The sequence below is a fragment of the Pezoporus flaviventris genome, unplaced genomic scaffold (assembly GCF_033815535.1).
Source record: "Pezoporus flaviventris isolate CSIRO_AGI_PZ_B2104156 unplaced genomic scaffold, CSIRO_AGI_Pfla_v1 ptg000072l, whole genome shotgun sequence".
Lineage (NCBI taxonomy): Eukaryota > Metazoa > Chordata > Aves > Psittaciformes > Psittacidae > Pezoporus > Pezoporus flaviventris.
Genome location: NW_026892620.1, coordinates 5,225,889 through 5,280,415, shown reverse-complemented (window position 1 = coordinate 5,280,415; position 54,527 = coordinate 5,225,889). Strand labels below are relative to the sequence as shown.

The following is a 54,527-nucleotide window of genomic DNA, read 5'->3' as shown; positions in this document are numbered from 1 at the left end:
CACAGGAACTGTGAGCTTGTATTGTTCTTTCCTTTTTAATAATGTGCAGTTGGCAGGTATATAGCTGCTTTGCAACATGAAATTTGAATCGTAAAAATGAAAATGTTTGTTATATAGTGTGCAGTTGCCCTGCCAACATACAGACTATACTCATTTATATGGCTCTCCCACCTCTGTGTTTTGAATTGCTCAGCATTTGCCATTATAAGATGTTAATTTTGGTTGTCCTGTACTTTTGCCAAGGTTACACTGCTGGAGTTGAGATTTTCTGTATTTCTGGTTTATCTCTTAGGTTGAACTGTCTTGAATAACTTCAGCCCCCAAAAGTTCTACTCTTCCAAAGATGAAGGTCAGGAAAATGCAGTGTTTGGGTATTTTTTTTTAGTAATTTGGCTACTTCTTTGGAAAGGTCTAGAGACTCTTTCACTCTTTGAAGACTGTGCTTTGAAAGAAGAAATGTGTGTAATGTGGGTTTTGCTTTGTTTTAATTGGGGTTTTCTTTTTTCCTTTCTTTTTTGTGCACTTGTATTTGGACAAGGTGTATGCTTTGGGAGAATATTTTATGCTTTCTCTAGTTATAAGCACATTCTAGATGTATAAAAAAGAGAGAGGAAAATGTTCCCAGTGGTTTTGTCTCCTGGCTGAGTCCATGTATTACCATCAACAGTAAGATCTAAGTTGTTTTTCAGGGTCAACCCAAGCAGCAGTGAGAAGTTAGTTGATGCAAACGCAGGTAAGAGGAAAGCTAAGTATCTGCTCTAGAAAGGGTCTCATGGAGTTCGCAGGTTATGTAGAGCTTAGGGGTGATACAGGAAGCAAAACAGATTTGGAGCTGGACTGCAGAAATGGGAGAGACCATAATGGGGATTTGATTGCTTGTGAGGTGGAGAGAAAAGCAAGGGCATGAAATGGACTTGGTGTGAAAAGCCTGGAACTAAGTGAGGTTAGGCAAAGATAGCAGCTTTGTGGAAAAGGGCCAAAGGTTCCTAGGGAAAAGCAAGCTAAACATAAGCCTACAGTGAGTCTTGTCAGAGATGGAAGTTAAGAATATCTTAACAGGAGTGTCACCAGCAGGTTAAGGGAAGGGGTACTGGCACCTTTCAGAGTGTATTTGGGATACTACATCCAGGTTGGATGCACTACACCCCAAATACAAGAAGGGCAGTGAGGAACTTGAAATCTATTTGTAGTACAACGGGGTGGTCAAATTTGAGTACATGCCTGCCCTGCAGTAAGGGGCTGAGAGAAATAGGTTTGTATAATCAGAAGAGGCTTGGAGGTCCTAATAGCAGCCTTCCAATACCAATTAGAAGGTTGTTAAGCAAACAGCATCACACCCTTTGAGAGGTCCACGGTAGTGTGAGAAGAGGCAAAATGCACAAATCAAACTGGGAAGTCTGAACTTGACATAAGGAAAACAATTACCATGATGTCATGGTCCAGTTGGATCTCTTAAATTCACAGGTCAACATACTCTGTAAATTAAACTTAATTTTATGAGCTTATTGGGAAGGAAAGATGACAAACAAGGATTCAGTCCCGTTTGTAAAGACTAGTCTAACGTGAATTCACTGATTAATCACTTAAGTCATGAGGTTTCTAACTCCCAAGCTCTCTAATTCGTAACTCATAGCTTGAAACTTATGCACCTATGAGCAGAACGGTTACCCAGCTTCCGGTGAGAGCAGCTTCATCCTTTCTCCACATGGTGCAGGTGTCTCCTGCATCACACTGAGAAGCATGAAAGCTTCAGGAGTCCAGCTGCTGTTCGATCTACTTCAAAACCTTTTGGGGAAGCTGACATATTTATACCCCCCAGCTTGGAAGTTTGGTCTACGCTATTTCTGTGAGTTAGCAATTTATGAAAAAACAGCCAGACAAGAAATGCACAATGTCTGCAAGAATCAGCAAGCTGCAGGTGATAAGGGCTGTATAATGACCTTTAGCCCTTTCTGGGCACTGTGTCCTGCCTATATCTTGTCTTTGCTTTGACTTAATGGTGCTAATCCTAGCATACATCAGACCTTAGCATGAGCTATGTGTTAGCCAAAATCTGAGCAAGTAATGAGTGAAGGGACACCATGGGGACAGTCAGCCACTGAAGCAGGTTACCCAGAGGAGCTGTGAAGACTCTGTTCCTACAGATTTCCAACACCTTAATAAATAAAGCCCTGAGCAATGTGGTCTGAATTCAGTGTTGATCCTGTTTTGAGCAGGCTGGAGTGCAGACATCTCAAATGATCCCTTTCTCCTGGCTGTTTTTATGATAAGAAAATGGGGGGGGGGGGGGGGGAGGGGGGCAATGCAAGGGCGTAGAGAAAGGGCTAAGACTGGTGACGACAGGTCAGAAATGGTCCTGCTGGGGAAGGAAGGGTGCTTATTTTCTGAGTACAAATGAAACTTGGGTTCCTCATGTGTGCTTCAACAATATCAGCAAACATCTATGTAATGCACAGGGCAGGTTCCAGTTAAGCACAGCAAGCTGCTAGCACTCATGGGGTACTGCATAACCCAAACCTCAAGAGTGTAAATGGAATCAAACCATGTGGCCAAGCAGTGATCTTCATTCACTCACTTGCAAGTTTCCTTTGGCTTTTAGGTTCTTCCACCATTCCATCCTCCCCACTTCACTCAGTGAACAGGAGGCACTTACTTTCCTGTGGAAAGTGGGATATCAATGGAAAGTATTTGAAGATGGGGCCCAGATTAATTTTCAGAAATATCAGAAGGAAGTAGTAAATGAGGCAGAACATGCAAGAAGAGAAATGATAATGACCTATTTAAAACAGAATTGTATTCCTGCTCTCTCTGTGAGAGCTGGCTGAAACGTATGTTTACTTTCTGCAGGTTTTGATTTTCTTCTTCCTTTAAATTCTGACTTAAAATAATTTCTCCCTTTTTTTTTTGTCAAATTTAAGCTTTTCAGATGCTATCTCTAATCCTGATGAATGTTAGTTATTGCACTGGCTGCAGGAAATCCTGTATCTCCGCATATGTGTGAGTTCTCCTTCCAGACTAAGCTCAGGGTACTTGCCTTCCAGAGCATCTTGGCCTAGGGAAGAGTCTTGACAAGCTCCTTTGAATCTGAAGACTGCCACTTTCAGTTTCCCTGGCTTAGTACCCAATGGCCGTTTTGGAAGTCTATGCTGAGTTCCCCCAGACATCATTTTCAACTTGGTAACGGTTCCTTTGGTCTGAAACATTTTAAGTAGAATATGCTGGGCTCCACAAAAAGGTGGTTTTGGCAAAGTTCTATTTTGTCTGAAAATTTCCAAGTTGCCCTAGTCTTTACCGCGTAGTTCCTTAAACCAGATTTTTCACAGGTGGTCAGTGATTGAATGTTCCTCATTTTCTGGCTGTCTGATATCCTTGTGGTCTCATTTGCAGAAGTGTTGAAACTCACAGCTGCAGCTGAAATTAGCATGAGCTGTATGGAGGGCTGTATAATTCTGCTTAGAAATACTACAGCAACAAATATTCTGGAAGAATCCTGGGGAAAATAAATTCTGATCTAAAGGCAAACTTAGTTAAGAGTGTGCAGTCAGCCAAGAGCTGCACTTTGGAAAAGTAGGAGGCTAAGCTCTCGAATGATTGCTTGGATGCTGGACATTGTATGCATTCAGTGTGATAGGGATCTTAATGGGAAGGGCAATATGAGATTATACAAAGTAACTTCTGTTACAGCTGCAAGGAAGTAGAACTGGGATTCCAAAGACAGTTTTGGTCCATCCTCATTGTGAGCATTTAACTTCATTGGAAGACTTGGTGGGGGTTGGAGACAGAGGCCCTCCAGAGGCCTGTTCCTATTTTTGCACTGAAAGATAAGTTCCAGTCCACACAAACCTCACAAAAACTACTACATGTAGGTGTGGAAGGGGTGGTGGCAGTACTTAGACCTGTGCTTAGACAGTGTTTGCCTCCCCATTAAGAGAACTAGAAAGCAACCACTTCATAATTCATGACACCACTGGAGAGCAAACCTAGCACTTTTGAAGCAGGAAGAGTAAAGGGCAAGTTTTACCAGAGGACAGCAGAGAAACAGTGTCCAGTGGCAGACTGCTGGCTTAGGGTTTCTTACCTAGCTTTGTTTGTCATCCAAATGAGAAGGTCACAAGGATGACAGTTTTTTAAAGCTACACAAGTCTGTTTCACAATAATCAGTTTATCATTTTGGTTTTTGTTTTGTTTTTTTTTGTTTCAAAGAGGAGATTTGCCACCTCCCCTCACACCATGATGGGGACAGTAAGAGCAAAGGGAGTGGATGGGGAGAAGGGTCATGTCAGATGCTGTGACAGGTGGAGTAAGTAGGTGAGAAGTAGCTGTGTGGGAGAGGGGCATAAATCCAAGGCAGGAGCAGAAGACTGCCGTGATGCTGCTGCTGCTGCCTGTCTTCCCCCACCATCTCAGTTGTTCCATGCAACTTTTCAGTCCTGTGCTAGTCTGGCATTCATCACAACTGGTAATTTTTTCACGAGTGAGTTCATGATGGTCATACTTATGCTTATATTTCATTATCAGTTAAAATTCCCAGCCAAAATCGCCAGTCCCAGTGCTGAACCTGTAGAAGAATACTGATGATGCTCTAGTAAGGTGCTACACTGGAAATGTGAGTCAGGGCTGATGGAAACAAGCTGAGCAGGCTGATGAGAAATGAGGTTGAGTCTGGCATGCTTTATCTATAAAATTGTGACAGTACACTTCCCTACCTCTTAGGTGTGGGATGCTGTAGGATGGGTTGACCTGAGCCAGCAGCCAACCACCCACCTGTTCTCAAACTGGAAAAATGGTCAAGACTTACCAGCACCAGATGCACAAAACTAAGTTTTGAGTCATTGTCATGCTAATACAAAAGGAATACACTGGTGCTACAGGCAGGGCTTTGGATTCTTTGATAACAGCTGGTTTTATAGGGCACCATTCTGGACAATGACAAGTGAGAAAGGTTTGTCTCACAGAGGCAAAAGGATGCTGGGGCATGAATTAGCAGGGCTCATTTGGAGAGCTTTAAACTAGATTCGAAGGGGGATGGGGTTGTAGCTGGGCTTGCCCCAGTGGGGCAGCACTCCAGAATTGATGAAGACTGGGAGGCCTCCTATAATCCTAGGGTGAAATCGGTGTGCTCAGCTCGCTCCCTGGAATGCCTGTACACCAATGCGCGCAGCATGGGAAATAAGCAGGAGGAGTTGGAAACCTGTGTTAAGTCAGGAGACTATGATCTGGTGGCAATTACAGAGACGTGGTGGGACAGCTCACATGACTGGAATATAGTCATGGAGGGCTATGTCCTTTTCAGGAAAGACAGGCCAGCCAGGAGGGGTGGTGGGGTTGCTCTTTATGTACGGGCGCAACTACAAGGCACCGAGTTCTGTCCAGGGACAGATGACGAGCGAGTTGAGAGTCTGTGGGTGAGAATTAAGGGGCAAGCTGGCAGGGGGGATACTGTTATGGGTGTCTGTTACAGACCACCAGATCAGGGTGAGGAAGTTGACGAGGCCTTCTACAGGCAGCTGAGAGCGGTCTCACAGTCACAGGCCATGGCCGTCGTGGGGGATTTTAACTTCCCTGATGTTTGCTGGAAGGACCACTCAGCAACCCAGCCACAGTCCAGGAGGTTCCTCCAGTGTATGGATGATAACTTCCTCCTGCAAATGGTGAATGAGCCAACCAGGAGAGGAGCGCTGCTGGATCTCATCCTCACTAACAAGGAGGATCTGGTCGAAGCAGTAAGGGTTGAGGGCTGCCTTGGTTGCAGCGACCACGAGATGGTGGAGTTCAGGATCTTGTGTGGTAGGACTAGGAGAATACCAAGTAGAATTGCAACCCTGGACTTTAGCAGGGCAAACTTTGGCCTTTTCAAGCAATTGCTAGGGGAAATCCCATGGGCAAGGCTGTTTGAAGGTAAAGGGGCCCAAGATAGTTGGTTGGCATTCAAGGATTGCTTTTTCCGAGCTCAAGATCAGAGCATCCCAACACGTAGGAAGTCAAGGAAGAGGGCCAGCAGACCTGTGTGGCTAAATAGGGAATTGCTGGGTATGCTCAAGTGGAAGAGGAGAGTTTACAGGTCATGGAAGGAGGGGCTGGCCACTTGGGAGGAATATAAGGCTGCTGCTAGAGGATGTAGGAAGGCAGCTAGGATGACTAAGGCCTCCTTAGAATTAAACCTGGCGAGAAGGGTCGAGGACAGCAAAAAGAGCTTTTTCAAATACATGGCAGATAAAACTAACACCAGAGGCAATGTAGGCCCACTGATGAACGGGATGGGTGCCCTGGTGACAGAAGATACAGAGATGGCAGAGTTACTGAATGCCTTCTTTGTCTCTGCCTACTCTGCTGCAGGCAGTCCTGAAGCGTCCTGTACCCCTGAGACCTTAGATGAAGTCAGGTCAATGGAGCGGTTTGCCTTAGTCGATGAGGAATGGGTTAGAGATCAGTTGAGCAATCTGGACATCCATAAATCCATGGGTCCAGATGGGATGCACCCGTGGGTGCTGAGGGAACTGGCGGAAGTCATTGCTAGACCACTCTCCATCATCTTTACCAAGTCTTGGGAAACGGGAGAGGTGCCTGAGGACTGGAGGAAAGCAAATGTCACTCCAGCCTTCAAAAAGGGCAAGAAGGAGGACCCGGGTAACTATAGGCCGGTCAGCCTCACCTCCATCCCTGGGAAAGTGATGGAACACCTTGGTGCCATCTTAAGGCATATCAAGGATAAGAGGGTTATGAGGGGCAGTCAACATGGCTTCACCAAGGGGAAATCATGCTTGACCAATCTCTTAGCCTTTTATGAGGAAATAACACGGTGGATGGATGATGGCAGAGCGGTGGATGTGGTCTACCTTGACTTCAGCAAAGCATTTGACACAGTCTCCCACAGCATCCTCACAGCTAAATTGAGGAAGTGTGGTCTGGATGATCAGGTAGTGAGGTGGACTGCGAACTGGCTGAAGGAGAGAAGCCAGAGAGTTGTAGTCTATGGGGCTGAGTCTAGTTGGAGGCCTGTAACTAGTGGAGTGCCTCAGGGGTCACTACTGGGACCGGTATTATTTAATATATTCATTAATGATTTAGATGAGGGAATTGAGTGTACTATCAGCAAGTTTGCTGATGACACTAAAGCTGGGAGGAGTGGCTGACACACCAGAAGGCTGTGCTGCCATCCAGCGAGACCTGGACAGGCTGGAGAGTTGGGCAGGGAATAACTTGATGAAATATAACAAGGGAAAGTGTAGAGTCCTGCATCTGGGCAGGAACAACCCCAGGTTCCAGTATAGGTTGGGAAACGACCTGTTAGAGAGCAGTGTAGGGGAGAGGGACCTGGGGGTCCTAGTGGACGACAGGATGACCATGAGCCAACACTGTGCCCTTGTGGCCAAGAAGGCCAATGGCATCCTGGGGTGTATTAGAAGGGGGGTGGTTAGTAGGTCGAGAGAGGTTCTCCTTTCCCTCTACTCTGCCCTGGTGAGACTGCATCTGGAATATTGTGTCCAGTTCTGGGCCCCTCAGTTCAAGAAGGACAGGGACCTGCTGGAGAGAGTCCAGCGCAGGGCAACAAAGATGATTAAGGGAGTGGAGCATCTCCCTTATGAGGAAAGACTGAGGGAGCTGGGTCTCTATAGTTTAGAGAAGAGGAGACTGAGGGGTGACCTTATTAGTGTCTATAAATATATAAAGGGGGAGTGTCACGAGGATGGAGCCAGGCTCTACTCAGTGGCAAACAATGATAGGACAAGGGGTAATGGGTACAAACTGGAACACAAGAGGTTCCACTTAAACTTGAGAAGAAACTTCTTCTCAGTGAGCGTGACGGAACACTAGAACAGGCTGCCCAGGGAGGTTGTGGAGTCTCCTTCCCTGGAGACATTCAAAACCTGCCTGGACACATTCCTGTGTAACCTTATCTAGGTGTTCCTGCTCCAGCAGGGGGATTGGTCTAGATGATCTTTCCAGGTCCCTTCCAATCTCTAGCATACTGTGTGTGTGATACTGTGTGAATATACATTCCTTATGTATATTCTTTTTAAATTCACTATTAAACACATAGTGCACAGCTGCATTATATCTATACAGTATTTTCTTGTAAGCTCTGCTACGGAACAACAGATGACCTTGAATATAGTAAAGGATGTAGGTTTTTTTGCCTTAGAAGTGAAAATAAAGCTTGTTGTAAAAGTGAAATCAGAGTTATAACCAGTGTTTAACCTTCTGTTTGGGTTTTCATTCCCTGCAGTTTTACACTGTTCAAAGGAAATAAGCATGTTTCCGACATTCAAGTGTAGGTACATTCAGGCGTTTACAGATATAAACTGATATGGCATAAGAGCTGCTGATAATTAAAGTCTCATTCCTTAATCTTTGCAAAGTTATAAACTGAATTATTTGAGTGATTACTAGTATCTACAGTAATGTCATCTCCAACAATCAAACCACAAAGGGTTTCTCACGTGCAGGGTGCCAGGAGAAGGAGGAAGAGGATGAAGGGGAAGCGACAGGAGGAGGAGGCTCCCCATACTGCCCCCATGGTTCTCATCACCTCAACCCTCCACCTGTCTTGCACTTTCCAGGCCACGAGTGCTGACTGGCATTTCCGAAGCCAGACACAGAATAAGGCAGGATACGTATATGTGACGTCACAGAGCCCTTGCGTGTCATGACAGGGATCCTGGTTTAAACCCAGTCAGGTAACTTGTTCACTCACTCCCAGTGAGTGGTGCCGAGCTGACAACAATTGAGGTCCGTGTCCCCCCCCCCCACCGGGGTTCTCCCCCACTCCCAGAGGAACGGGGAGGAGGATCGAAAGAGTGCAACTCCCACAGGTTGAGACAAGAACAGTCCAGCAACCAGTGTACACAAATCACCACCGCAGCTATCAACTACAACAATGATAAGGGAAAATAACAAGGGAAGAGAATACGATACCACCGGCCAAGAAGACGACTTCCACCCGGAAGCCCCGTGTCCTTCCGGGTAACTCCCAGTCACCCCAAACCCCGGCCATGACATGCTGTGGCATGGAATACCTCCCTGGCTAGCCCGAGTCAGGCGCCCCATCTCTGCTTCCTCCCGGCTTCCCCTCCTCCCTGGCAGAGCATGAGCCTCACAAAGTCCTTGGTCAGGGTAAACATCACTTAACAACAACTGAAAACATTGACTTCACCAACACTGTTCTCAGGCTGGAAGTCAAAACACAGCACTGCACCAGCTAGCACAAAGGAAAAAAAAAAACAAACATGACTGCTACTGCTGAACCCAGGACACCACCCCAGCAGTGGGGGTTGTTCTACCTGGAGAAGGCTCCGGGGAGTACTTACTGTGGCATTTCAGTGTATTAACGGGGGATAATAAGCAAGATGGGAATGATACTTCTTCCCAAGGCCTGTAGTGACAGGGCTAGCGGCAGCAGTTTTAAATGGGAAGAGGGTAGATTTAGATTGGACAGGAGGAGGGCATTTGTTACAACGAGGGTTCTGAGGCGCTGGAGCTGGTTGCCCATGGAAGCTGTAGCTACCCCACGTCTGGCCCTGTTCAAGGTTTGCTTGGATTGGGCGCTGAGCAACCTGACAAGGGGAAAAGATGGCCCTGCCCCTGGCAGAGGGTTGCTCTAGACGATCTCTAAAGGTCCCTGCCACACCAAACCACTCTATGCTTCTACGATCCCGAATGTATGACATGCTAATGGTGCTGCCCGTGAGACCTGCACTCCAGGATGCTGCCACTGGAGGGGCTTCATTGCGCAGGGCAGCCATCCAACGAAGAATGCTGGAAAAAACAACTCACTGTTTCCTTTGCTGCCACTTCAATTTCAGCAGGTAACCCAAAGCTACCAGGATTATGGACGCAAGGATGGCCATTGCCACAGCTGCAGTAAACGCCTGCACGCTTTTTGATTCTTCAGCCTGTGCTGCTTCCTCACCGCCATGACCAGCACCTGTTGGAAAAGAGACGGTCCCACATATTTCTGTATTCTGCACTGCTGACAATGCCATAGCGTGTTTTGTGTTGGAGAGGCTAAACTCTCGCTGCATCCAGGTGTGTCTTCAGGCAAGGAGTGCTTGCTGGGGATATTGTTCCTCAGTGGTGTGCAATGCAGTATTACAAAGTCATAAAAAAGGCAAAAGAGAAACGAAGCAGAATGCCTTAGCCCTGTGTTACCCCGGAAGCTCTAGAATGTCACCCAGATCACAAGGTGGGGAAACGTGGCCTGCAGCCACAGCTGTAATCACACCTGGAGAAGAAATGTTCCCCTCACATGTTGCAGTCTACTTCTTTAGAAGTGGATGATAGTGCATGAAGATGAGCAGGGTCCAGGAGGCCCAAAGCTGCAAGGGTACCTGTATGGGTTTTGGCGTGGAAAGTTCTGGGGCAAGGAAGGCGTTAAGCTCACAGAGCAATAGCAGTCATGGGTCATCTGCCGAGGTGAGCAGCTCCGGAGAGGAGCCTTCAGCCCCGGATCGAGGGGAAACCCCGTGTCCGCCAGCCTCAGCTCTGAGCGGCGGGAGCCACCGAGGGACCCTCAAGCCCTCTCCAGGCCTTGCCCAGGAGCCTGGGGCTCCGCTGAGGCGAGCAAGGACTCACAGGAGCCGGCGCCAGGTGGAACGGGCGCACCCTGAGCAGGGAAAACCCGCCCCGGGGAGAGCGGGAACAGCGCGTGGCGCAGCAGTGGGGCGTGGCGCGGCAGCTGGCGCCGGTGCGCAGCGCGAGCAAGGGAGAGCGCTCGCCTCAGGGCCAGGGCCAGGGCCCGCTCTGGGAGCTCTGGTTTGGCTGCCCCGGCGGTGGCAGCGTCGGCACTAGACAGAGCCGATGAGAGGGGAGGCTGCAGTGCAGAGCTCGGAGTGTAGAGAGGGCCTGCACTGGTCTCGTGAGGCGAGGGCGCACAATGGGCAGGGCTGCACTCGGTGCGCCCTGGTGGAGGCCCTCCTGCAGCAGGGAGCTGAGCTGCGGGATACTGTCAGTAGCTGAAAGATGTCAGGGAAGTAGAGAGGGATCAGTGTTGCTTGCTCCGGGCCCAGACTGTGCAGGGGTCACAAGCGTCCACTGTAGCCCATAGAGAAAAGGAGGAAGGCATTAATCCAGGAAGCTGGGAGTTGTTAGGAAGCAAAAAAAAAAAAAAAACAAAAGAAAACAAAGGAAACAGTGGAAAAGAGGAAGAGGACAATTAAAAAGCAAGGGTGTTCCTCCAAAATCCAACATTCCCACCCAGAACTGCAGGGGGCTAACGAGGAAATGCACGCTGCACCAGATGAACAACCAGCTGATGCCACAGTGAAGAGGGTCACTACTAGTGCCTCCAGGAAAAAGCAGCAGGTCACAGTAGTAAGGGACTCTGCTTTGAAAGGAACAGAGGCACCCATCCATTGGCCTCAGTCTCAAGGGAGGTGTGTTGCCTGCCAGGGGCTCGGATCAGGGACGTCGCTGAGAGGTTGCCTGGTCTAGGAAGTCCTGCTGACTGCTACCCACTTCTAATGGTCAATGTGGGTGCTAGTGATACTGACAGCAGCAGCCTGGGAATCTTTAAGAAGGACTACAGAGCCCTGGGAAAAGTGGTTAGGGGCTTTTCGGTTCAGATAGCTTTTTCCTCAATCCTCCAGGTCAAAGGGGAGGACCTTGACAAGGCCAGGTGGATTTGGCAGGTTAATAAATGGTTAGAACGGTGGTGCCATAGTCAGGGGTTTGGTTAGGGACTTGACTGCACTGGAATGGGTTGTGCAGGGAAGCTGTGAATGCTCCATCCCTGGCAGTGTACAAGGCCAGGTTGGACAGAGCCTTGGGTGACATGGTTTAGTGTGAGGTGTCCCTGCCCATGGCAGGGAGGTTGGAACTAGATCATCTTAAGGTCCTTTCCAACCCTAACTATTCTATGATTCTATGATTCTGTGATTTGGGAGGCCACGTTTACTGGAGGCTGGTGGAGCTGGTGATTAAGAAGGGGAAACGCTGACTTGGTTGGCTTGCCAGGCTGGTCAAAGCAGCTTTAAACTAGATGTGTTGGAGGGAGGCATCGATTCATCCCAACACTCCCAGTCACTTGTCAGCACCTGTAATAAACACTTGGAGCAATGCAGGGCTGTTTCAGAGCTGCTCCAGCCAATGAGCTGGCTTCATTTGGAGCTTGGCTCAGATGCCTCTATACAAACTCCTGCAGTATGGGGAATAAACGAAAGGAATTAGAGATGTCTACACAGCTGCAGGGGTACGATATCGTTGGCATCACAGAAGCGTGGTGGGATGGCTCCTATGACTGGAGTGTTGGAAAGGAAGGTTATAGGCTTTTTAGGGAAGACAGGCCAGGCAGGTGGGGAAGGGGAGTGGCTATTTATGTCAGTGGTAGGCTGGAGTGTACGGAACTCTGGGGACGGATGATGAGTCAAAAGAGACCTTGTGGGTCAGGGTCAAAGGAAGAACACCGATGGGGGGATATTACTGTGGGGATCTGAACTGGGAAGGGGTTCATCCATAGTTTAAAACACGGGTCTAGTAGTTGATACAGCTCACCGCGGTTTAGTACTTTCCTCACTAATGCAAGCTGCATTGCGAAAGGGGTGGGCAGTAAATCTTGACTCAAGTGCATAAGATTGTAACAATTGATAAGGCATAAGAGTTGCTGCATAATTAAAGTCGCATCCCTTAATCTGTCTGAAGTTATAAACACAACTATTTCATTACTAGTATCTACAGCAATGTCATCTACAAATATCAAACCACAAAATGTTCACCAAGTGGGTCCACAGCAGCTGTGTTACCTCCATGCCTCCCCACAGGGCTTCTGCCTCCCACCCGCCCTGAAGATGGTGCCTCTGTTGTTGTCCGCCCTACCTGGACGTCGTGCTGCCAATGGAAGAGCCCGGCTACCCTCAAAATGCAGGGCTGCCAGGAGAAGGAGGAAGAGGATGAAGGGGAAGCGACGGGAGGAGGAGGCTCCCCACAGTGCCCCCATGGTTCTCATCACCTCAACCCTCCACCTGCCTTGCACTTTCCAGGCCACGAGTGCTGACTGGCATTTCCGAAGCCAGACACAGAATAAGGCAGGATACGTATATGTGACGTCACAGAGCCCTTGCGTGTCATGACAGGGATCCTGTGTCACGGGGCACCTCTGTCAGGGCATGGAGGGCCTTGCAGAGGCCTGTGTGCTCACCCTCCATCTGTGCTTTGGGGACACCATCTACACACAGCCAGAGATGCTTGGCAAGGACGCTGTCTCCTGCCTGCCAAGTCATCTGGTGTGTTCTCTGATCTCCTACTGTGGGATGGGTTGACCTCAGCCAGCAGCCCACCACCCACCTGTTCTCAAACTAGAAAAATGGTCAAGACTTACCAGTGCCAGATGCTGTCAGACCCTGGTCACCTTGAAGACCTTTAGAGAAAATGTGTCATTGAACTGCACCTGACTAAAATACTAAAAAGTACATGTTTATTCCTTCTGGCAGACAGACATGAAGAACGTACCCGCGGGAAGTCCCCTACCACCCTCTTGCCACTCCCAGCCTGCAAGCCTTTGGTTGGGGGATGGATGGAGAAGAAGCCTTGATGCTGGTCAAGCACTGCTCAGCAATAGCCAAGGCTGTTGTAGCTCCAAATGCAAGGCAGAGCGGCACAGGGGCCACGAGGAAGAAAAGTAGAGCCACGCTAGCCAGACCCTTTGCATAACAACCCCAAGGATGTCAACACACGCTCAAAGTGCACCTGAGCTGGGATGCCCAAAGTTGTGGGGAGCCTGCAGCGAAGGTTTTGGAGCCCTCAGGATTTAGAGGGCTGCTGGTTGCTGATGCCTTTCCTCTGCACTGTGTTCTGTGTCAGGTCTGGCTCCTGCTCCTTCTGCTCAGACATCCCCATGTCAGCAAGCTAAAATAACACCAAGTATCTCTGCCACTGCCCAAAAGGGAAGAGACAGCCCTAGGTGCGAGGTAGATTACTCCACGTCTGGACCTGTTCAGGGTTTGGTTGGACTGGGTGCTGAGCAACCTGACAAGGGGAAAGATGGCCCTGCCCCTGGCAGCGGGGTTGCTCTAGCCAATCTCTAAAGGTCCCTGCCACACCAAACCACTCTACCCTTCTACGATCCCGAATGTATGACATGCTAATGGTGCTGCCCGTGAGACCTGCACTCCAGGATGCTGCCACTGGAGGGGCTTCATTGCGCAGGGCAGCCATCCAACGAAGAATGCTGGAAAAAACAACTCACTGTTTCCTTTGCTGCCACTTCAATTTCAGCAGGTAACCCAAAGCTACCAGGATTATGGACGCAAGGATGGCCATTGCCACAGCTGCAGTAAACGCATGCGTGCTTTTTGATTCTTCAGCCTGTCCTGCTTCCTCACCACCATGACTAGCACCTGTTGGAGAAGAGACGGTCCCACATATTTCTGTATTCTTCACTGCTGACAATGCCATAGCGTGTTTTGTGTTGGCGAGGCTGAACTCTCACTGAGCTGGGATGCCCAAAGTTGTGGGGAGCCTGCAGCAAAGGTTTTGGAGCCCCAAGGACTTAGAGGGCTGCTGGTTGCTGATGCCTTTCCTCTGTGCTGTGTTCTGTGTCACGTCTGGTTCCTGCTCCTTGTGCTCAGACATCCCCATGTCAGCAAGCTAAAAGAACACCAAACCTCTCTGCCACTGCCCAAAAGGGAAGCTACAGCCCTAGGTGCGGGGTAGGTTACTCCACGTCTGGACCTGTTCAGGGTTTGGTTGGATTGGGCTCCGAGCAAGCTCACAGACATCGAGGAGAGGCAGAAGACTGGTAAATGAACTCTTTGGATCAGAAGAAGAGCAACACCTAACTTCAGAAAGAGGAGGAAGAAGCCCAGGGTCCAAAAAAGACATAACTCATTTTGGTAAGCTAGCAATACAGAAGATAACCGTGTTCTTGAAGGAACTTGGTGCATTATAATACAAAAAAAAACCCTGAGGTGAGACACTCTTGCCCACAGAGACCTTTACTCACGCACATGCGTAGTGAAAGAAAGATGTATTGTGTCTTGAAATAGAGATGAGAACGTGAGAGCCAATGATTCTAGCTACAGACTGTTACGCACATGGAAAACACTGATTTTCACTGTTTGAAGCATACAGAAGGGGCTAGCTTGCAGACTGGAGGTGTGCTAGCTTTGTGGAACTGTCCCCTCACACCCACCTGTGTGCAAATATGAATTAAACACTATCCGTACCCTGTGTCTGAGATGGGCTTATTGCACGCCGGGTGAAGGAGCCCACATTTGGGAAAACCAAGGTAATTTTGAAGGTACTTTTCATGGATACCGCAGGTCTCCATACCTAAGAAAGATGACTGTAAGAGGGCTGCAAGGCACCTGAAGCTCTCATGGCCAGTACTGATGACCTGGCCATCTGGGATTTTGTAGCGCTTCTACAGGGAAGAGCTAGAGGCAGCCGTGTCCATCTCCTGCTCAAAATCCAGGGCAACCTAACAGCTTCTCTTTCATGTGGCACTTAATGTCGCTTTCAGCTGTAGTGGTGAAGCTGTAGCCTCTCTCTCAGGACCTTCATGAGGTATTCTGCCAGGTCACAGCCAGCCAGATGCAGAGGGAGGATGGCATGGGGGTGGACACAAGCTTCCATACACGGGGACAGCGTGGGTAACGCCATCTCCAGAGTCCATCGTAGTAACAGTGGTACAATGAGGAGCGTACAGGGACAACACAGCCTGGATGCCTGTATACATGGCTGAGGTATTGAAGGTCTTGAGTATCACAGAATCATAGAACAGCAGTTTGGATGGGACCTCGAGGATCGTCTGGTCCAAGCTTTCTAGGAAAAGCATGACCTAGAGTAGGTGTCTCAGCAAAGTCCTAAAGTGTCCAGTGCTAGGGAATCCACTGCTTTCGTGGGGAGATTATTCCAGTAGCTGATTGTTCCCAGTGTCTGACTGTTCTCATTAATATGATCTATATCATCTTCTCTCTTTTGGCTTTGGGCTTCAGCGCAGGGTGTTCCTCAGGGGCCACTCTCAGCTTGTGGTAGAAAGCGTGGTGCCAGTGTTCTCCATGTCATCCCAGTTGGTGACGATGCTGCATTCAGTGCATAACTTACTTCATGTTAAAGAAATTTCCCCACCCTAGGTATCCCATAGCAGAGTCTCAGGCTTTAAGTCCAATAAGGCAGTTTGTTTGAGTAGTAGAGTGTTAGAAACAGCTTAAACTGGGTGCCTGTGACAAGGGACCTAGAACACAGAAATCCCTGGCCCTTTACACCCTTAACATTTAGGCACCCACTCTTGACACACTCCTCATGTGCCTTCCACACACTTTTTGGATCCCAAGGTGTCTTTTTCTCTGAGGTCTTTTTCTTCTTTAGCGGATTCTTTCTCTGTCTCCCGATGTTTCTTACCAGGATGGATTGCATCTTCTGCTGCTAGTCGGGGCTTCCTTATCTTCCAGTTTGCACTGGCCTCTGGGCATTCCTTTGCCAACCAGGAAGTTAAAGAGAAGTTCATTTCAAGAGAAGCATCTTGTGGCCTAAGCTCCAGCAGCTTTAGTTATTCGTGCTAAGAAAAACTATTGAGACCAACGTAGGGTGAGAAGAATTCAGATAATTTGATTTACAACAGTCCTCTCATTGTTATCATTAAGCATTCCTGCTAATATGTCCAAGAGAATTGAAGAAGGCTTTGAAGCTGTTTAACCGCCATCCGTAGTCTCACATGTAGTCTACTGCTAGCAACAGGCATAATATAATCAGAGCTAACAAGATTACCACTGGGTGGAACACATGATTATAGATCCCCAAAGCTATTGGTCACCACTATTTGAGTGATTACTAGTATCTACAGTAATGTCATCTCCAACTATCAAACCACAAAGGGTTTCTCACGTGCCAGTAGGATTCCAAACTAGTTTCACAGCATGTAGCTATTTTATTCATTTCCCCTTCTTGGCGAGTTCTTCTATTTCCAGGGCAGTTTCAGTGAGTTTGTGTTCTTTTTCTAGGTTATAATCTCTTTCCCTTGTAGCTGCATCTTTCTTCAATGCACTGCTGGCAGCAGGAAGCAGTTGTTCTCTGCAACACGAAGCACGGGTTTTGGAAAGGAGTCCTCCTGAGTAGGAATGAAAAGGACGGGTGGAAAAACCTCACAACTGAAACAGCCACCTGTCGTGGTTTAAACCCAGTCAGGTAACTTGTTCACTCACTCCCAGTGAGTGGTGCCGAGCTGACAACAATCGAGGTCCGTGTCCCCCCCCCCACCGGGGTTCTCCCCCACTCCCAGAGGAACGGGGAGGAGGATCGAAAGAGTGCAACTCCCACGGGTTGAGACAAGAACAGTCCAGCAACCAGTGTACACAAATCACCACCGCAACTATCAACTACAACAATGATACGGGAAAATAACAAGGGAAGAGAATACGATACCACCGGCCAAGAAGACGACTTCCACCCGGAAGCCCCGTGTCCTTCCGGGTAACTCCCAGTCACCCCAAACCCCGGCCATGACGTGCTGTGGCATGGAATACCTCCCTGGCTAGCCCGAGTCAGGCGCCCCATCTCTGCTTCCTCCCGGCTTCCCCTCCTCCCTGGCAGAGCATGAGCCTCACAAAGTCCTTGGTCAGGGTAAACATCACTTAGCAACAACTGAAAACATTGACTTCACCAACACTGTTCTCAGGCTGGAAGTCAAAACACAGCACTGCACCAGCTAGCACAAAGGAAAAAAAAAAACAAACATGACTGCTACTGCTGAACCCAGGACACCACCCCAGCAGTGGGGGTTGTTCTACCTGGAGAAGGCTCCGGGGAGTACTTACTGTGGCATTTCAGTGTATTAACGGGGGATAATAAGCAAGATGGGAATGATACTTCTTCCCAAGGCCTGTAGTGACAGGGCTAGCGGCAGCAGTTTTAAATGGGAAGAGGGTAGATTTAGATGGGACAGGAGGAGGGCATTTGTTACAACGAGGGTTCTGAGGCGCTGGAGCTGGTTGCCCATGGAAGCTGTAGCTACCCCACGTCTGGCCCTGTTCAAGGTTTGCTTGGATTGGGCGCTGAGCAACCTGACAAGGGGAAAAGATGGCCCTGCCCCTGGCAGAGGGTTGCTCTAGACGATCTCTAAAGGTCCCTGCCACACCAAACCACTCTATGCTTCTACGATCCCGAATGTATGACATGCTAATGGTGCTGCCCGTGAGACCTGCACTCCAGGATGCTGCCACTGGAGGGGCTTCATTGCGCAGGGCAGCCATCCAACGAAGAATGCTGGAAAAAACAACTCACTGTTTCCTTTGCTGCCACTTCAATTTCAGCAGGTAACCCAAAGCTACCAGGATTATGGACGCAAGGATGGCCATTGCCACAGCTGCAGTAAACGCATGCGTGCTTTTTGATTCTTCAGCCTGTCCTGCTTCCTCACCACCATGACTAGCACCTGTTGGAGAAGAGACGGCCCCACATATTTCTGTATTCTTCACTGCTGACAATGCCATAGCGTGTTTTGTGTTGGCGAGGCTGAACTCTCGCTGAGCTGGGATGCCCAAAGTTGTGGGGAGCCTGCAGCAAAGGTTTTGGAGCCCCAAGGACTTAGAGGGCTGCTGGTTGCTGATGCCTTTCCTCTGTGCTGTGTTCTGTGTCACGTCTGGTTCCTGCTCCTTGTGCTCAGACATCCCCATGTCAGCAAGCTAAAAGAACACCAAACCTCTCTGCCACTGCCCAAAAGGGAAGCTACAGCCCTAGGTGCGGGGTAGGTTACTCCACGTCTGGACCTGTTCAGGGTTTGGTTGGATTGGGCTCCGAGCAAGCTCACAGACATCGAGGAGAGGCAGAAGACTGGTAAATGAACTCTTTGGATCAGAAGAAGAGCAACACCTAACTTCAGAAAGAGGAGGAAGAAGCCCAGGGTCCAAAAAAGACATAACTCATTTTGGTAAGCTAGCAATACAGAAGATAACCGTGTTCTTGAAGGAACTTGGTGCATTATAATACAAAAAAAAACCCTGAGGTGAGACACTCTTGCCCACAGAGACCTTTACTCACGCACATGCGTAGTGAAAGAAAGATGTATTGTGTCTTGAAATAGAGATGAGAACGTGAGAGCCAATGATTCTAGCTACAGACTGTTACGCACATGGAAAACACTGATTTTCACTGTTTGAAACATACAGAAGGGGCTAGCTTGCAGACTGGAGGTGTGCTAGCTTTGTGGAACTGTCCCCTCACACCCACCTGTGTGCAAATATGAATTAAACACTATCCGTACCCTGTGTCTCAGATGGGCTTATTGCACACCGGGTGAAGGAGCCCACATTTGGGAAAACCAAGGTAATTTTGAAGGTACTTTTCATGGATACCGCAGGTCTCCATACCTAAGAAAGATGACTGTAAGAGGGCTGCAAGGCACCTGAAGCTCTCATGGCCAGTACTGATGACCTGGCCATCTGGGATTTTGTAGCTCTTCTACAGGGAAGAGCTAGAGGCAGCCGTGTCCATCTCCTGCTCAAAATCCAGGGCAACCCAACAGCTTCTCTTTCATGTGGCACTTAATGTCGCTTTCAGCTGTAGTGGTGAAGCTGTAGCCTCTCTCTCAGGACCTTCATGAGGTATTCTGCCAGGTCACAGCCAGCCAGATGCAGAGGGAGGATGGCATGGGGGTGGACACAAGCTTCCATACACGGGGACAGCGTGGGTAACGCCATCTCCAGAGTCCATCGTAGTAACAGTGGTACAATGAGGAGCGTACAGGGACAACACAGCCTGGATGCCTGTATACATGGCTGAAGTATTGAAGGTCTTGAGTATCACAGAATCATAGAACAGCAGTTTGGATGGGACCTCGAGGATCGTCTGGTCCAAGCTTTCTAGGAAAAGCATGACCTAGAGTAGGTGTCTCAGCAAAGTCCTAAAGTGTCCAGTGCTAGGGAATCCACTGCTTTCGTGGGGAGATTATTCCAGTAGCTGATTGTTCCCAGTGTCTGACTGTTCTCATTAATATAGAGAATATCATCTATTAATCATCTATTATCTAATTAATCATCTAATATCATCTATTAATATAGATCATATCATCTTCTCTCTTTTGGCTTTGGGCTTCAGCGCAGGGTGCTCCTCAGGGGCCACTCTCAGCTTGTGGTAGAAAGCGTGGTGCCAGTGTTCTCCATGTCATCCCAGTTGGTGACGATGCTGCATTCAGTGCATAACTTACTTCATGTTAAAGAAATTTCCCCACCCTAGGTATCCCATAGCAGAGTCTCAGGCTTTAAGTCCAATAAGGCAGTTTGTTTGAGTAGTAGAGTGTTAGAAACAGCTTAAACTGGGTGCCTGTGACAAGGGACCTAGAACACAGAAATCCCTGGCCCTTTACACCCTTAACATTTAGGCACCCACTCTTGACACACTCCTCATGTGCCTTCCACACACTTTTTGGATCCCAAGGTGTCTTTTTCTCTGAGGTCTTTTTCTTCTTTAGCGGATTCTTTCTCTGTCTCCCGATGTTTCTTACCAGGATGGATTGCATCTTCTGCTGCTAGTCGGGGCTTCCTTATCTTCCAGTTTGCACTGGCCTCAGGGCATTCCTTTGCCAACCAGGAAGTTAAAGAGAAGTTCATTTCAAGAGAAGCATCTTGTGGCCTAAGCTCCAGCAGCTTTAGTTATTCGTGCTAAGAAAAACTATTGAGACCAACGTAGGGTGAGAAGAATTCAGATAATTTGATTTACAACAGTCCTCTCATTGTTATCATTAAGCATTCCTGCTAATATGTCCAAGAGAATTGAAGAAGGCTTTGAAGCTGTTTAACCGCCATCCGTAGTCTCACATGTAGTCTACTGCTAGCAACAGGCATAATATAATCAGAGCTAACAAGATTACCACTGGGTGGAACACATGATTATAGATCCCCAAAGCTATTGGTCACCACTATTTGAGTGATTACTAGTATCTACAGTAATGTCATCTCCAACTATCAAACCACAAAGGGTTTCTCACGTGCCAGTAGGATTCCAAACTAGTTTCACAGCATGTAGCTATTTTATTCATTTCCCCTTCTTGGCGAGTTCTTCTATTTCCAGGGCAGTTTCAGTGAGTTTGTGTTCTTTTTCTAGGTTATAATCTCTTTCCCTTGTAGCTGCATCTTTCTTCAATGCACTGCTGGCAGCAGGAAGCAGTTGTTCTCTGCAACACGAAGCACGGGTTTTGGAAAGGAGTCCTCCTGAGTAGGAATGAAAAGGACGGGTGGAAAAACCTCACAACTGAAACAGCCACCTGTCGTGGTTTAAACCCAGTCAGGTAACTTGTTCACTCACTCCCAGTGAGTGGTGCCGAGCTGACAACAATCGAGGTCCGTGTCCCCCCCCCCACCGGGGTTCTCCCCCACTCCCAGAGGAACGGGGAGGAGGATCGAAAGAGTGCAACTCCCACGGGTTGAGACAAGAACAGTCCAGCAACCAGTGTACACAAATCACCACCGCAACTATCAACTACAACAATGATACGGGAAAATAACAAGGGAAGAGAATACGATACCACCGGCCAAGAAGACGACTTCCACCCGGAAGCCCCGTGTCCTTCCGGGTAACTCCCAGTCACCCCAAACCCCGGCCATGACGTGCTGTGGCATGGAATACCTCCCTGGCTAGCCCGAGTCAGGCGCCCCATCTCTGCTTCCTCCCGGCTTCCCCTCCTCCCTGGCAGAGCATGAGCCTCACAAAGTCCTTGGTCAGGGTAAACATCACTTAGCAACAACTGAAAACATTGACTTCACCAACACTGTTCTCAGGCTGGAAGTCAAAACACAGCACTGCACCAGCTAGCACAAAGGAAAAAAAAAAACAAACATGACTGCTACTGCTGAACCCAGGACACCACCCCAGCAGTGGGGGTTGTTCTACCTGGAGAAGGCTCCGGGGAGTACTTACTGTGGCATTTCAGTGTATTAACGGGGGATAATAAGCAAGATGGGAATGATACTTCTTCCCAAGGCCTGTAGTGACAGGGCTAGCGGCAGCAGTTTTAAATGGGAAGAGGGTAGATTTAGATTGGACAGGAGGAGGGCATTTGTTACAACGAGGGTTCTGAGGCGCTGGAGCTGGTTGCCCATGGAAGCTGTAGCTACCCCACGTCTGGCCCTGTTCAAGGTTTGCTTGGATTGGGCGCTGAGCAACCTGACAAGGGGAAAAGATGGCCCTGCCCCTGGCAGAGGGTTGCTCTAGACGATCTCTAAAGGTCCCTGCCACACCAAACCACTCTATGCTTCTACGATCCCGAATGTATGACATGCTAATGGTGCTGCCCGTGAGACCTGCACTCCAGGATGCTGCCACTGGAGGGGCTTCATTGCGCAGGGCAGCCATCCAACGAAGAATGCTGGAAAAAACAACTCACTGTTTCCTTTGCTGCCACTTCAATTTCAGCAGGTAACCCAAAGCTACCAGGATTATGGACGCAAGGATGGCCATTGCCACAGCTGCAGTAAACGCATGCGTGCTTTTTGATTCTTCAGCCTGTCCTGCTTCCTCACCACCATGACTAGCACCTGTTGGAGAAGAGACGGCCCCACATATTTCTGTATTCTTCACTGCTGACAATGCCATAGCGTGTTTTGTGTTGGCGAGGCTGAACTCTCGCTGAGCTGGGATGCCCAAAGTTGTGGGGAGCCTGCAGCAAAGGTTTTGGAGCCCCAAGGACTTAGAGGGCTGCTGGTTGCTGATGCCTTTCCTCTGTGCTGTGTTCTGTGTCACGTCTGGTTCCTGCTCCTTGTGCTCAGACATCCCCATGTCAGCAAGCTAAAAGAACACCAAACCTCTCTGCCACTGCCCAAAAGGGAAGCTACAGCCCTAGGTGCGGGGTAGGTTACTCCACGTCTGGACCTGTTCAGGGTTTGGTTGGATTGGGCTCCGAGCAAGCTCACAGACATCGAGGAGAGGCAGAAGACTGGTAAATGAACTCTTTGGATCAGAAGAAGAGCAACACCTAACTTCAGAAAGAGGAGGAAGAAGCCCAGGGTCCAAAAAAGACATAACTCATTTTGGTAAGCTAGCAATACAGAAGATAACCGTGTTCTTGAAGGAACTTGGTGCATTATAATACAAAAAAAAACCCTGAGGTGAGACACTCTTGCCCACAGAGACCTTTACTCACGCACATGCGTAGTGAAAGAAAGATGTATTGTGTCTTGAAATAGAGATGAGAACGTGAGAGCCAATGATTCTAGCTACAGACTGTTACGCACATGGAAAACACTGATTTTCACTGTTTGAAACATACAGAAGGGGCTAGCTTGCAGACTGGAGGTGTGCTAGCTTTGTGGAACTGTCCCCTCACACCCACCTGTGTGCAAATATGAATTAAACACTATCCGTACCCTGTGTCTCAGATGGGCTTATTGCACACCGGGTGAAGGAGCCCACATTTGGGAAAACCAAGGTAATTTTGAAGGTACTTTTCATGGATACCGCAGGTCTCCATACCTAAGAAAGATGACTGTAAGAGGGCTGCAAGGCACCTGAAGCTCTCATGGCCAGTACTGATGACCTGGCCATCTGGGATTTTGTAGCTCTTCTACAGGGAAGAGCTAGAGGCAGCCGTGTCCATCTCCTGCTCAAAATCCAGGGCAACCCAACAGCTTCTCTTTCATGTGGCACTTAATGTCGCTTTCAGCTGTAGTGGTGAAGCTGTAGCCTCTCTCTCAGGACCTTCATGAGGTATTCTGCCAGGTCACAGCCAGCCAGATGCAGAGGGAGGATGGCATGGGGGTGGACACAAGCTTCCATACACGGGGACAGCGTGGGTAACGCCATCTCCAGAGTCCATCGTAGTAACAGTGGTACAATGAGGAGCGTACAGGGACAACACAGCCTGGATGCCTGTATACATGGCTGAAGTATTGAAGGTCTTGAGTATCACAGAATCATAGAACAGCAGTTTGGATGGGACCTCGAGGATCGTCTGGTCCAAGCTTTCTAGGAAAAGCATGACCTAGAGTAGGTGTCTCAGCAAAGTCCTAAAGTGTCCAGTGCTAGGGAATCCACTGCTTTCGTGGGGAGATTATTCCAGTAGCTGATTGTTCCCAGTGTCTGACTGTTCTCATTAATATGATCTATATCATCTTCTCTCTTTTGGCTTTGGGCTTCAGCGCAGGGTGTTCCTCAGGGGCCACTCTCAGCTTGTGGTAGAAAGCGTGGTGCCAGTGTTCTCCATGTCATCCCAGTTGGTGACGATGCTGCATTCAGTGCATAACTTACTTCATGTTAAAGAAATTTCCCCACCCTAGGTATCCCATAGCAGAGTCTCAGGCTTTAAGTCCAATAAGGCAGTTTGTTTGAGTAGTAGAGTGTTAGAAACAGCTTAAACTGGGTGCCTGTGACAAGGGACCTAGAACACAGAAATCCCTGGCCCTTTACACCCTTAACATTTAGGCACCCACTCTTGACACACTCCTCATGTGCCTTCCACACACTTTTTGGATCCCAAGGTGTCTTTTTCTCTGAGGTCTTTTTCTTCTTTAGCGGATTCTTTCTCTGTCTCCCGATGTTTCTTACCAGGATGGATTGCATCTTCTGCTGCTAGTCGGGGCTTCCTTATCTTCCAGTTTGCACTGGCCTCAGGGCATTCCTTTGCCAACCAGGAAGTTAAAGAGAAGTTCATTTCAAGAGAAGCATCTTGTGGCCTAAGCTCCAGCAGCTTTAGTTATTCGTGCTAAGAAAAACTATTGAGACCAACGTAGGGTGAGAAGAATTCAGATAATTTGATTTACAACAGTCCTCTCATTGTTATCATTAAGCATTCCTGCTAATATGTCCAAGAGAATTGAAGAAGGCTTTGAAGCTGTTTAACCGCCATCCGTAGTCTCACATGTAGTCTACTGCTAGCAACAGGCATAATATAATCAGAGCTAACAAGATTACCACTGGGTGGAACACATGATTATAGATCCCCAAAGCTATTGGTCACCACTATTTGAGTGATTACTAGTATCTACAGTAATGTCATCTCCAACTATCAAACCACAAAGGGTTTCTCACGTGCCAGTAGGATTCCAAACTAGTTTCACAGCATGTAGCTATTTTATTCATTTCCCCTTCTTGGCGAGTTCTTCTATTTCCAGGGCAGTTTCAGTGAGTTTGTGTTCTTTTTCTAGGTTATAATCTCTTTCCCTTGTAGCTGCATCTTTCTTCAATGCACTGCTGGCAGCAGGAAGCAGTTGTTCTCTGCAACACGAAGCACGGGTTTTGGAAAGGAGTCCTCCTGAGTAGGAATGAAAAGGACGGGTGGAAAAACCTCACAACTGAAACAGCCACCTGTCGTGGTTTAAACCCAGTCAGGTAACTTGTTCACTCACTCCCAGTGAGTGGTGCCGAGCTGACAACAATCGAGGTCCGTGTCCCCCCCCCCACCGGGGTTCTCCCCCACTCCCAGAGGAACGGGGAGGAGGATCGAAAGAGTGCAACTCCCACGGGTTGAGACAAGAACAGTCCAGCAACCAGTGTACACAAATCACCACCGCAACTATCAACTACAACAATGATACGGGAAAATAACAAGGGAAGAGAATACGATACCACCGGCCAAGAAGACGACTTCCACCCGGAAGCCCCGTGTCCTTCCGGGTAACTCCCAGTCACCCCAAACCCCGGCCATGACGTGCTGTGGCATGGAATACCTCCCTGGCTAGCCCGAGTCAGGCGCCCCATCTCTGCTTCCTCCCGGCTTCCCCTCCTCCCTGGCAGAGCATGAGCCTCACAAAGTCCTTGGTCAGGGTAAACATCACTTAGCAACAACTGAAAACATTGACTTCACCAACACTGTTCTCAGGCTGGAAGTCAAAACACAGCACTGCACCAGCTAGCACAAAGGAAAAAAAAAAACAAACATGACTGCTACTGCTGAACCCAGGACACCACCCCAGCAGTGGGGGTTGTTCTACCTGGAGAAGGCTCCGGGGAGTACTTACTGTGGCATTTCAGTGTATTAACGGGGGATAATAAGCAAGATGGGAATGATACTTCTTCCCAAGGCCTGTAGTGACAGGGCTAGCGGCAGCAGTTTTAAATGGGAAGAGGGTAGATTTAGATTGGACAGGAGGAGGGCATTTGTTACAACGAGGGTTCTGAGGCGCTGGAGCTGGTTGCCCATGGAAGCTGTAGCTACCCCACGTCTGGCCCTGTTCAAGGTTTGCTTGGATTGGGCGCTGAGCAACCTGACAAGGGGAAAAGATGGCCCTGCCCCTGGCAGAGGGTTGCTCTAGACGATCTCTAAAGGTCCCTGCCACACCAAACCACTCTATGCTTCTACGATCCCGAATGTATGACATGCTAATGGTGCTGCCCGTGAGACCTGCACTCCAGGATGCTGCCACTGGAGGGGCTTCATTGCGCAGGGCAGCCATCCAACGAAGAATGCTGGAAAAAACAACTCACTGTTTCCTTTGCTGCCACTTCAATTTCAGCAGGTAACCCAAAGCTACCAGGATTATGGACGCAAGGATGGCCATTGCCACAGCTGCAGTAAACGCATGCGTGCTTTTTGATTCTTCAGCCTGTCCTGCTTCCTCACCACCATGACTAGCACCTGTTGGAGAAGAGACGGCCCCACATATTTCTGTATTCTTCACTGCTGACAATGCCATAGCGTGTTTTGTGTTGGCGAGGCTGAACTCTCGCTGAGCTGGGATGCCCAAAGTTGTGGGGAGCCTGCAGCAAAGGTTTTGGAGCCCCAAGGACTTAGAGGGCTGCTGGTTGCTGATGCCTTTCCTCTGTGCTGTGTTCTGTGTCACGTCTGGTTCCTGCTCCTTGTGCTCAGACATCCCCATGTCAGCAAGCTAAAAGAACACCAAACCTCTCTGCCACTGCCCAAAAGGGAAGCTACAGCCCTAGGTGCGGGGTAGGTTACTCCACGTCTGGACCTGTTCAGGGTTTGGTTGGATTGGGCTCCGAGCAAGCTCACAGACATCGAGGAGAGGCAGAAGACTGGTAAATGAACTCTTTGGATCAGAAGAAGAGCAACACCTAACTTCAGAAAGAGGAGGAAGAAGCCCAGGGTCCAAAAAAGACATAACTCATTTTGGTAAGCTAGCAATACAGAAGATAACCGTGTTCTTGAAGGAACTTGGTGCATTATAATACAAAAAAAAACCCTGAGGTGAGACACTCTTGCCCACAGAGACCTTTACTCACGCACATGCGTAGTGAAAGAAAGATGTATTGTGTCTTGAAATAGAGATGAGAACGTGAGAGCCAATGATTCTAGCTACAGACTGTTACGCACATGGAAAACACTGATTTTCACTGTTTGAAACATACAGAAGGGGCTAGCTTGCAGACTGGAGGTGTGCTAGCTTTGTGGAACTGTCCCCTCACACCCACCTGTGTGCAAATATGAATTAAACACTATCCGTACCCTGTGTCTCAGATGGGCTTATTGCACACCGGGTGAAGGAGCCCACATTTGGGAAAACCAAGGTAATTTTGAAGGTACTTTTCATGGATACCGCAGGTCTCCATACCTAAGAAAGATGACTGTAAGAGGGCTGCAAGGCACCTGAAGCTCTCATGGCCAGTACTGATGACCTGGCCATCTGGGATTTTGTAGCTCTTCTACAGGGAAGAGCTAGAGGCAGCCGTGTCCATCTCCTGCTCAAAATCCAGGGCAACCCAACAGCTTCTCTTTCATGTGGCACTTAATGTCGCTTTCAGCTGTAGTGGTGAAGCTGTAGCCTCTCTCTCAGGACCTTCATGAGGTATTCTGCCAGGTCACAGCCAGCCAGATGCAGAGGGAGGATGGCATGGGGGTGGACACAAGCTTCCATACACGGGGACAGCGTGGGTAACGCCATCTCCAGAGTCCATCGTAGTAACAGTGGTACAATGAGGAGCGTACAGGGACAACACAGCCTGGATGCCTGTATACATGGCTGAAGTATTGAAGGTCTTGAGTATCACAGAATCATAGAACAGCAGTTTGGATGGGACCTCGAGGATCGTCTGGTCCAAGCTTTCTAGGAAAAGCATGACCTAGAGTAGGTGTCTCAGCAAAGTCCTAAAGTGTCCAGTGCTAGGGAATCCACTGCTTTCGTGGGGAGATTATTCCAGTAGCTGATTGTTCCCAGTGTCTGACTGTTCTCATTAATATGATCTATATCATCTTCTCTCTTTTGGCTTTGGGCTTCAGCGCAGGGTGTTCCTCAGGGGCCACTCTCAGCTTGTGGTAGAAAGCGTGGTGCCAGTGTTCTCCATGTCATCCCAGTTGGTGACGATGCTGCATTCAGTGCATAACTTACTTCATGTTAAAGAAATTTCCCCACCCTAGGTATCCCATAGCAGAGTCTCAGGCTTTAAGTCCAATAAGGCAGTTTGTTTGAGTAGTAGAGTGTTAGAAACAGCTTAAACTGGGTGCCTGTGACAAGGGACCTAGAACACAGAAATCCCTGGCCCTTTACACCCTTAACATTTAGGCACCCACTCTTGACACACTCCTCATGTGCCTTCCACACACTTTTTGGATCCCAAGGTGTCTTTTTCTCTGAGGTCTCTTTCTTCTTTAGCGGATTCTTTCTCTGTCTCCCGATGTTTCTTACCAGGATGGATTGCATCTTCTGCTGCTAGTCGGGGCTTCCTTATCTTCCAGTTTGCACCGGCCTCAGGGCATTCCTTTGCCAACCAGGAAGTTAAAGAGAAGTTCATTTCAAGAGAAGCATCTTGTGGCCTAAGCTCCAGCAGCTTTAGTTATTCGTGCTAAGAAAAACTATTGAGACCAACGTAGGGTGAGAAGAATTCAGATAATTTGATTTACAACAGTCCTCTCATTGTTATTATTAAGCATTCCTGCTAATATGTCCAAGAGAATTGAAGAAGGCTTTGAAGCTGTTTAACCGCCATCCGTAGTCTCACATGTAGTCTACTGCTAGCAACAGGCATAATATAATCAGAGCTAACAAGATTACCACTGGGTGGAACACAAGATTATAGATCCCCAAAGCTATTGGTCACCACTATTTGAGTGATTACTAGTATCTACAGTAATGTCATCTCCAACTATCAAACCACAAAGGGTTTCTCACGTGCCAGTAGGATTCCAAACTAGTTTCACAGCATGTAGCTATTTTTTTATTAATTTCCCCTTCTTGACAAGTTCTTCTATTTCCAGGGCAATTTCAGTCAGTTTCTGTTCTTTTTCTAGGTTATAATCTCCTTCCCCTGTAGCTGCATCTTTCTCCAATGCACTGCTGGCAGCAGGAAGCAGTTGTTCTCTGCAACACAAAGAACGGGTTTTGGAAAGGAGTCCTCCTGAGTAGGAATGAAAAGGACGGGTGGAAAAACCTCACAACTGAAACAGCCACCCCAGCAGTGGGGGTTGTTCTACCTGGAGAAGGCTCCAGGGAGTACTTACTGTGGCATTTCAGTGTATTAACGGGGGATAATAAGCAAGATGGGAATGATACTTCTTCCCAAGGCCTGTAGTGACAGGGCTAGCGGCAGCAGTTTTAAATGGGAAGAGGGTAGATTTAGATTGGACAGGAGGAGGGCATTTGTTACAACGAGGGTTCTGAGGCGCTGGAGCTGGTTGCCCATGGAAGCTGTAGCTACCCCACGTCTGGCCCTGTTCAAGGTTTGCTTGGATTGGGCGCTGAGCAACCTGACAAGGGGAAAGATGGCCCTGCCCCTGGCAGAGGGTTGCTCTAGACGATCTCTAAAGGTCCCTGCCACACCAAACCACTCTATGCTTCTACGATCCCGAATGTATGACATGCTAATGGTGCTGCCCGTGAGACCTGCACTCCAGGATGCTGCCACTGGAGGGGCTTCATTGCGCAGGGCAGCCATCCAACGAAGAATGCTGGAAAAAACAACTCACTGTTTCCTTTGCTGCCACTTCAATTTCAGCAGGTAGCCCAAAGCCAGCAGGAGGAGTATGGATGCAATGATGGCCACTGCCACAGCTGCAGTAAACGCCTGCACGCTTTTTGATTCTTCAGCCTGTGCTGCTTCCTCACCACCATGACCAGCACCTGTTGGAGAAGAGACGGTCCCACATATTTCTGTATTCTGCACTGCTGACAATGCCATAGCGTGTTTTGTGTTGGAGAGGCTAAACATCGCTGCATCCAGGTGTGTCTTCAGGCAAGGAGTGCTTGCTGGGGATATTGTTCCTCAGTGGTGTGCAATGCAGTATTACAAAGTCATAAAAAAGGCAAAAGAGAAACGAAGCAGAATGCCTTAGCCCTGTGTTACCCCGGAAGCTCTAGAATGTCACCCAGATCACAAGGTGGGGAAACGTGGCCTGCAGCCACAGCTGTAATCACACCTGGAGAAGAAATGTTCCCCTCACATGTTGCAGTCTACTTCTTTAGAAGTGGATGATAGTGCATGAAGATGAGCAGGGTCCAGGAGGCCCAAAGCTGCAAGGGTACCTGTATGGGTTTTGGCGTGGAAAGTTCTGGGGCAAGGAAGGCGTTAAGCTCACAGGGCAATAGCAGTCATGGGTCATCTGCCGAGGTGAGCAGCTCCGGAGAGGAGCCTTCAGCCCCGGATCGAGGGGAAACCCCGTGTCCGCCAGCCTCAGCTCTGAGCGGCGGGAGCCACCGAGGGAACCTCAAGCCCTCTCCAGGCCTTGCCCAGGAGCCTGGGGCTCCGCTGAGGCGAGCAAGGACTCACAGGAGCCGGCGCCAGGTGGAACGGGCGCACCCTGAGCAGGGAAAACCCGCCCCGGGGAGAGCGGGAACAGCGCGTGGCGCAGCAGTGGGGCGTGGCGCGGCAGCTGGCGCCGGTGCGCAGCGCGAGCCAGGGAGAGCGCTCGCCTCAGGGCCAGGGCCAGGGCCCGCTCTGGGAGCTCTGGTTTGGCTGCCCCGGCGGTGGCAGCGTCGGCACTAGACAGAGCCGATGAGAGGGGAGGCTGCAGTGCAGAGCTCGGAGTGTAGAGAGGGCCTGCACTGGTCTCGTGAGGCGAGGGCGCACAATGGGCAGGGCTGCACTCGGTGCGCCCTGGTGGAGGCCCTCCTGCAGCAGGGAGCTGAGCTGCGGGATACTGTCAGTAGCTGAAAGATGTCAGGGAAGTAGAGAGGGATCAGTGTTGCTTGCTCCGGGCCCAGACTGTGCAGGGGTCACAAGCGTCCACTGTAGCCCATAGAGAAAAGGAGGAAGGCATTAATCCAGGAAGCTGGGAGTTGTTAGGAAGCAAAAAAAAAACAAAAACAAAAGAAAACAAAGGAAACAGTGGAAAAGAGGAAGAGGACAATTAAAAAGCAAGGGTGTTCCTCCAAAATCCAACATTCCCACCCAGAACTGCAGGGGGCTAACGAGGAAATGCACGCTGCACCAGATGAACAACCAGCTGATGCCACAGTGAAGAGGGTCACTACTAGTGCCTCCAGGAAAAAGCAGCAGGTCACAGTAGTAAGGTAACAGTAGTAAGGGACTCTGCAGTAGTAAGGGACACAGCAGCTGTGTTACCTCCATGCGTCCCCACAGGGCTTGTGCCTCCCACCCGCCCTGAAGATGGTGCCTCTGTTGTCCGCCCTACCTGGACATCATGCTGCCCATGGAAGAGCCCGGCTACCCTCAAAATGCAGGGCTGCCAGGAGAAGGAGGAAGAGGATGAAGGGGAAGCGACGGGAGGAGGAGGCTCCCCACACTGCCCCCATGGTTCTCATCACCTCAACTGTCCACCTGCCTTGCACTTTCCAGGCCACGAGTGCTGACTGGCATTTCCGAAGCCAGACACAGAATAAGGCAGGATACGTATATGTGACGTCACAGAGCCCTTGCGTGTCATGACAGGGATCCTGTGTCACGGGGCACCTCTGTCAGGGCATGGAGGGCCTTGCAGAGGCCTGTGTGCTCACCCTCTATCTGTGCTTTGGGGACACCATCTACACAGAGCCAGAGATGCTTGGCAAGGACGCTGTCTCCTGCCTGCCAAGTCATCTGGTGTGTTCTCTGATCTCATACTGTGGGACGGGTTGGGGTGAGGGTTAGGGTCACCATACAAAGCGAATAAGGAGTGACTACTTACCACTAGGAATATCTTTATGCTGCAGATAGTGGTATCTGTGGGAATAGTGACCGTTATGCACAGCTGTAAGCAAACAGAGATGAGAAAGATTTTTCTTCCAGTCTGCACTACACTTCTCCATAAAAGAGCCCCAGAGACTGGACACAGATCATGGACCACTGTGAGATCCACACGGAGGTCCGGATTCTGCCAGGATTAAAGGAAAGGCTCCCTGCTCTGATACTACTCATCCCACCACTTACTCACTAAGTGGGTCCACAGCAGCTGTGTTACCTCCATGCCTCCCCACAGGGCTTCTACCTCCCACCCGCCCTGAAGATGTTGCCTCTGTTGTTGACCGCCCTGCCTGGAAGTCATGCTGCCAATGGAACAGCCTGGCAACCCTCAAAATGCAGGGTTGCCAGGAGAAGGAGGAAGAGGATGAAGGGGAAGCGACGGGAGGAGGAGGCTCCCCACACTGCCCCCATGGTTCTCATCACCTCAACTGTCCACCTGCCTTGCACTTTCCAGGCCACGAGTGCTGACTGGCATTTCCGAAGCCAGACACAGAATAAGGCAGGATACGTATATGTGACATCACAGAGCCCTTGCGTGTCATGACAGGGATCCTGTGTCACGGGGCACCTCTGTCAGGGCATGGAGGGCCTTGCAGAGGCCTGTGTGCTCACCCTCTATCTGTGCTTTGGGGACACCATCTACACACAGCCAGAGATGCTTGGCAAGGACGCTGTCTCCTGCCTGCCAAGTCATCTGGTGTGTTCTCTGATCTCATACTGTGGGACGGGTTGGGGTGAGGGTTAGGGTCACCATACAAAGCGAATAAGGAGTGACTACTTACCACTAGGAATATCTTTATGCTGCAGATAGTGGTATCTGTGGGAATAGTGACCGTTATGCACAGCTGTAAGCAAACAGAGATGAGAAAGAATTTTCTTCCAGTCTGCACTACACTTCTCCATAAAAGAGCCCCAGAGACTGGACACAGATCATGGACCACTGTGAGATCCACACGGAGGTCCGGATTCTGCCAGGATTAAAGGAAAGGCTCCCTGCTCTGATACTACTCATCCCACCACTTACTCACTAAGTGGGTCCACAGCAGCTGTGTTACCTCCATGCCTCCCCACAGGGCTTCTACCTCCCACCCGCCCTGAAGATGTTGCCTCTGTTGTTGACCGCCCTGCCTGGAAGTCATGCTGCCAACGGAACAGCCTGGCAACCCTCAAAATGCAGGGTTGCCAGGAGAAGGAGGAAGAGGATGAAGGGGAAGCGACGGGAGGAGGAGGCTCCCCACACTGCCCCCATGGTTCTCATCACCTCAACCGTCCACCTGCCTTACACTTTCCAGGCCACGAGTGCTGACTGGCATTTCCGAAGCCAGACACAGAATAAGGCAGGATACGTATATGTGACCTCACAGAGCCCTTGCGTGTCATGAAAGGGATCCTGTGTCATGGGGCACCTCTCAGGGCATGGAGGGCCTTGCAGAGGGCTATGTGCTCACCCTCCATCTGTGCTTTGGGGACACCATCTACACAGAGCCAGAGATGCTTGGCAAGGACGCTGTCTCCTGCCTGCCAAGTCATCTGGTGTGTTCTCTGATCTCATACTGTGGGATGGGTTAGGGTTAGGGTGACCATACACAGTGAATAAGGAGTGACTACTTACCACTAGGAATCTCTTTATGCTGCAGATAGTCGTATCGGTGGGAATAGTGACCGTTATGCACAGCTGTAAGCAAACAGAGATGAGAAAGATTTTTCTTCCAGTCTGCACTACACTTCTCCATAAAAGAGCCCCAGAGACTGGACACGGATCATGGACCATTGTGAGATCCACATGGAGGTCCAGATTCTGCCAGGATCAAAGGAAAAGCTCCCTGCTCTGATGCTACTCATCCCACCACTTACAAAGAGGGTCCACAGCTGGGGATATTGTTCCTCAGTGGTGTGCAATGCAGTATTACAAAGTCATAAAAAAGGCAAAAGAGAAACGAAGCAGAATGCCTTAGCCCTGTGTTACCCCGGAAGCTCTAGAATGTCACCCAGATCACAAGGTGGGGAAACGTGGCCTGCAGCCACAGCTGTAATCACACCTGGAGAAGAAATGTTCCCCTCACGTGTTGCAGTCTACTTCTTTAGAAGTGGATGATAGTGCATGAAGATGAGCAGGGTCCAGGAGGCCCAAAGCTGCAAGGGTACCTGTATGGGTTTTGGCGTGGAAAGTTCTGGGGCAAGGAAGGCGTTAAGCTCACAGAGCAATAGCAGTCATGGGTCATCTGCCGAGGTGAGCAGCTCCGGAGAGGAGCCTTCAGCCCCGGATCGAGGGGAAACCCCGTGTCCGCCAGCCTCAGCTCTGAGCGGCGGGAGCCACCGAGGGACCCTCAAGCCCTCTCCAGGCCTTGCCCAGGAGCCTGGGGCTCCGCTGAGGCGAGCAAGGACTCACAGGAGCCGGCGCCAGGTGGAACGGGCGCACCCTGAGCAGGGAAAACCCGCCCCGGGGAGAGCGGGAACAGCGCGTGGCGCAGCAGTGGGGCGTGGCGCGGCAGCTGGCGCCGGTGCGCAGCGCGAGCAAGGGAGAGCGCTCGCCTCAGGGCCAGGGCCAGGGCCCGCTCTGGGAGCTCTGGTTTGGCTGCCCCGGCGGTGGCAGCGTCGGCACTAGACAGAGCCGATGAGAGGGGAGGCTGCAGTGCAGAGCTCGGAGTGTAGAGAGGGCCTGCACTGGTCTCGTGAGGCGAGGGCGCACAATGGGCAGGGCTGCACTCGGTGCGCCCTGGTGGAGGCCCTCCTGCAGCAGGGAGCTGAGCTGCGGGATACTGTCAGTAGCTGAAAGATGTCAGGGAAGTAGAGAGGGATCAGTGTTGCTTGCTCCGGGCCCAGACTGTGCAGGGGTCACAAGCGTCCACTGTAGCCCATAGAGAAAAGGAGGAAGGCATTAATCCAGGAAGCTGGGAGTTGTTAGGAAGCAAAAAAAAAAAAAAAACAAAAGAAAACAAAGGAAACAGTGGAAAAGAGGAAGAGGACAATTAAAAAGCAAGGGTGTTCCTCCAAAATCCAACATTCCCACCCAGAACTGCAGGGGGCTAACGAGGAAATGCACGCTGCACCAGATGAACAACCAGCTGATGCCACAGTGAAGAGGGTCACTACTAGTGCCTCCAGGAAAAAGCAGCAGGTCACAGTAGTAAGGGACTCTGCTTTGAAAGGAACAGAGGCACCCATCCATTGGCCTCAGTCTCAAGGGAGGTGTGTTGCCTGCCAGGGGCTCGGATCAGGGACGTCGCTGAGAGGTTGCCTGGTCTAGGAAGTCCTGCTGACTGCTACCCACTTCTAATGGTCAATGTGGGTGCTAGTGATACTGACAGCAGCAGCCTGGGAATCTTTAAGAAGGACTACAGAGCCCTGGGAAAAGTGGTTAGGGGCTTTTCGGTTCAGATAGCTTTTTCCTCAATCCTCCAGGTCAAAGGGGAGGACCTTGACAAGGCCAGGTGGATTTGGCAGGTTAATAAATGGTTAGAACGGTGGTGCCATAGTCAGGGGTTTGGTTAGGGACTTGACTGCACTGGAATGGGTTGTGCAGGGAAGCTGTGAATGCTCCATCCCTGGCAGTGTACAAGGCCAGGTTGGACAGAGCCTTGGGTGACATGGTTTAGTGTGAGGTGTCCCTGCCCATGGCAGGGAGGTTGGAACTAGATCATCTTAAGGTCCTTTCCAACCCTAACTATTCTATGATTCTATGATTCTGTGATTTGGGAGGCCACGTTTACTGGAGGCTGGTGGAGCTGGTGATTAAGAAGGGGAAACGCTGACTTGGTTGGCTTGCCAGGCTGGTCAAAGCAGCTTTAAACTAGATGTGTTGGAGGGAGGCATCGATTCATCCCAACACTCCCAGTCACTTGTCAGCACCTGTAATAAACACTTGGAGCAATGCAGGGCTGTTTCAGAGCTGCTCCAGCCAATGAGCTGGCTTCATTTGGAGCTTGGCTCAGATGCCTCTATACAAACTCCTGCAGTATGGGGAATAAACGAAAGGAATTAGAGATGTCTACACAGCTGCAGGGGTACGATATCGTTGGCATCACAGAAGCGTGGTGGGATGGCTCCTATGACTGGAGTGTTGGAAAGGAAGGTTATAGGCTTTTTAGGGAAGACAGGCCAGGCAGGTGGGGAAGGGGAGTGGCTATTTATGTCAGTGGTAGGCTGGAGTGTACGGAACTCTGGGGACGGATGATGAGTCAAAAGAGACCTTGTGGGTCAGGGTCAAAGGAAGAACACCGATGGGGGGATATTACTGTGGGGATCTGAACTGGGAAGGGGTTCATCCATAGTTTAAAACACGGGTCTAGTAGTTGATACAGCTCACCGCGGTTTAGTACTTTCCTCACTAATGCAAGCTGCATTGCGAAAGGGGTGGGCAGTAAATCTTGACTCAAGTGCATAAGATTGTAACAATTGATAAGGCATAAGAGTTGCTGCATAATTAAAGTCGCATCCCTTAATCTGTCTGAAGTTATAAACACAACTATTTCATTACTAGTATCTACAGCAATGTCATCTACAAATATCAAACCACAAAATGTTCACCAAGTGGGTCCACAGCAGCTGTGTTACCTCCATGCCTCCCCACAGGGCTTCTGCCTCCCACCCGCCCTGAAGATGGTGCCTCTGTTGTTGTCCGCCCTACCTGGACGTCGTGCTGCCAATGGAAGAGCCCGGCTACCCTCAAAATGCAGGGCTGCCAGGAGAAGGAGGAAGAGGATGAAGGGGAAGCGACGGGAGGAGGAGGCTCCCCACAGTGCCCCCATGGTTCTCATCACCTCAACCCTCCACCTGCCTTGCACTTTCCAGGCCACGAGTGCTGACTGGCATTTCCGAAGCCAGACACAGAATAAGGCAGGATACGTATATGTGACGTCACAGAGCCCTTGCGTGTCATGACAGGGATCCTGTGTCACGGGGCACCTCTGTCAGGGCATGGAGGGCCTTGCAGAGGCCTGTGTGCTCACCCTCCATCTGTGCTTTGGGGACACCATCTACACACAGCCAGAGATGCTTGGCAAGGACGCTGTCTCCTGCCTGCCAAGTCATCTGGTGTGTTCTCTGATCTCCTACTGTGGGATGGGTTGACCTCAGCCAGCAGCCCACCACCCACCTGTTCTCAAACTAGAAAAATGGTCAAGACTTACCAGTGCCAGATGCTGTCAGACCCTGGTCACCTTGAAGACCTTTAGAGAAAATGTGTCATTGAACTGCACCTGACTAAAATACTAAAAAGTACATGTTTATTCCTTCTGGCAGACAGACATGAAGAACGTACCCGCGGGAAGTCCCCTACCACCCTCTTGCCACTCCCAGCCTGCAAGCCTTTGGTTGGGGGATGGATGGAGAAGAAGCCTTGATGCTGGTCAAGCACTGCTCAGCAATAGCCAAGGCTGTTGTAGCTCCAAATGCAAGGCAGAGCGGCACAGGGGCCACGAGGAAGAAAAGTAGAGCCACGCTAGCCAGACCCTTTGCATAACAACCCCAAGGATGTCAACACACGCTCAAAGTGCACCTGAGCTGGGATGCCCAAAGTTGTGGGGAGCCTGCAGCGAAGGTTTTGGAGCCCTCAGGATTTAGAGGGCTGCTGGTTGCTGATGCCTTTCCTCTGCACTGTGTTCTGTGTCAGGTCTGGCTCCTGCTCCTTCTGCTCAGACATCCCCATGTCAGCAAGCTAAAATAACACCAAGTATCTCTGCCACTGCCCAAAAGGGAAGAGACAGCCCTAGGTGCGAGGTAGATTACTCCACGTCTGGACCTGTTCAGGGTTTGGTTGGACTGGGTGCTGAGCAACCTGACAAGGGGAAAGATGGCCCTGCCCCTGGCAGCGGGGTTGCTCTAGCCAATCTCTAAAGGTCCCTGCCACACCAAACCACTCTACCCTTCTACGATCCCGAATGTATGACATGCTAATGGTGCTGCCCGTGAGACCTGCACTCCAGGATGCTGCCACTGGAGGGGCTTCATTGCGCAGGGCAGCCATCCAACGAAGAATGCTGGAAAAAACAACTCACTGTTTCCTTTGCTGCCACTTCAATTTCAGCAGGTAACCCAAAGCTACCAGGATTATGGACGCAAGGATGGCCATTGCCACAGCTGCAGTAAACGCATGCGTGCTTTTTGATTCTTCAGCCTGTCCTGCTTCCTCACCACCATGACTAGCACCTGTTGGAGAAGAGACGGTCCCACATATTTCTGTATTCTTCACTGCTGACAATGCCATAGCGTGTTTTGTGTTGGCGAGGCTGAACTCTCACTGAGCTGGGATGCCCAAAGTTGTGGGGAGCCTGCAGCAAAGGTTTTGGAGCCCCAAGGACTTAGAGGGCTGCTGGTTGCTGATGCCTTTCCTCTGTGCTGTGTTCTGTGTCACGTCTGGTTCCTGCTCCTTGTGCTCAGACATCCCCATGTCAGCAAGCTAAAAGAACACCAAACCTCTCTGCCACTGCCCAAAAGGGAAGCTACAGCCCTAGGTGCGGGGTAGGTTACTCCACGTCTGGACCTGTTCAGGGTTTGGTTGGATTGGGCTCCGAGCAAGCTCACAGACATCGAGGAGAGGCAGAAGACTGGTAAATGAACTCTTTGGATCAGAAGAAGAGCAACACCTAACTTCAGAAAGAGGAGGAAGAAGCCCAGGGTCCAAAAAAGACATAACTCATTTTGGTAAGCTAGCAATACAGAAGATAACCGTGTTCTTGAAGGAACTTGGTGCATTATAATACAAAAAAAAACCCTGAGGTGAGACACTCTTGCCCACAGAGACCTTTACTCACGCACATGCGTAGTGAAAGAAAGATGTATTGTGTCTTGAAATAGAGATGAGAACGTGAGAGCCAATGATTCTAGCTACAGACTGTTACGCACATGGAAAACACTGATTTTCACTGTTTGAAGCATACAGAAGGGGCTAGCTTGCAGACTGGAGGTGTGCTAGCTTTGTGGAACTGTCCCCTCACACCCACCTGTGTGCAAATATGAATTAAACACTATCCGTACCCTGTGTCTGAGATGGGCTTATTGCACGCCGGGTGAAGGAGCCCACATTTGGGAAAACCAAGGTAATTTTGAAGGTACTTTTCATGGATACCGCAGGTCTCCATACCTAAGAAAGATGACTGTAAGAGGGCTGCAAGGCACCTGAAGCTCTCATGGCCAGTACTGATGACCTGGCCATCTGGGATTTTGTAGCGCTTCTACAGGGAAGAGCTAGAGGCAGCCGTGTCCATCTCCTGCTCAAAATCCAGGGCAACCTAACAGCTTCTCTTTCATGTGGCACTTAATGTCGCTTTCAGCTGTAGTGGTGAAGCTGTAGCCTCTCTCTCAGGACCTTCATGAGGTATTCTGCCAGGTCACAGCCAGCCAGATGCAGAGGGAGGATGGCATGGGGGTGGACACAAGCTTCCATACACGGGGACAGCGTGGGTAACGCCATCTCCAGAGTCCATCGTAGTAACAGTGGTACAATGAGGAGCGTACAGGGACAACACAGCCTGGATGCCTGTATACATGGCTGAGGTATTGAAGGTCTTGAGTATCACAGAATCATAGAACAGCAGTTTGGATGGGACCTCGAGGATCGTCTGGTCCAAGCTTTCTAGGAAAAGCATGACCTAGAGTAGGTGTCTCAGCAAAGTCCTAAAGTGTCCAGTGCTAGGGAATCCACTGCTTTCGTGGGGAGATTATTCCAGTAGCTGATTGTTCCCAGTGTCTGACTGTTCTCATTAATATGATCTATATCATCTTCTCTCTTTTGGCTTTGGGCTTCAGCGCAGGGTGTTCCTCAGGGGCCACTCTCAGCTTGTGGTAGAAAGCGTGGTGCCAGTGTTCTCCATGTCATCCCAGTTGGTGACGATGCTGCATTCAGTGCATAACTTACTTCATGTTAAAGAAATTTCCCCACCCTAGGTATCCCATAGCAGAGTCTCAGGCTTTAAGTCCAATAAGGCAGTTTGTTTGAGTAGTAGAGTGTTAGAAACAGCTTAAACTGGGTGCCTGTGACAAGGGACCTAGAACACAGAAATCCCTGGCCCTTTACACCCTTAACATTTAGGCACCCACTCTTGACACACTCCTCATGTGCCTTCCACACACTTTTTGGATCCCAAGGTGTCTTTTTCTCTGAGGTCTTTTTCTTCTTTAGCGGATTCTTTCTCTGTCTCCCGATGTTTCTTACCAGGATGGATTGCATCTTCTGCTGCTAGTCGGGGCTTCCTTATCTTCCAGTTTGCACTGGCCTCTGGGCATTCCTTTGCCAACCAGGAAGTTAAAGAGAAGTTCATTTCAAGAGAAGCATCTTGTGGCCTAAGCTCCAGCAGCTTTAGTTATTCGTGCTAAGAAAAACTATTGAGACCAACGTAGGGTGAGAAGAATTCAGATAATTTGATTTACAACAGTCCTCTCATTGTTATCATTAAGCATTCCTGCTAATATGTCCAAGAGAATTGAAGAAGGCTTTGAAGCTGTTTAACCGCCATCCGTAGTCTCACATGTAGTCTACTGCTAGCAACAGGCATAATATAATCAGAGCTAACAAGATTACCACTGGGTGGAACACATGATTATAGATCCCCAAAGCTATTGGTCACCACTATTTGAGTGATTACTAGTATCTACAGTAATGTCATCTCCAACTATCAAACCACAAAGGGTTTCTCACGTGCCAGTAGGATTCCAAACTAGTTTCACAGCATGTAGCTATTTTATTCATTTCCCCTTCTTGGCGAGTTCTTCTATTTCCAGGGCAGTTTCAGTGAGTTTGTGTTCTTTTTCTAGGTTATAATCTCTTTCCCTTGTAGCTGCATCTTTCTTCAATGCACTGCTGGCAGCAGGAAGCAGTTGTTCTCTGCAACACGAAGCACGGGTTTTGGAAAGGAGTCCTCCTGAGTAGGAATGAAAAGGACGGGTGGAAAAACCTCACAACTGAAACAGCCACCTGTCGTGGTTTAAACCCAGTCAGGTAACTTGTTCACTCACTCCCAGTGAGTGGTGCCGAGCTGACAACAATCGAGGTCCGTGTCCCCCCCCCCACCGGGGTTCTCCCCCACTCCCAGAGGAACGGGGAGGAGGATCGAAAGAGTGCAACTCCCACGGGTTGAGACAAGAACAGTCCAGCAACCAGTGTACACAAATCACCACCGCAACTATCAACTACAACAATGATACGGGAAAATAACAAGGGAAGAGAATACGATACCACCGGCCAAGAAGACGACTTCCACCCGGAAGCCCCGTGTCCTTCCGGGTAACTCCCAGTCACCCCAAACCCCGGCCATGACGTGCTGTGGCATGGAATACCTCCCTGGCTAGCCCGAGTCAGGCGCCCCATCTCTGCTTCCTCCCGGCTTCCCCTCCTCCCTGGCAGAGCATGAGCCTCACAAAGTCCTTGGTCAGGGTAAACATCACTTAGCAACAACTGAAAACATTGACTTCACCAACACTGTTCTCAGGCTGGAAGTCAAAACACAGCACTGCACCAGCTAGCACAAAGGAAAAAAAAAAACAAACATGACTGCTACTGCTGAACCCAGGACACCACCCCAGCAGTGGGGGTTGTTCTACCTGGAGAAGGCTCCGGGGAGTACTTACTGTGGCATTTCAGTGTATTAACGGGGGATAATAAGCAAGATGGGAATGATACTTCTTCCCAAGGCCTGTAGTGACAGGGCTAGCGGCAGCAGTTTTAAATGGGAAGAGGGTAGATTTAGATGGGACAGGAGGAGGGCATTTGTTACAACGAGGGTTCTGAGGCGCTGGAGCTGGTTGCCCATGGAAGCTGTAGCTACCCCACGTCTGGCCCTGTTCAAGGTTTGCTTGGATTGGGCGCTGAGCAACCTGACAAGGGGAAAAGATGGCCCTGCCCCTGGCAGAGGGTTGCTCTAGACGATCTCTAAAGGTCCCTGCCACACCAAACCACTCTATGCTTCTACGATCCCGAATGTATGACATGCTAATGGTGCTGCCCGTGAGACCTGCACTCCAGGATGCTGCCACTGGAGGGGCTTCATTGCGCAGGGCAGCCATCCAACGAAGAATGCTGGAAAAAACAACTCACTGTTTCCTTTGCTGCCACTTCAATTTCAGCAGGTAACCCAAAGCTACCAGGATTATGGACGCAAGGATGGCCATTGCCACAGCTGCAGTAAACGCATGCGTGCTTTTTGATTCTTCAGCCTGTCCTGCTTCCTCACCACCATGACTAGCACCTGTTGGAGAAGAGACGGCCCCACATATTTCTGTATTCTTCACTGCTGACAATGCCATAGCGTGTTTTGTGTTGGCGAGGCTGAACTCTCGCTGAGCTGGGATGCCCAAAGTTGTGGGGAGCCTGCAGCAAAGGTTTTGGAGCCCCAAGGACTTAGAGGGCTGCTGGTTGCTGATGCCTTTCCTCTGTGCTGTGTTCTGTGTCACGTCTGGTTCCTGCTCCTTGTGCTCAGACATCCCCATGTCAGCAAGCTAAAAGAACACCAAACCTCTCTGCCACTGCCCAAAAGGGAAGCTACAGCCCTAGGTGCGGGGTAGGTTACTCCACGTCTGGACCTGTTCAGGGTTTGGTTGGATTGGGCTCCGAGCAAGCTCACAGACATCGAGGAGAGGCAGAAGACTGGTAAATGAACTCTTTGGATCAGAAGAAGAGCAACACCTAACTTCAGAAAGAGGAGGAAGAAGCCCAGGGTCCAAAAAAGACATAACTCATTTTGGTAAGCTAGCAATACAGAAGATAACCGTGTTCTTGAAGGAACTTGGTGCATTATAATACAAAAAAAAACCCTGAGGTGAGACACTCTTGCCCACAGAGACCTTTACTCACGCACATGCGTAGTGAAAGAAAGATGTATTGTGTCTTGAAATAGAGATGAGAACGTGAGAGCCAATGATTCTAGCTACAGACTGTTACGCACATGGAAAACACTGATTTTCACTGTTTGAAACATACAGAAGGGGCTAGCTTGCAGACTGGAGGTGTGCTAGCTTTGTGGAACTGTCCCCTCACACCCACCTGTGTGCAAATATGAATTAAACACTATCCGTACCCTGTGTCTCAGATGGGCTTATTGCACACCGGGTGAAGGAGCCCACATTTGGGAAAACCAAGGTAATTTTGAAGGTACTTTTCATGGATACCGCAGGTCTCCATACCTAAGAAAGATGACTGTAAGAGGGCTGCAAGGCACCTGAAGCTCTCATGGCCAGTACTGATGACCTGGCCATCTGGGATTTTGTAGCTCTTCTACAGGGAAGAGCTAGAGGCAGCCGTGTCCATCTCCTGCTCAAAATCCAGGGCAACCCAACAGCTTCTCTTTCATGTGGCACTTAATGTCGCTTTCAGCTGTAGTGGTGAAGCTGTAGCCTCTCTCTCAGGACCTTCATGAGGTATTCTGCCAGGTCACAGCCAGCCAGATGCAGAGGGAGGATGGCATGGGGGTGGACACAAGCTTCCATACACGGGGACAGCGTGGGTAACGCCATCTCCAGAGTCCATCGTAGTAACAGTGGTACAATGAGGAGCGTACAGGGACAACACAGCCTGGATGCCTGTATACATGGCTGAAGTATTGAAGGTCTTGAGTATCACAGAATCATAGAACAGCAGTTTGGATGGGACCTCGAGGATCGTCTGGTCCAAGCTTTCTAGGAAAAGCATGACCTAGAGTAGGTGTCTCAGCAAAGTCCTAAAGTGTCCAGTGCTAGGGAATCCACTGCTTTCGTGGGGAGATTATTCCAGTAGCTGATTGTTCCCAGTGTCTGACTGTTCTCATTAATATAGAGAATATCATCTATTAATCATCTATTATCTAATTAATCATCTAATATCATCTATTAATATAGATCATATCATCTTCTCTCTTTTGGCTTTGGGCTTCAGCGCAGGGTGCTCCTCAGGGGCCACTCTCAGCTTGTGGTAGAAAGCGTGGTGCCAGTGTTCTCCATGTCATCCCAGTTGGTGACGATGCTGCATTCAGTGCATAACTTACTTCATGTTAAAGAAATTTCCCCACCCTAGGTATCCCATAGCAGAGTCTCAGGCTTTAAGTCCAATAAGGCAGTTTGTTTGAGTAGTAGAGTGTTAGAAACAGCTTAAACTGGGTGCCTGTGACAAGGGACCTAGAACACAGAAATCCCTGGCCCTTTACACCCTTAACATTTAGGCACCCACTCTTGACACACTCCTCATGTGCCTTCCACACACTTTTTGGATCCCAAGGTGTCTTTTTCTCTGAGGTCTTTTTCTTCTTTAGCGGATTCTTTCTCTGTCTCCCGATGTTTCTTACCAGGATGGATTGCATCTTCTGCTGCTAGTCGGGGCTTCCTTATCTTCCAGTTTGCACTGGCCTCAGGGCATTCCTTTGCCAACCAGGAAGTTAAAGAGAAGTTCATTTCAAGAGAAGCATCTTGTGGCCTAAGCTCCAGCAGCTTTAGTTATTCGTGCTAAGAAAAACTATTGAGACCAACGTAGGGTGAGAAGAATTCAGATAATTTGATTTACAACAGTCCTCTCATTGTTATCATTAAGCATTCCTGCTAATATGTCCAAGAGAATTGAAGAAGGCTTTGAAGCTGTTTAACCGCCATCCGTAGTCTCACATGTAGTCTACTGCTAGCAACAGGCATAATATAATCAGAGCTAACAAGATTACCACTGGGTGGAACACATGATTATAGATCCCCAAAGCTATTGGTCACCACTATTTGAGTGATTACTAGTATCTACAGTAATGTCATCTCCAACTATCAAACCACAAAGGGTTTCTCACGTGCCAGTAGGATTCCAAACTAGTTTCACAGCATGTAGCTATTTTATTCATTTCCCCTTCTTGGCGAGTTCTTCTATTTCCAGGGCAGTTTCAGTGAGTTTGTGTTCTTTTTCTAGGTTATAATCTCTTTCCCTTGTAGCTGCATCTTTCTTCAATGCACTGCTGGCAGCAGGAAGCAGTTGTTCTCTGCAACACGAAGCACGGGTTTTGGAAAGGAGTCCTCCTGAGTAGGAATGAAAAGGACGGGTGGAAAAACCTCACAACTGAAACAGCCACCTGTCGTGGTTTAAACCCAGTCAGGTAACTTGTTCACTCACTCCCAGTGAGTGGTGCCGAGCTGACAACAATCGAGGTCCGTGTCCCCCCCCCCACCGGGGTTCTCCCCCACTCCCAGAGGAACGGGGAGGAGGATCGAAAGAGTGCAACTCCCACGGGTTGAGACAAGAACAGTCCAGCAACCAGTGTACACAAATCACCACCGCAACTATCAACTACAACAATGATACGGGAAAATAACAAGGGAAGAGAATACGATACCACCGGCCAAGAAGACGACTTCCACCCGGAAGCCCCGTGTCCTTCCGGGTAACTCCCAGTCACCCCAAACCCCGGCCATGACGTGCTGTGGCATGGAATACCTCCCTGGCTAGCCCGAGTCAGGCGCCCCATCTCTGCTTCCTCCCGGCTTCCCCTCCTCCCTGGCAGAGCATGAGCCTCACAAAGTCCTTGGTCAGGGTAAACATCACTTAGCAACAACTGAAAACATTGACTTCACCAACACTGTTCTCAGGCTGGAAGTCAAAACACAGCACTGCACCAGCTAGCACAAAGGAAAAAAAAAAACAAACATGACTGCTACTGCTGAACCCAGGACACCACCCCAGCAGTGGGGGTTGTTCTACCTGGAGAAGGCTCCGGGGAGTACTTACTGTGGCATTTCAGTGTATTAACGGGGGATAATAAGCAAGATGGGAATGATACTTCTTCCCAAGGCCTGTAGTGACAGGGCTAGCGGCAGCAGTTTTAAATGGGAAGAGGGTAGATTTAGATTGGACAGGAGGAGGGCATTTGTTACAACGAGGGTTCTGAGGCGCTGGAGCTGGTTGCCCATGGAAGCTGTAGCTACCCCACGTCTGGCCCTGTTCAAGGTTTGCTTGGATTGGGCGCTGAGCAACCTGACAAGGGGAAAAGATGGCCCTGCCCCTGGCAGAGGGTTGCTCTAGACGATCTCTAAAGGTCCCTGCCACACCAAACCACTCTATGCTTCTACGATCCCGAATGTATGACATGCTAATGGTGCTGCCCGTGAGACCTGCACTCCAGGATGCTGCCACTGGAGGGGCTTCATTGCGCAGGGCAGCCATCCAACGAAGAATGCTGGAAAAAACAACTCACTGTTTCCTTTGCTGCCACTTCAATTTCAGCAGGTAACCCAAAGCTACCAGGATTATGGACGCAAGGATGGCCATTGCCACAGCTGCAGTAAACGCATGCGTGCTTTTTGATTCTTCAGCCTGTCCTGCTTCCTCACCACCATGACTAGCACCTGTTGGAGAAGAGACGGCCCCACATATTTCTGTATTCTTCACTGCTGACAATGCCATAGCGTGTTTTGTGTTGGCGAGGCTGAACTCTCGCTGAGCTGGGATGCCCAAAGTTGTGGGGAGCCTGCAGCAAAGGTTTTGGAGCCCCAAGGACTTAGAGGGCTGCTGGTTGCTGATGCCTTTCCTCTGTGCTGTGTTCTGTGTCACGTCTGGTTCCTGCTCCTTGTGCTCAGACATCCCCATGTCAGCAAGCTAAAAGAACACCAAACCTCTCTGCCACTGCCCAAAAGGGAAGCTACAGCCCTAGGTGCGGGGTAGGTTACTCCACGTCTGGACCTGTTCAGGGTTTGGTTGGATTGGGCTCCGAGCAAGCTCACAGACATCGAGGAGAGGCAGAAGACTGGTAAATGAACTCTTTGGATCAGAAGAAGAGCAACACCTAACTTCAGAAAGAGGAGGAAGAAGCCCAGGGTCCAAAAAAGACATAACTCATTTTGGTAAGCTAGCAATACAGAAGATAACCGTGTTCTTGAAGGAACTTGGTGCATTATAATACAAAAAAAAACCCTGAGGTGAGACACTCTTGCCCACAGAGACCTTTACTCACGCACATGCGTAGTGAAAGAAAGATGTATTGTGTCTTGAAATAGAGATGAGAACGTGAGAGCCAATGATTCTAGCTACAGACTGTTACGCACATGGAAAACACTGATTTTCACTGTTTGAAACATACAGAAGGGGCTAGCTTGCAGACTGGAGGTGTGCTAGTTTTGTGGAACTGTCCCCACAGCCAGCCAGATGCAGAGGGAGGATGGCATGGGGGTGGACACAAGCTTCCATACACGGGGACAGCGTGGGTAACGCCATCTCCAGAGTCCATCGTAGTAACAGTGGTACAATGAGGAGCGTACAGGGACAACACAGCCTGGATGCCTGTATACATGGCTGAAGTATTGAAGGTCTTGAGTATCACAGAATCATAGAACAGCAGTTTGGATGGGACCTCGAGGATCGTCTGGTCCAAGCTTTCTAGGAAAAGCATGACCTAGAGTAGGTGTCTCAGCAAAGTCCTAAAGTGTCCAGTGCTAGGGAATCCACTGCTTTCGTGGGGAGATTATTCCAGTAGCTGATTGTTCCCAGTGTCTGACTGTTCTCATTAATATGATCTATATCATCTTCTCTCTTTTGGCTTTGGGCTTCAGCGCAGGGTGTTCCTCAGGGGCCACTCTCAGCTTGTGGTAGAAAGCGTGGTGCCAGTGTTCTCCATGTCATCCCAGTTGGTGACGATGCTGCATTCAGTGCATAACTTACTTCATGTTAAAGAAATTTCCCCACCCTAGGTATCCCATAGCAGAGTCTCAGGCTTTAAGTCCAATAAGGCAGTTTGTTTGAGTAGTAGAGTGTTAGAAACAGCTTAAACTGGGTGCCTGTGACAAGGGACCTAGAACACAGAAATCCCTGGCCCTTTACACCCTTAACATTTAGGCACCCACTCTTGACACACTCCTCATGTGCCTTCCACACACTTTTTGGATCCCAAGGTGTCTTTTTCTCTGAGGTCTCTTTCTTCTTTAGCGGATTCTTTCTCTGTCTCCCGATGTTTCTTACCAGGATGGATTGCATCTTCTGCTGCTAGTCGGGGCTTCCTTATCTTCCAGTTTGCACCGGCCTCAGGGCATTCCTTTGCCAACCAGGAAGTTAAAGAGAAGTTCATTTCAAGAGAAGCATCTTGTGGCCTAAGCTCCAGCAGCTTTAGTTATTCGTGCTAAGAAAAACTATTGAGACCAACGTAGGGTGAGAAGAATTCAGATAATTTGATTTACAACAGTCCTCTCATTGTTATTATTAAGCATTCCTGCTAATATGTCCAAGAGAATTGAAGAAGGCTTTGAAGCTGTTTAACCGCCATCCGTAGTCTCACATGTAGTCTACTGCTAGCAACAGGCATAATATAATCAGAGCTAACAAGATTACCACTGGGTGGAACACAAGATTATAGATCCCCAAAGCTATTGGTCACCACTATTTGAGTGATTACTAGTATCTACAGTAATGTCATCTCCAACTATCAAACCACAAAGGGTTTCTCACGTGCCAGTAGGATTCCAAACTAGTTTCACAGCATGTAGCTATTTTTTTATTAATTTCCCCTTCTTGACAAGTTCTTCTATTTCCAGGGCAATTTCAGTCAGTTTCTGTTCTTTTTCTAGGTTATAATCTCCTTCCCCTGTAGCTGCATCTTTCTCCAATGCACTGCTGGCAGCAGGAAGCAGTTGTTCTCTGCAACACAAAGAACGGGTTTTGGAAAGGAGTCCTCCTGAGTAGGAATGAAAAGGACGGGTGGAAAAACCTCACAACTGAAACAGCCACCCCAGCAGTGGGGGTTGTTCTACCTGGAGAAGGCTCCAGGGAGTACTTACTGTGGCATTTCAGTGTATTAACGGGGGATAATAAGCAAGATGGGAATGATACTTCTTCCCAAGGCCTGTAGTGACAGGGCTAGCGGCAGCAGTTTTAAATGGGAAGAGGGTAGATTTAGATTGGACAGGAGGAGGGCATTTGTTACAACGAGGGTTCTGAGGCGCTGGAGCTGGTTGCCCATGGAAGCTGTAGCTACCCCACGTCTGGCCCTGTTCAAGGTTTGCTTGGATTGGGCGCTGAGCAACCTGACAAGGGGAAAGATGGCCCTGCCCCTGGCAGAGGGTTGCTCTAGACGATCTCTAAAGGTCCCTGCCACACCAAACCACTCTATGCTTCTACGATCCCGAATGTATGACATGCTAATGGTGCTGCCCGTGAGACCTGCACTCCAGGATGCTGCCACTGGAGGGGCTTCATTGCGCAGGGCAGCCATCCAACGAAGAATGCTGGAAAAAACAACTCACTGTTTCCTTTGCTGCCACTTCAATTTCAGCAGGTAGCCCAAAGCCAGCAGGAGGAGTATGGATGCAATGATGGCCACTGCCACAGCTGCAGTAAACGCCTGCACGCTTTTTGATTCTTCAGCCTGTGCTGCTTCCTCACCACCATGACCAGCACCTGTTGGAGAAGAGACGGTCCCACATATTTCTGTATTCTGCACTGCTGACAATGCCATAGCGTGTTTTGTGTTGGAGAGGCTAAACATCGCTGCATCCAGGTGTGTCTTCAGGCAAGGAGTGCTTGCTGGGGATATTGTTCCTCAGTGGTGTGCAATGCAGTATTACAAAGTCATAAAAAAGGCAAAAGAGAAACGAAGCAGAATGCCTTAGCCCTGTGTTACCCCGGAAGCTCTAGAATGTCACCCAGATCACAAGGTGGGGAAACGTGGCCTGCAGCCACAGCTGTAATCACACCTGGAGAAGAAATGTTCCCCTCACATGTTGCAGTCTACTTCTTTAGAAGTGGATGATAGTGCATGAAGATGAGCAGGGTCCAGGAGGCCCAAAGCTGCAAGGGTACCTGTATGGGTTTTGGCGTGGAAAGTTCTGGGGCAAGGAAGGCGTTAAGCTCACAGGGCAATAGCAGTCATGGGTCATCTGCCGAGGTGAGCAGCTCCGGAGAGGAGCCTTCAGCCCCGGATCGAGGGGAAACCCCGTGTCCGCCAGCCTCAGCTCTGAGCGGCGGGAGCCACCGAGGGAACCTCAAGCCCTCTCCAGGCCTTGCCCAGGAGCCTGGGGCTCCGCTGAGGCGAGCAAGGACTCACAGGAGCCGGCGCCAGGTGGAACGGGCGCACCCTGAGCAGGGAAAACCCGCCCCGGGGAGAGCGGGAACAGCGCGTGGCGCAGCAGTGGGGCGTGGCGCGGCAGCTGGCGCCGGTGCGCAGCGCGAGCCAGGGAGAGCGCTCGCCTCAGGGCCAGGGCCAGGGCCCGCTCTGGGAGCTCTGGTTTGGCTGCCCCGGCGGTGGCAGCGTCGGCACTAGACAGAGCCGATGAGAGGGGAGGCTGCAGTGCAGAGCTCGGAGTGTAGAGAGGGCCTGCACTGGTCTCGTGAGGCGAGGGCGCACAATGGGCAGGGCTGCACTCGGTGCGCCCTGGTGGAGGCCCTCCTGCAGCAGGGAGCTGAGCTGCGGGATACTGTCAGTAGCTGAAAGATGTCAGGGAAGTAGAGAGGGATCAGTGTTGCTTGCTCCGGGCCCAGACTGTGCAGGGGTCACAAGCGTCCACTGTAGCCCATAGAGAAAAGGAGGAAGGCATTAATCCAGGAAGCTGGGAGTTGTTAGGAAGCAAAAAAAAAACAAAAACAAAAGAAAACAAAGGAAACAGTGGAAAAGAGGAAGAGGACAATTAAAAAGCAAGGGTGTTCCTCCAAAATCCAACATTCCCACCCAGAACTGCAGGGGGCTAACGAGGAAATGCACGCTGCACCAGATGAACAACCAGCTGATGCCACAGTGAAGAGGGTCACTACTAGTGCCTCCAGGAAAAAGCAGCAGGTCACAGTAGTAAGGTAACAGTAGTAAGGGACTCTGCAGTAGTAAGGGACACAGCAGCTGTGTTACCTCCATGCGTCCCCACAGGGCTTGTGCCTCCCACCCGCCCTGAAGATGGTGCCTCTGTTGTCCGCCCTACCTGGACATCATGCTGCCCATGGAAGAGCCCGGCTACCCTCAAAATGCAGGGCTGCCAGGAGAAGGAGGAAGAGGATGAAGGGGAAGCGACGGGAGGAGGAGGCTCCCCACACTGCCCCCATGGTTCTCATCACCTCAACTGTCCACCTGCCTTGCACTTTCCAGGCCACGAGTGCTGACTGGCATTTCCGAAGCCAGACACAGAATAAGGCAGGATACGTATATGTGACGTCACAGAGCCCTTGCGTGTCATGACAGGGATCCTGTGTCACGGGGCACCTCTGTCAGGGCATGGAGGGCCTTGCAGAGGCCTGTGTGCTCACCCTCTATCTGTGCTTTGGGGACACCATCTACACAGAGCCAGAGATGCTTGGCAAGGACGCTGTCTCCTGCCTGCCAAGTCATCTGGTGTGTTCTCTGATCTCATACTGTGGGACGGGTTGGGGTGAGGGTTAGGGTCACCATACAAAGCGAATAAGGAGTGACTACTTACCACTAGGAATATCTTTATGCTGCAGATAGTGGTATCTGTGGGAATAGTGACCGTTATGCACAGCTGTAAGCAAACAGAGATGAGAAAGATTTTTCTTCCAGTCTGCACTACACTTCTCCATAAAAGAGCCCCAGAGACTGGACACAGATCATGGACCACTGTGAGATCCACACGGAGGTCCGGATTCTGCCAGGATTAAAGGAAAGGCTCCCTGCTCTGATACTACTCATCCCACCACTTACTCACTAAGTGGGTCCACAGCAGCTGTGTTACCTCCATGCCTCCCCACAGGGCTTCTACCTCCCACCCGCCCTGAAGATGTTGCCTCTGTTGTTGACCGCCCTGCCTGGAAGTCATGCTGCCAATGGAACAGCCTGGCAACCCTCAAAATGCAGGGTTGCCAGGAGAAGGAGGAAGAGGATGAAGGGGAAGCGACGGGAGGAGGAGGCTCCCCACACTGCCCCCATGGTTCTCATCACCTCAACTGTCCACCTGCCTTGCACTTTCCAGGCCACGAGTGCTGACTGGCATTTCCGAAGCCAGACACAGAATAAGGCAGGATACGTATATGTGACATCACAGAGCCCTTGCGTGTCATGACAGGGATCCTGTGTCACGGGGCACCTCTGTCAGGGCATGGAGGGCCTTGCAGAGGCCTGTGTGCTCACCCTCTATCTGTGCTTTGGGGACACCATCTACACACAGCCAGAGATGCTTGGCAAGGACGCTGTCTCCTGCCTGCCAAGTCATCTGGTGTGTTCTCTGATCTCATACTGTGGGACGGGTTGGGGTGAGGGTTAGGGTCACCATACAAAGCGAATAAGGAGTGACTACTTACCACTAGGAATATCTTTATGCTGCAGATAGTGGTATCTGTGGGAATATGACCGTTATGCACAGCTGTAAGCAAACAGAGATGAGAAAGAATTTTCTTCCAGTCTGCACTACACTTCTCCATAAAAGAGCCCCAGAGACTGGACACAGATCATGGACCACTGTGAGATCCACACGGAGGTCCGGATTCTGCCAGGATTAAAGGAAAGGCTCCCTGCTCTGATACTACTCATCCCACCACTTACTCACTAAGTGGGTCCACAGCAGCTGTGTTACCTCCATGCCTCCCCACAGGGCTTCTACCTCCCACCCGCCCTGAAGATGTTGCCTCTGTTGTTGACCGCCCTGCCTGGAAGTCATGCTGCCAACGGAACAGCCTGGCAACCCTCAAAATGCAGGGTTGCCAGGAGAAGGAGGAAGAGGATGAAGGGGAAGCGACGGGAGGAGGAGGCTCCCCACACTGCCCCCATGGTTCTCATCACCTCAACCGTCCACCTGCCTTACACTTTCCAGGCCACGAGTGCTGACTGGCATTTCCGAAGCCAGACACAGAATAAGGCAGGATACGTATATGTGACCTCACAGAGCCCTTGCGTGTCATGAAAGGGATCCTGTGTCATGGGGCACCTCTCAGGGCATGGAGGGCCTTGCAGAGGGCTATGTGCTCACCCTCCATCTGTGCTTTGGGGACACCATCTACACAGAGCCAGAGATGCTTGGCAAGGACGCTGTCTCCTGCCTGCCAAGTCATCTGGTGTGTTCTCTGATCTCATACTGTGGGATGGGTTAGGGTTAGGGTGACCATACACAGTGAATAAGGAGTGACTACTTACCACTAGGAATCTCTTTATGCTGCAGATAGTCGTATCGGTGGGAATAGTGACCGTTATGCACAGCTGTAAGCAAACAGAGATGAGAAAGATTTTTCTTCCAGTCTGCACTACACTTCTCCATAAAAGAGCCCCAGAGACTGGACACGGATCATGGACCATTGTGAGATCCACATGGAGGTCCAGATTCTGCCAGGATCAAAGGAAAAGCTCCCTGCTCTGATGCTACTCATCCCACCACTTACAAAGAGGGTCCACAGCTGGGGATATTGTTCCTCAGTGGTGTGCAATGCAGTATTACAAAGTCATAAAAAAGGCAAAAGAGAAACGAAGCAGAATGCCTTAGCCCTGTGTTACCCCGGAAGCTCTAGAATGTCACCCAGATCACAAGGTGGGGAAACGTGGCCTGCAGCCACAGCTGTAATCACACCTGGAGAAGAAATGTTCCCCTCACGTGTTGCAGTCTACTTCTTTAGAAGTGGATGATAGTGCATGAAGATGAGCAGGGTCCAGGAGGCCCAAAGCTGCAAGGGTACCTGTATGGGTTTTGGCGTGGAAAGTTCTGGGGCAAGGAAGGCGTTAAGCTCACAGAGCAATAGCAGTCATGGGTCATCTGCCGAGGTGAGCAGCTCCGGAGAGGAGCCTTCAGCCCCGGATCGAGGGGAAACCCCGTGTCCGCCAGCCTCAGCTCTGAGCGGCGGGAGCCACCGAGGGAACCTCAAGCCCTCTCCAGGCCTTGCCCAGGAGCCTGGGGCTCCGCTGAGGCGAGCAAGGACTCACAGGAGCCGGCGCCAGGTGGAACGGGCGCACCCTGAGCAGGGAAAACCCGCCCCGGGGAGAGCGGGAACAGCGCGTGGCGCAGCAGTGGGGCGTGGCGCGGCAGCTGGCGCCGGTGCGCAGCGCGAGCAAGGGAGAGCGCTCGCCTCAGGGCCAGGGCCAGGGCCCGCTCTGGGAGCTCTGGTTTGGCTGCCCCGGCGGTGGCAGCGTCGGCACTAGACAGAGCCGATGAGAGGGGAGGCTGCAGTGCAGAGCTCGGAGTGTAGAGAGGGCCTGCACTGGTCTCGTGAGGCGAGGGCGCACAATGGGCAGGGCTGCACTCGGTGCGCCCTGGTGGAGGCCCTCCTGCAGCAGGGAGCTGAGCTGCGGGATACTGTCAGTAGCTGAAAGATGTCAGGGAAGTAGAGAGGGATCAGTGTTGCTTGCTCCGGGCCCAGACTGTGCAGGGGTCACAAGCGTCCACTGTAGCCCATAGAGAAAAGGAGGAAGGCATTAATCCAGGAAGCTGGGAGTTGTTAGGAAGCAAAAAAAAAAAAAAAACAAAAGAAAACAAAGGAAACAGTGGAAAAGAGGAAGAGGACAATTAAAAAGCAAGGGTGTTCCTCCAAAATCCAACATTCCCACCCAGAACTGCAGGGGGCTAACGAGGAAATGCACGCTGCACCAGATGAACAACCAGCTGATGCCACAGTGAAGAGGGTCACTACTAGTGCCTCCAGGAAAAAGCAGCAGGTCACAGTAGTAAGGGACTCTGCTTTGAAAGGAACAGAGGCACCCATC

At 50.1% G+C, this 54,527-nt stretch overlaps 6 pseudogenes; all 6 read right to left on the bottom strand.

The window, feature by feature from the left end:
- Positions 1-15,148: 15,148 nt before the first annotated feature.
- On the bottom strand, positions 15,149-18,182 carry LOC133279183 (actin-like; annotated as a pseudogene).
- Positions 18,183-19,200: 1,018 nt separating this feature from the next.
- LOC133279182 (actin-like) lies at positions 19,201-22,701 on the bottom strand (annotated as a pseudogene).
- A 595-nt stretch (positions 22,702-23,296) lies between these two features.
- Positions 23,297-26,735, bottom strand: LOC133279181 (actin-like; annotated as a pseudogene).
- A 595-nt stretch (positions 26,736-27,330) lies between these two features.
- On the bottom strand, positions 27,331-28,605 carry LOC133279180 (actin, cytoplasmic 1-like; annotated as a pseudogene).
- Positions 28,606-38,954: 10,349 nt separating this feature from the next.
- Positions 38,955-40,212, bottom strand: LOC133279174 (actin, cytoplasmic 1-like; annotated as a pseudogene).
- A 2,794-nt stretch (positions 40,213-43,006) lies between these two features.
- On the bottom strand, positions 43,007-50,825 carry LOC133279179 (actin-like; annotated as a pseudogene).
- Positions 50,826-54,527: the final 3,702 nt, after the last annotated feature.